General features: G+C 50.6%; 1 protein-coding gene across 2 annotated transcripts; it reads left to right on the top strand.

The window, feature by feature from the left end:
* The first annotated feature begins 9,799 nt into the window (after positions 1-9,799).
* Positions 9,800-69,463, top strand: EFNA3 (ephrin A3). Of its 2 annotated transcripts, XM_054977621.1 has the most exons (5): positions 9,800-10,000; positions 60,213-60,502; positions 64,140-64,205; positions 67,807-67,884; positions 68,221-69,463. In XM_054977621.1, the coding sequence occupies exons 1-5, from the start codon at positions 9,894-9,896 to the stop codon at positions 68,340-68,342; spliced, it is 663 nt and encodes a 220-aa protein (XP_054833596.1). In that variant the 5' UTR covers positions 9,800-9,893; the 3' UTR covers positions 68,343-69,463. The 2 variants fall into 2 exon arrangements, with proteins under 2 accessions (XP_054833596.1, XP_054833678.1); XM_054977703.1 differs by lacking the exon at positions 67,807-67,884.
* Positions 69,464-70,344: the final 881 nt, after the last annotated feature.

Raw genomic sequence — 70,344 nt, 5'->3', positions numbered from 1 at the left:
GTTCCCGGAAGCACCTTCCTGGGCGGGTGGGCAGCAGCCTGTCTCGTGGCATGGTTTGCAACCCGTGCCAAGAATGGCGGCTTGCTGGGTGCTTGGCAATACCTGCCCCCACCTTTCTGCTTTACCCGGCACGGGACAACAGCAGAGCAAGAGGTTCAGTGGGCCTGGGCCCCCTTGTGGGACTGCTGCAAGCTGTGTAGGACTCTTGGAAACAATGGCAGAGGTCTGTGGGTGGAGGGTCACACGACAAAGGCGCAAGTCCCTGGCGTGGCAAGGTAACACAGGCACAGTTATTTATGTGTTGGGCGGGAGGGAAGAACCACAGCAATTCCCTTTCACTGCCTCTCTGACTTAGCTCACTGTTTTCTTTCACTGCCTTTTATGTCAGTTTGGTGTAGTGGTTAAGAGCGCGGGACTCTAATCTGGAGAGCCGGGTTTGATTCCCCACTCCTCCACTTGAAGCCAGCTGGGTGACCTTGGGTCAGTCACGGCTTCTAGGAGCTCTCTCAGCCCCACCCACCTCACAGGGTGTTTTGTTGTGGGGATAATAACTTACTTTGTAAACTGCTCTGAGTAGGGTTGCCAGGTCCCTTTAGTCCACCGGTGGGAGACTGGGAGCTTGGCACTTACCCTGCGGAGGCTGCCGCGTCTTCCCTCGAGTGTGTGATGACATCACTTCTGGGAAGTGACATCATCACGCGGGTCAAAGAGCGGCCTAGGAGTGCTCCCGCACTTGCCAAAGGGCTGAATCACTCCCCAATTCGGCCCTGAATGGGCCCCTTTGCGGGGTGCGGGGGCGCACCACACTGCCGGGGAGGCATCCCGGGGGGGCACCCCCTCGCTGGCCAGGTAAGTGGGGGTGGGGGGAGGAGAATGGCAAGCCTAGCTCTAAGTGGATGTTAAGTCATCCTGAAGGGTGGTATATAAATCAAATGTTATGATGATGATGATGATGATGATGTCCATTCTTCCTCATTGATCCTTGTGTCTTTTAACTCTTATCTGTCTGTGTCCGTTACATCCATTCCCTGGTTTTCTCTTCTTCCTTATCTGCCCTTATGCCTATTCTCCCTCACTGCCTTTTTCTTATTGTTTTCTCTCACTGCCCCTTATGCCCCCTTTCCCTCTACTTCCCTTAGGCCCAGTTCCCTTCATTTTCCTGTTTCTTGCTCTCCCTCGCTGCTGCTTATGCCCATTCTCCCTCACTGACATTATGCCTTTTCACTCTTATCTGCCCGTATGCCTATTCTCCCTCACTGCCTTTTTCTTATTGTTTTCTCTCACTGCCCCTTACGCCCCCTTTCCCTCTACTTTTCTTATGCCTAGTTCCCCTCACTTTCCTGTTTCTTGTTCTCCCTCACTGCCCCTTATGCCTATTCTCCCTCACTGTCATTTTTCTTATTGTTTTCTCTCACTGCCCCTTATGCCCCCTTTCCCTCTACTTCCCTTAGGCCCAGTTCCCTTCATTTTCCTGTTTCTTGCTCTCCCTCGCTGCTGCTTATGCCCATTCTCCCTCACTGACATTATGCCTTTTCACTCTTATCTGCCCGTATGCCTATTCTCCCTCACTGCCTTTTTCTTATTGTTTTCTCTCACTGCCCCTTACGCCCCCTTTCCCTCTACTTTTCTTATGCCTAGTTCCCCTCACTTTCCTGTTTCTTGTTTCCCTCACTGCCCCTTATGCCCATTCTCCCTCACTGACATGTATGCCTTTTCACCTTTATCTGCCTTTATGCCGGTTCTCCTTCACTGACCTTAATCCCCTTCTCCCTCCCCTTCCTTTATGTTTGAAACTCACTCCCAGAACACCTACATGGTTCCACCACATCCTGTCTCTCTGCTCAAACCCGCCTTTTCCATTAACATTCCTTCCTTCTCTCCCTTCCGGCCTCTCCATTGGCAAAACTGTGATTGTGATTTCCTTGGGGCAGAGATCTTAACTTTTCCTCTTGCAGTTATTTATTTCCGCTTCTGTTACTTCATAAAAACATCATCAATGTGTCATGTAAATGATAATGGTGGCAATAACGTTCTAGGCAGAATTGGAAATAGCCGGAGGGGCAAGCGAGGAAACTGAGGCACCAAGTTCCTAGAGCCATTTGCCAGACAGCCGCCTCTCTTTTTCGGAAGCGAGTGAAAATCATTTTCCTTGGCTTAGCATTTGGGAAGGGAGGAGTAGAAAGCCTTTGAGGTTACCGCTGGACTGATGTTTTCTTCTCACTGTTTTCTTTGTTATTTCACCCTGTTGATTATTGTAACTTTGGCTGTTTATGTTGTTTTTCTTAGCTTCTTTGGATATTTGGGGTAAAAGGTAAAAGTAGTCCCCTGTGCAAGTACCGAGTCATTACTGACCTATGGGGGATGTTGCATTATGACATTTTCTTGGCAGACTTTTTATGGTGTGGTTTGTCGTTGGATATTTGCGGGGGGGGGGGATAAATATTTTAAATCAGTCAATAAATTGCTATACTATCCATCTCTCCCTGTTTGCATCTGTCCATTTTTCTTTTTCTTTCTTTCTTTCTTTCTTTCTTTCTTTCTTTCTTTCTTTCTTTCTTTCTTTCTTTCTTTCTTTCTTTCTTTCTTTCTTTCCATCATTTATACTTCACTTTTCTCCCCAACGAGGGCCCAAAGGGGCTGCCGTCACTCCCTTCTGCTCCATTTTGTCTTCTCAACAATGCTGGAAGGTAGGATAGGCTGATAGTATGCAACTGGCTTAAGGTCACCCAGCAAGCTTCTATGGCAAGAGTGGAGAATTCGAACCTGGGTCTCCCAAATCCTAGTCTGACACTGTTACCACTACACCATGCTGTCTTTAGGGGGAAATGCTGTATTGGGTGGAACTGGTGTGTGTGTGTGTGTGTGTGTGTGTGTAGAAGCTTTTGCAGTCCTTGTAAGACACAACCCAACCTGGCACCGGTTCCCCCTCCTATCATAAGCAAGTCCTTGTGCTAGCAAGCTGGTGATAATAAAAAGAGGGCGTGTGAACGTAGCAATTTCTCTTAAATGCTTTCCAAAGGTCTCCATCGTAGCAATTGACTTCACCTCCTGGCACCAACCAGGAAGGAGATGGAGACTGGAATGAGAAAGCTGGCAAGGAAGAATCCACCAGGTCAGCGAGTCCTGAGATTATAGAAGGAAGAGTGGAGAAGAAGAGGAGAAATGAGCTATGGGTGTCATAGCACTCGGTGTGTTCATTGTGTGTGTGAATGCCAGGAAGGGGAGAGCAAGCTGGGTCTGTCTCTGTTTGGGGTGTCAGGCCTGAAGATCTTGGTAGAGGCTCTGGTCTGTACAGGAAAAGCTTTACAGCGCTCATACCTTTGCCCCATTGGGAGTAAAGCGGCAGTTCAGGGCGGCTTTTCCCAGCCAGAAAACAATAGATCCAGAGGAGTTAGCCATGTTAGTCTGTAGTTGCAAAATAGTAAAGAGTCCAGCAGCACCTTTAACCGACTTTATTGTAGCATAAGCTTTCGAGAACCACAGCTCTCTTCATCAGATGCCCCTGTATCAGATGAAGAGAGCAGTGGTTCTCGAAAGCTTATGCTACAATAAAGTTGGTTAGTCTTAAAGGTGCTGCTGGACTCTTTACTTTTTAATAGGGGGTGAAAGGGTTAAAAATTCCCTCTCTTCCCAGAAGGCAGTTCCTTCAGGTGCATTTGCGCAAGAAAAGAGCAGTCCTTTTGCACACGGAGGTGCCTTATGTTGAATCAGCCCATCAAGGTCAGTATTGTCTACTCAGACTGGCCGCTGCTCTCCACGTCACAGTTTGATTGATCCTTTTAAAAGATGCTGGAGAAGTCGGGGGACCTTCTGTATGCTGGGCAGATTCTCTGCAGCTGAGCCACAGCTCCTCCCCTAAAGTGGGTTTCAGAGGCAACTGAGCTCTAAGCCTCTAAAGGATACCTCCCGGAAACCTACAACCAGAGCATGAAAGCAACTGCTCTTCCCCTCTGATGCCCTCCTTAGTAGGTGCAGAGGAGTTAGCCGTGTTAGTCTGTGGTAGCAAAATCAGAAAGAGTCCAGTAGAGTCCTACTAAGGTCCTCCTTAGTAGGGAGGGTCTATTTAGGCATCCTGGTTAATCAAGACATAAGAAAAGGCCCTGACCTAGATGGTCCAGGCTAGCCTGATCTTGGCAAATTTTGGAAGCTAAGCAGGGTTGGTCCTGGTTAGCGATTGGATGGGAGACCACCAAGGAAATCCATGGGCCGCTATGCAAAGACAGGCAATGGCAAACCATCTTTGAACATCTCTTGCCTTGAAATCCTTATGGGGTCACCATAAGTTGGCTACAAACAGATGGTGCTTTAGACACACATACACACAAGAACAGCCTTATTGGTTCAGACAGTAAATCCACCTAGTCCAGTGTCCTCTTTCCTAGAGCAGCCAGCCAGACGCCTCTGGAAAGTTCGTGAGCAAGTCTGGGAGGCGAGAACCTTCCTTTATTGTTTGTCCGCAATGGCTGTAATTCGGAAATAGACTGCTTATGATTATGGAGGTTCCATTCTTAGCATTCGTGCCTATTGTTAGTATTGTTGGTCTGACTGCCATCGGAGTGTATCTAATCCTTTTTTCTGAATCTGACCAGATCTGTTGTCCACAACGGCCAGGCAGCAAAATAGCAAAGAGTCCAGTAGCACCTTTAAGATTTTATTGTGGCGTAAGCTTTCGAGAGCCACAGCTCTCTTCGTCAGATGCAGTTCTCTTTGTCATGCATCTGACAAAGAGAGCTGTGGTTCTCAAAAGCTTATGCTACAGTAAAGTTGGTTAGTCTTAAAGGTGCTACTGGACTACTATTTTGCTACTACAGACTAACAGGGCTAACTCCTCTGGATCAATGGCCAGGCAGGTATCTCTTGAGAAAAACACAAGCAGGGAATGAAAATGAGAGCTTCCTTGGCTGTTTTATCCCTAACATCTGGAATTCAGAGATATGCTGTCTTGGAACATGGAGGATCCATTCAGGTTAATAGCAATGAACCAACGGCTTCAATAGTGGAGTTCATTTCTGGTTTCTGGCATCATTGTTAGCCAATTACTGCTATGCAACCACATGTGTGAAGCGATTTTAAAAGAACAGAAGAGAAACCGTGCCAGATCGTACCAGTGGCCCATTGAGCCAAGCATCCAGCATTCTAGTCGGCCTCTCTTTCCTCAACTCCTCCCACTTTCCCCCTCCCCTTCTGTAATCTTCGGTAAGAATGAGGTAAATGACTTTCTTCCCATTGCATCTGCAGAAGTGAGCTCTGTCTCATGGAAGCTTACTGTTGGCTCCCACTGCTGGCATTCAGCGGTACCCTGCCTCTGAACGTGGAGGATGCATTTACAATGCAATCCTAAACAGAGTTACTCCAGTCTAAACCCATTGAAATAATGGGCTTAGACTGGAGCAACTCTGTTTAGGATTGTACTTGGTCATTTTGGCGAATAGCTGTTGATGGACTTGTTCTCCTTGGTTTTGCCCCTTTTTAAAGCCAATTAAACTAGTAGCCATCGCTATATCCTGCAGTGAAGAAGTACTTCCTTTGAGAGTGAATTTCTGTACACATGGGAAGTGCTTTTCCTTTCCCAAGTAATCACAGCCAATTCACATGTATCCGTGATTAGGGGGGTCTTCAAATTAAAAGGTCTTATTTCCACAGAGATTTATGGCTCTTAAATCCCACCTTCTTTCCCCTCATTTATTTATCTAAAACATTTCTGTGCTGCCACTCCACCCAAACCTGGGCCGATTCCAGACGGCCCCCCGCCTCGCGAAACATCGCGCGTCGTTGCGCGTCGTCGCGCAGAAAACGCGAAATATCGCGTTTTCTCGCGCGAGTTTTGCGCGACGTCCCCGAGGTGTTAAGCATTAAAACTTTTCAATGTTAAAACAGCAAGACATTAAAACAGCATTTAAAATATGCGCGTATGAAATATTTAAACAATTCAATAAAACATATAAACACACAAACACACATAACAACACGACCAGGGAGAAGAGCCAGTAACAGTGAGCGGATGTCAATTGAAATAAGTAGTAGAATAGAGAGAGGATAGAACAATAGAGAGGGAGAGACAAATCTCTGGGGGGGGGGAGGTGTTCAAACATTTGTCCGAGAAGGCCCGTGCTTGGGTTGCAACCCTTCTAGCCTCGACGGCAAGGATACCTAAAGAGGGCCTCCAAAGATGACTGTATCGGATGGGTAGATTCATATTGGAGAAGGCAGTCCTTGAGGTATGCTGGCCTCCAGCTGATCGGACTTTAAAGGTCAGTACCAGCGCCTTGGATTGGGCCCAGAAGCAAATAGGGAGTTAGTGTAAATAGAAAAATGCGCCATGCGTTGTTTCGGCACTGTTCCATTCAGATGTATGCCTGTTTTCCAATTTATGCACCCCCCCCCTATTTCTGCCATTCTTACCCCATTGTATTGTTCATCAAATGTCTTAGCTGTTGGTGGTATTAACCTGTAATGTGTAATCAGCTTGGAGCCTCAATCAGAAAGGGGGGTCTATAAACAAAGTCTGGTGTGACGTGGTCCCTACAACTCACTCCAGTCAACGTTCTGGCTACAGCATTCTGTATCAACTAGAGATGGGCATAAACTGGGAAAACGGCAGTTCGTTGCAGTTCGTGGTTCATTGCGTTTCAAGAACCACGAACCGGCATGAAATTGCCCGGTTTGCAAACCGGTTAGGTTGGTTCATGAATACATCACTTCCAGGTCAACAGAAGGTCTGCAGAAAGCCCATCCCCGCATTGCCTAGGAAACTGATTGATTGGCACCAGGCTGTCTACAGCGACGAACCGAAAAACAAACCAAACAAATCGCCCTAAAAATCATTGCGGTTTGTCAGAAATGCCCTCCCAGGAACTGCTGGTTCGCGAACCATGAACCAGACCGGTTCGTGACAAACTTTGGTTCGTATTTCAGTTCGTGTCCACCTCTAGTACCAACTGTAGCTTCCAAACAGCCTTCAAGGGCAGCCTCTGCAGAGTGCATGCCGTTGCCAAATTGAGAGGTGACCAGGCCATACACCACAGTGGCAAGATCTCATAGAACTAAAGTCAACGTCCATCACATTCCTCGTCTCCCATCCAGACACTGCTCAGACTTGCTTTGCTTCAGCTTGGTTATTGTATCATCACTTCTCTTTCTAGAAATTAAGCACAAGGGCGAAGAATGAGGACCAAAACTATGGAGATCTGTGATTTTAAAGGAAGGGGCTAATTTCTAAAAAAGTTGAGGCATAAGAATGGCTCAGATCAGAGCCAGGCCCATTAATCCCATCTCCAATGGCACACTCAGTTGTTTCTGAAGCATGGCTTTCCCTCCTGCCATTGTTTGCCATCTGCATCTAGTACTCAAAAGTATACTGCCCCTGTACATGGAAGCTCCATTCATCTCTCACGGCTAATAAAGGACAACTATAAGAATCTAGACTTCACCTCCTGTAATCTGGAAGCTGTTTCTGTGGGTTGACAGTTACTCAATAGAAAAGAGCAAGAGTCCGATAGCACCTATAAGACTAACAAAATTTGTGGTAGGGTACGAGCTTTTGCGAGTCACAGTTCACTTCTTCAGCTGTTGTGACAGTGAGCTGTGGCTCACGAAAGCTCATACTCTACCAGAAATGTTGTTAGTCTTATAGGTGCTACTGGACTCTTGCTCTTTTTTACTGCTACAGACAGGCTAACACGGCTACCCATCCTGAGCAGTTACTCAGTAGTGGCTGTACTCCACGCATGCTCAAAGGCACCCATTGTGAGGATACAACACGGTAGGTGCCCATGAGCTCAATCCCCTGGCAGAGCTTGCCCCCTAAGATCAGATTGGCACGAACACACATCCTTCCCCCCACCCCTTCCTGTATTTCCTGTGCAGAATTTTTTTATTGTAAGTGCCTTTGTCTGGTTGAAGATCGGGCATGGGGAAGCAGAGTTGGACCCGTGAGTGCCTGCCACGTCAAAAGTGGCCAAACAACCAGATGGATCCCTACTTTACCAGCAGCCTGTGCCCCCCCCCGCCCCTCAAATCTTCAAGGAGGCACAGTTGAGCTTGGTCTTCATATTGACGGGAAGTGGCTCGAGGTCCGCTCCACGCCTCAAAGGCAATGGCCCTCTTTTTGAGGGAAGGCGTGGGGACAATGGGGCACAGTTCCTTCCTGGTCCCTGGCCAGAGTTCACACCTTGGCCTGGGGCCTTGGACAACATTCCTGACGCGCCAGAGCTGCCTCCTCGGCTGCAGGCCGGCGTGTTTGGGCAGGGCAGGGCCCAGGCTGGTGCGGAGTCTCTCCGGTGGGTGTGCGTGCATCTCGTCTCCCAGCTGCTTGGCTCAGCGCTTCTAGGGTGCCAGGAGCCCTGGGGGGTGGGGCAGACCGGTTTCCTGAAAAGAGGCTACAAGGGTCTCCTGGGTTTGCCCCCCTGAATCCTCCCCTGGTGAGACTGGGAGCAGCTCCAATTGCAGGCGGCTGGCATTCAGCGTTTCCTTTTGAACGTGGTGCCAAAGAGCCCCACCCTCTTACCTGGAAACTACTCTCTGGGGGGTGGGGCAGGGGAAGTTGGCGCTGATGCAAAGGAGCAGAGAAAGACTGCCGTAGAGGCCTTCCTGTCTTCCTTTATTCCTTCCCACCATGTAGGGCTGAGCTCTATCTCAGAATGAGACCCGCTTGTAGCTGTGTTTGGGGCAAGGGGGGGGAATGAAAGACAAACTCCAACTTCCCCTCCAGATGTTCCCCACCTGGTAGTGATTAATTTCTAAACACAGAGTTGGCCAGGGTGAGTCAGGGCAGCGGGGTGGGGGGTGGGGAGCTAGCCTGGAAGCTATAACCTGCAGTTCCTTCCCCATCTCAGGTGTCCGGGGGGGGGGGGAGCTGGCTGCACGCACATGCACACACACACCAAGACGAAGCATCTCTGCCCATGCTCAGATCCACCTCTGGATTTGCATCATCAGATATTGTAGGGTTTTGGCCAAAAGCACTTTGTGCTTTCTCAGAGGTGCCCTCCTCTTTTTCTGACTTATGGAATTCCAAGAAGATAGTTTTCAGTGGTGGGTGCAGGATTTGAGTCCTGTGGAGTCCAACAAGATTTTTAAGGTGTAAGCTTTCCAGAGTCACAGCTCCCTTCTTCAGACCTGCAGGTTGTGGGTCCAGGGACACTTTAGAGACTCACAAGATTTTCAGGGTGTAAGCTTTCGAGTGCCAGAGCTCCCTTCTTCAGACCTGCAAGATGTGGGTCCAGTGGCACCTTAGAGCCAAACAAGGTTTTCAGGGTGTAAGCTTTTGAGAGTCACAGTTCCCTTCTTCAGATCTGCAGGATTTGGGACTAATGAGGCCAACTAGATTTTCGGGGTGTAAGCTTTTGAGTGTCAAAGCTCCCTTCTTCAGTTCTGCGGGTCCAGTTGCAACCTTAGAGCCCAATAAGGTTTTCAGGGTGTAAGCTTTTGAGAGTCGCAGTTCCCTTCTTCAGAGGTGACCTGGAATTCCAAATTACGGAATCCCCCAAAGCCTTGGTCCTTGTCCCCATGGCAGGGCAGGAGGGTCGCGCATCGTCCAGATGTTGGTCCAGACCCCTGGGAGGGGGAGGAGTAGGGTCATGAAAGAGGGCGGGGTGGAAGAGCCGAGAACGACCCCGCCCCGTCAGACCCCCCCCCAGCCCCCTTTGGCGAGCGGGGCGCCGGGGCCAGGGCGCAGCGAGGGGAGCCCGTGGGAACCCGGAGGCGCGCGCGGCGGCGGTGGCTGGGGCAGGAGCGCGCAAGGGGGCGGTGCCGAGGGCGGCGGCGGCGCGCGCGGGGCGGGAGGAGGAGCCTCTCCGGCACTGGGGGCTCCGGCGGCTCCGCTCTGCCTCGGCTCTCTCCGGCTCTCGGTCCTGGGCTCTCCTGGCCGCGATCGCGCCCAGCCGGCCGGCGGGATGGCCGCGCTCCTGCTGCCCCCGCTGCTGCTGCTCCTGCTGTGCCACGGCCCCGCCGGCAGCCTGGGCAACCGGCACGCGGTGCACTGGAACAGCTCCAACCCGCAGTGAGTCCCGACCGGGGGGAGGCGAGGCGAGGCGAGGCGAGGGGAGGCGGGCAGGGGCCGGCGGCGCCCGGGGAGTTGCTGGCCAGGCGGCGCCCGGGGGGGAGCGGGGATCGGGTCAAGGAGAAAGGCGATCCCGGCGGATCGGGGAAGGAGGGGCTTGGATGCGCCGGGGAGGGAGGCGGGAGAGGGCGCGCGCGCCCCGGGAAGGGGGTCTGGCGGGGGGAGAGGGCGCGCGCGCTCGTGGGGCAGGGCGCGCGCGGTGGGGATTGGGGGTTGCAGGAGCGGAGGCTTCGGGGACGGGGGGGGGTCTTTGTGTCCGGACGGGGCGGAGACGCTCAGCCGAGGTGGGGGCTTCGGAGAGCCCCCCGCCCCCCTCCCCGTCTGGCGGCTGTCTGGGCTGGGACCCCCGCCGCCCCTCCTCCGCCTCCCCCCCGTCTCCGCGCGTCAACTCTGCCCCCTTGTCTCCCCCAGGCCTCGGGGGCGACTTTTCCTGGACGCTGCCTGGGCTCTTGGAGGGGAGGGGGGTGCCTTCCCCTAGACGGGTCATCGGAACCTTTAACCCCCCCCCCTGCCTTCTACAAAGGACGATTTCTTTAGCTTATTGGAGGGGGGGGGGCATGTCGCCGAGCATCCCCGCGGACGATCGCGCCGTTCACACGTGCCCTGTGCCCCCCATCCTGCCCCCCTGCACCAGGGGCGGCCCCGAAGTCTAGCTTCAGCCCAAAATCCCGGCCCCCGCTCCCCACCCCGCCTTTCCGCCCAGCACTCCGGACCCGGGTGCCCGCCTGGGGGGGGGGCGTCTTTTGTGGCCCGGTGACCTATATTTGTGCGTGGCCGGGGTGGGCTGCGAGGCTGGCCCCGCGCCGCGCTTGGGCGGGGGGCGGCGTTCGCCTCTCCCCGGGCGCCCGTCCGCCGTCCCCGGAGCCCTCGGGGGCACGTGCCCAGGCAACGCCGGGCCTCCGCTGGGAGCGGGGCGAGGCTGGGCGGCCTTGGGGAGAAGGAAGGGCTGCTCCGGGGGGGGCAGTGCCAGGGGGGGGATCTGCCCCTTTTGCAACGCCTTGGCAGGTCTCCGGAGGGGCCGAAGTGGCCGGCGCCTCTCCATTCGCTTCCCAAACGCTTGGCAGGAGAGGTGGCAAGACACCGAAGGGAGGCACGCGGGTGCCACCTTGCCAGCCCGCGGTGCCCTCTTGAGCCCTCGGGGAAAGGCCGCTTGGGGGTGCTGGGAGCTCGCTTTGCCAGTCTGCCGAAGGGGGTGGCTGGGCACCAGAGAGGCAAACCCAGCGGTTCCCCTTTTCCAAGCAGAGGTGTGGTGGCACCCCCCCCCCTGGTATCCACATGTTTGGACATTAGAATCCACCTGGAGGAAAAGATGCCTCTGGGAAGGGGCCAGGGAGATTTCTGAGACCCCTGCCCCTCAGGCCCCTCTTTCCTTCGAAAGTGGCCCGGGAGAGCCGGCCTGGTTCCGCTGGTATTTGGTTCTGTATAAACAGGAGGCTGGGGAGAGGGAACCTGGCACCCAACGCCTGCTTGATATGACTCAAGCCCGCAGTCGGAGCTTCCGTGGGCTGGATGGGGTTTTTTCTTTAAAGGGGGGACATACCGACTTGTCCCTGCTTGTTCCTTCTATGCGCTTGGCATGTGCAGTCTGTTTGGACACTGGGCGGCCTTGTTTGGTGGGAGCTGGTGAAATGAAACTGCTGGCGGTTTTCCGAGAGCGCCTGCTAGCAGGGCTCTGAGGACACTCGGAGGTCCAAGTGTGAGTCCCGTTTCTTTAGAGCCCCCCCCTTTCTGCCTACACCGAGGAGTCCCCATAGAGCAATTTCCCTCCATTTTCTCCAGCTCCGAAACCTTCCTCTAGCTTGCCACGCTGCTGTCCACCCCCCACCTCTTGCGCATCCCTCGGGGTGGCACATGGATGCTCCGCAATGACTGCCCTCCTGTGGCTGATTCCACAGGTTCTCGGGGTAATCTTGGCCTGTAACCAGCAAGGGTGGGGGTGGAGTGGAAATTACAGCGTTGCTTGTTATGGTGGATATATATATTTTTTAATCAATGGGGGTTTTAAGTAATAATCTGGAAATTGTCATGGCTGCCGAGCCAAGCCACGGGGGGTTGGATCAATGGGGGAGTTGACGGGGCCTGTGCTGCATCTCTAATGCCTTACCGGTGGGGTGGGGCAGAGCCAAGGGATGGGGCAGAGCTGCCAAGCCACGGAGAGGCCAGGGTGGCGGTGCAGAGGGGGCAGCAGTCTGCCTGGAGCTGACACTGGGAGATGATGCGGTTTGGGCCCGGGTGGCTGCTGTGACCCACCATGCCCTGCTTCTTGAGCTGCCCAAAGGGTCTTTCTCCACTTTGCTAGCGTTTGTGTCTCCTTATGTTTGGGACTTCCATTTTCTCAAAGACTTGGCCGCTAATAGAAGTGAGGAGGGATGAATCAGGCGGGGAGTTTGTGCGTCTGGCTGTGCGTGCCCTGTCTGTAAATCCTCCCCCCCCCCCGGTGTGTCCGTCTGTCCTTGCACGTCTGGGTCTCACGCCCTCCGTTCCTTCTCTCCCTGGCTCCCTTTTGTGTATCGAGGGAGCACCATCTCCTTTGAGAATGTCTTTTGAGGCGGAAGCCCAGACCCCATAAATTGCGCCTCTGAATTGGGTGCTGGCGGGCGCCGCACAATGGCAGAACGGTCGACGCGGGGCCTGTGGTAGAGACCACCCCGCCCGCCCTTCCTGTGGCCAAAAGCTTTTCTCTCCACAGACCTGACTTTCGTGGTGTGTGAGAGAGGTGGTTTGGGGTGTGTGTGGAGAGCCGGTTGCTAGGGAGCTACATAAAAGGCACAGGTAGAGTTTCTCTGCAGAATCGGACCCACAATGCATCAGGACTCCTTGGCGATGGTGGAGAGAATGGGCCTGGTTTGGGAAAGGCCTGGCTTGGCTAATATTCTGAGGAGCCTCTGCACCGAACACCCCGAATGAGGCCTGGCCCTGCCTTTTCCGCCGGCCTCCCTGCCTAGACATTCGACTGTCGCTTTCGCCCGTTTGTGGGGAGAGGCTGCCCGCTGCCCCCCTTGGCTTTGGAGGGCTCGGTCCCCCTCTCTTTATCTTCCCCAGGCCCACCTTGAGGTGCTAGGCCCCCGCCTTTGTGGTGAGCTGAAGTGGGGCGGAGGGGGGGGGGCGCCTGCCGCAGAGCCGTGTTGCTGGCGCGTCGGGGATATTTATGGCGAGGCAGTGCGGCAGCGCTGGCTCAATCGCAGCCGCGCATACCCTTGCATCGGGATTTTGGGGATAAATTATCGGTGGAATTGGTCCTTGTAGGCCCGGTCACCGGGTGTTACACAAGCCGTAAACAAGCCTCGGCGAGACACCTTCCCTCCCCCATCCCTGTGGAGTTCAGTGACTCCTGAGACCAGCTCGCCTGCTGGTGGTAACGGCCCGCGGCGAGACCCCGGATATCTTGTTACCCTGCTTTTGGGAACCTGGCTTACGGGCAACTGTTCCTTCCTGGGGGATCCTTCCTTTCTCGATCCTACCTTCTCCATAGAGCCGAGTCCTTTTCAGTTCTTGAGAGACACATTCGAGATAATTGGAGATTCTCTTCCCATAAAAAGCCTACTTGTGTTTATTAATATTCTCTTTACTTGTTCATGTGAGTGCTGAACAGAGTGCTTCTACCCCATATTTTTTAGAAGGGGGGTGTCTGGCTTTCGTTTCTCTTTCATGCTGTATCTCCTTTCCCCTTCCTCGAAGACTGTGCCCCTAAGCTTTGCCATGCACCCACCATGTTGTCTGCCTGCCAAGCAACAACGTGTGGCAAAGGCAGTGATGGAGCCTGGATATCCGTCTCCAGTCCTTCTCCATTCTTCTTCATCTTTCAGTCTTTTTTACTGGGTGTTTCAGTAATCCTCAGAGGTGTTTGTGTTGTCTCTCCATCCACGCTCCAAGTATTAAGAAAGCATTTTCCAATTCCTGTGAGCCAGCAATAATGATGATGATAGAGCAATATTTGGGTCCTGTAGCACCTTAAAGACCAACTAGATTTCTAGGATTTAGCTAGTCCTTAAGGTGCTACGGGACCCGAACCTTGCTCTTTTATTGCAGACCAACGTGGCTACCCCCCTGAAAATATAATAAAAACAGTAGTTCAGGTCCTCTGGACAGATTATTGCCCTCTCAGAGTCGTGAACAAAGTCAGTGTTATTATCCCCACAATGCTAGGAAGCAGGGGCGGAGAGGAGTGGATTTCCCAAAGCTACCTGCTGAGTTCGTGGCGGTGGTGAGATTTGAACCGGCGAAGTGCAGCTCAGTTATTTACAGTGCTGATTTCAGTGTAAATTTCAAAGTAACTCTGCATAGGATTGCACGGTTAACCACTGTGCAGGCATCTGCCATGTGCAGGATTTCAACGGGCAGAATTCTTAGGTGTCAAATCTTTCAGGGCCTGGGTTACCCACGGCCTGGGATTAATATATGAAGTGGCAGGGCAGCCCATTGGCTCACTGAGCTCAGCTTCGATGGTCGCTCTTTCCCAGCTGGGCTTCCTGAGGTCTGTGGCCCTTCCGAGATCTGTGGCAGCCACGTGGAGTCTGGGACCAGGGGTCTTTCTCAACATCGCTATCTGTGATCCTTCCGCTGGAGATGCCGGGATTGAACCTGGGACCGTCTGCATGCAGGGCATGTGATCTGCCCCTGGACCATGGCCCAGTTCTAGTTTTGATCCTTCACCTTTCCCCTTAGGCTCTCCTAGAGCCTCGATGGTAGCCTCCAGCCCCCAAATTTCCCCTTTCAGCTCTTGCCCGATTCCTTGGTTCTCTTGATCTTCCTTGTCTGTTCCAAGGAGAGCATGGGTGTGTGTGTGTCTCCTCTGTCTCCACCCTGCTGTTCTCTGCTTCCCAAGAGCTCCTGGGGCGTGTGCGCTTTTTCCTTTCTAAGCAGGTCTTTGTGTCACTTTAGCGCGTGTATTCGTTTTTTCTGGACAAGGACAGATGCGAATGGGGGGCTGATGAGCAACAGAACCATTGATTCCTTTGAGGGGGTGAGGGGTGACAGGTAAGGGGTCTTCCTAGCAGGGTCTGCCTGCATCTCTCACTCCCGCTCTCCTCCGAGGAGGGTCGAAAGCGTTCTCTGGAGAGGCAATCAGAGAACAAAAGATCTTGCATTAAGGGATGTTAAATTCTTATCCCACATGATAAAAGAGAGAGAGAGAGAAAGAGAGAGAGAGAGAGAGAGAGAGAGAGAGAGAGAGAGAGAGTGCATGAGATATAAGCAAGATCCCATAACAAGGTTGGAAGAAGTCTCTTCTAAGAGCCGGCTTCATCCACTTAGGGTCTAGCCCCACAGATGGGTCGGAGAAGGGAAAAAAAAGAGTCATTTCACATTATGAAATTCCTACCTAGAGGTCATTTTTGCAACAAATGTGCTGCCGGTGTGTAGTTATGGGGGATTTCACAGTTTATATGTCATTTTGAGCCGGCATGTTGTAGAATCTGGAGGGGTGGCCCTAGAGACCCCGGTTCGAATCCCTGTAAAGCTCGCTTGCGTGACCATGCGCCAGTGGCGACCTCTTGGTGACCCTGTTTTTATCCTTGGTTAGCTGCAGGCGATCGTCAAAATCCTCCACCACAGGTGGTCAGATAGGGAAGTTACTTCTTTCAGGTTAGCAACTAATGACCTCCATTTACATAGCCAGTCCCAGCTCATAAGGAAGTGTTGAAGACTTATTCGCAAGGCTGAGAAAACCCGGTGTATGCTGCACTTAGCTCCTTGGAGCCAGGGCGGAATATAAATGTTAGGAATGGCCACCCCACCCACCCACCCCCAGCAAAACTAAACAGCTCCGTTTATTTGCCTGTCCGCGTTGATGATGTAGGTGGATTCCAGTCTGCAGAGATGGGACTACCCTGTTAGAAATTTGGTAATGTGTCCCAGCAGCCGACTGCCTGGGACCTTTTAGAAGGTGTGAGTTTGTGGGAGTGTCTTAAGACAGTCATGGTTCTTCTCAAAATAGTAAAGGGTCCAATAGCACCTTTAAGACCAACCCACTTTATTGTAACATAAGCTTTCGAGAACCACAGCTCTCTTCGTCAGACGCATCTGATGAAGAGAGCTGTGGTTCTCGAAAGCTTATGCTACAATAAAGTGGGTTGGTCTTAAAGGTGCTACTGGACCCTTTATGATTTTGCAACTATGAACTAACATGGCTAACTCCTCTGGATCTATGGTTCTTCTCAGCAGTTGATGATAAAGTGCCTTCATGTCCTAAGGTTTGGAAATGCTCAAAAGGGAACGTTGAGGACTAGTAACGTTCGTGGGCTTATTTGCAAGGCTCTGGAAAACCCATGCATGCTGCTCACCTGCGCAATGATGTGCAACGCCAGAAGTGGCTGTTGTTCACCTGAATGATAACCGGCAGACTATAAATGAAAATAAATAAAATAAATGTTGAGTGGGGAGGGGAGGCAGAGGGAGATTCTCCCCCCCCCTTGCTGTGTGTACACTTATGCCTCATTTTCACTAAAATGGCAAGCCTGTCTCTGGATTATACCATTTGATTCTAGAAGTGGAGGCTCCTAGGATATTCTGCACCTCTGTGCAAAAAAAATTCCTTGCATATGTTGGCAAAGAGAGTTCCCGCCTTGCTTTGTGCCCTGACAGGCTAGTTTTCTCTTTGCAGGGTGCATTTTAGCCTTAATTCATGTGAGCTGCCTGAGTGCAGTCTGAAGTATTACAGAGAGAGGCTAGCCACCTAACCCGGTTCTAGACCGGAGACTTACAAAACACATGCCTTATCTGTTGCTATAGAAAAGAGCAAGAGTCCAGTAGCACCTATAGGACTAACAAAATTTGTGGTAGGGTAGGATCTTTCGTGAGTCACAGCTGAATAAGCGAGCTGTGACTCACGAAAGCTCCTACCCTACCACAAATTTTGTTAGTCCTATAGGTGCTACTGGATTCTTGCTCTTATCTGTTGCTGTGGACAAGCCAGGAATATCGAGGCCTGGCTTGTCATGAACTAAACAGAAAACCTAGAAGGGGGCAGTTTTAATAAAGGACCTTGGAACCATTAATATTTGGGCCTGCGCACTATGATTTGGTGTGCCTCCACTGCGGATGTGCAAGAACTGCAGAAGCGATTTTTATGCATCCCTTGTGAACGCGATCTTTTGATTCGAAATGATTCAACGGATGAGCTGATTCAGGCGTTTGGGGAGGGCACGTAGTACGCTTAGGAGCTTCTGCCGGAAGCCTTCTTTATGATATGTCAGGTTCCCGGAGGCTGGCTGGAAGTACTTTGAAATAAGCTATCCTGTCTGCGTAACGCCTCCACCCCACTAAGTAAGAGGTTGTCTGCGAGCTCAGAATCTGTTCAGGGGAGGTCAGTTTGAACATGATGCGCCCCTCGCAAGCGCCGTGAGGAAGAACTTCATCTTAGAGCGGAACCACAAGTGACGCCTTACACAGGTTGGACACTTGTCAGCTTCTCTCAAGTTTTGGCGGGAAATGTAGGCAGCTTGGCGGAATGTTGGACAAGTGACAGTTGGAACGTCCGCTGGACAGTGGTCGGAGAGCCAAGCTGCAAGACCAGGACGCCTCCATTTCCCATCAAAACTTGAGGGAAGCTGACAAGTGTCCAACCTGTGTCAGGCGTCACTTGTGGTTCCGCTCTTAGTGGGACTCCACGCCAAAGCAGCGAGGTCTAAAATCTCCCGCAGTTGTCGACCCAAATGCTGAAAGGGAAGGGAAGATCCGCAGGTTGGTGGTAGAACAACTCCTTTACGTGCAAGAGGTCCCGGATACAACAGAAAAAGATTTATAGCAGTGGGGCTCGTGAAAGACTTGGGGTGGGGGTGGAAATGTGATCAAGTAGATCGGCAGTAGATGCCGGATGGATGAAGGAGTGGGCTTCTTCTCCCAGTGCGTGACAAACTGGTGGAACGCAGGGCCACAGGGTGTAGCAGCGACCTTAAAGGGGGAATTAGATGGATTCGGTGGAAGGTAAGTTCATCAGCAGCTGTAGGAGCCACAATTGCTAAACAGAACCCCCATATTCAGAGTAACAGTCGCTGAAAGTCAAGGTGGTGTAACGGTTAGTGTATTGGATTTGGAGGGAGAGCCGTCAGTCGCTACAAGCTACGGTTAATAAAGGGAACCTCCATGTTCCATAGCAGTCAATCTCTGAAATCTATTGCTAGGAAGCAACATCTGGGGAAGGCCTCGGCCTCTGTGCCCAGTTTGTCGGCCCTCCAGTGTGAACGAGGGTGGTGGGCTAGATGGATCTGGAAGGGCTCTTCTGATGTTCTTATGGCTAGACCTGGGTTGAAATCACCACTTGCCAAGAAAACTGGCTGGGTATCCTAGGGGTTGCTAACTTTGGGTTGGGAAATTCCTGGAAGTTTCAGGCGGTGAAACCTAGAGGGGGCAGAACCTCAGTGCGGTATAATGCCATAGAGCCCACCCTTGAAAGCTGCCATTTCCACCAGGGGACCTGATCTCTGTAGCCTGGAGATCAGTTGTAATTCCAGGGGATCTCCAGGCCCCATCTGGAAGTTGGCAGCCCTAGGGTACCCTCTCTCTCTCAGCCTAATCTGCCTCATAGGGTTGTTGTGAAGATAAGATGGGGAAGGGGAGACTAGGGTTGCCAGCTCCAGGTTGGGAAATTCCTGGAGATCTGGGGAGTGGAGCCTGGAGAGGGTAGAGTTTGGGGAGGTGAGAGATCTCAGCATGGTATAATGCCATAGAGTCCATCCTCCAATGCAGCCGTTTTCTCCAGGGGAACTGATCTCTGTGACCTGGAGATCAGTTGTAATTCTGGGAGCTCTCCAGCTACCACCTGGAGGCTGGCAACCCTAGGGGAGATCCAGGCACAGTGCCTTAGTTCCGTGGAGGAAGGGCAGGATAAAAACATACCAAATAGTAAACCCACAATAGGGACGGGCTCGGATTTCTGTGCCCTGCTAGTGATCCTTCTGGGATCATCTGGTGCAATTGGGAGCGGAACGCAGGTTCTGATGGACCTGGAGTCGCGTCCAGCAGAGCTCTTCTTAACTTCCTGAAATACCGTTTTTAAATCATCCAACAGGAGTAAATGATACTGAGCTTTACGGGCCAAACGGTTTTTAATGCTCACGCCTGTATTATATCAGGGAGGAAGCGTTGCTCATTTGTAGGCCCATTTCATTTTTTGCACACCACGGGTTCCCGTTTCAGTCCCTGGCATCTTTTGGGGAAGAGCTCTTCAGGAGCGAGCGAGGCAGATGCGTGCCCTTGCAAAGCTGCTGCTGGGTGAGTCGAGATAGAGCTAGCTAGACCAGTTGGCTGACTGTGAAAGGCGGTGTCACCTGCCCAGATTATATCGGGGGAATGGTAGAAAGCACATGCTTTGCGTGTGGAAGATCTCCGGCTTTTCATTTTCCCTGGCGCAAAGCTCCACCAACTGATCACCAATGGCAACTAGAAATTTTAATTCTGGCGACCTGCGGGGAAAGCTCTGCTGTGTTTTGCCAGAGAAAGATGACACTTTTTGAAAAAGAAACAGGCGCTGTCAAGAGCAACTCGTTCAAAAGAGCGCCAGGCTCTGTCTTTCGCTAGATTGTGGCTTAAGTCGTGGGTCTGAAGGGTCGAGTGGCTCGCTAGAGACACCCAGGTGTGCCCCAGATGTTGTGCTCCTATTTCTCATACCAGGTACCAAGAGATGTTCTCCCCTTGTGAAGCAGAAAGCAAGAGAGTCAAAGCTCGCTGGCCACTGGAAACCATGGTTGTCTACCACGTCCAGCCGCCATTTGTGGGCCTCTATTCTAGCATCTCCATTTAAAGCATTTCTGACAGAAGGTCTGGGAAAGACCTTTGCTCAACACTTTGGACAGCTGCCACCAGCCAGAGTAAACAGTACCGGCTGTGTGGATCGAAGGTTTGCTTTCATCTGCTGGGAAGGGTCTGTCACTAAGCTCTGTAGTAGCAGAGCTCTTTTGTTCAGCGCAGAAGGTCTTGGGTTCAGTTCCTGGCATCTCCAGTTCATGGATCAGAGGGTGTTAAGAAAAAGGGCTCTCTTCCCTTTAACCCGGGAAGGCCCCTGCCAGTCAGAGTTGATGATATGGGACTGGATCAACCGAGAGTCAATCAATTTATTAATCTGGCCTTCCACAAAGGAGAGAACCTGTCCATATCCGAAGAGGTGGAATCAGTTGAACATGTACCGTTTTACTGTTGCTTTTATCAGGAAGTTCGGTTAAATATAATTTCCCCTCTGCTTAAGAATTATCCTGGACGTTCTGTTGTTGATATTTTAAAGAAGCTTGTAATGGGTATTAACCAATAGGTTACTATTCACTGTGCTAAATTTCTTTCAGCAGCCTGTAGAATTCGTCGTGAAATTCTATGGACGGATTTTAAATTTTAATTATCGATTGTCGGTCAGACCAATTTTTGACCTTTACATTATTATATAGCTTGCTTCTGACTGTACTGGTTGCACCGAGAGTCCGGCTTGACATAAGATAACTTATACGCCTGCATACCAGAACTGCTGTTGTAGAGTGCCACTGCGCAAGAGAGTGTCTATCACTAGAGGCCCGCTATTGAGATCAGATAGGTAACGGCAGATGAAGGTATTCTGGCACTAATACGGCAGCCCTAGAACACTGGAAATGGCCTGGTGGAAATGGAAGGATTTCTTCCTCGGGGAGTGGAGGCCGTTCAAAAAATGAGAGATCGGTTTGCTCTCCTGGAAGGGATTGGTGCATATTTATTTATTTTTTCGATTTGATTTATACCCCGCCCTCCCCACGAATGGGCTCAGGGTGGCTCACAACATGTATATAGCACAATAAATGAGTCATAAAAACTATAAAATCAGTAGTAATTAAAAGCCATTAAAATAGTTCGGGCACCTTCTATATACAGGCTATTTAGATAAACAGTCAGCAATCTGAGCCGTGACACATGGGCATAAGACATAGCCAGGGGCAGTCACGAAAAAGGTGGTTGTCTTAGGTGGAAAAAGGGAGAGGACACCCCCTGGTCCTCAGCCAAAGGCCTGATGGAACGTCTTCATTTACAGGCCCTGTGGAACTGTAACAGGTTCTGCAGGGCCCAGATCTCCAGTGGGAGAGCATTCCACCAGGCTGGGGCCAGGGCAGAAAAGGCCCTGATCCTGGTGATGGCCGGACAGATGTTCTTCAGGCCAGGGACCACCAGGAGTTGCTTGTCTGCAGAACGCAACGCCCTGCAGGGTACATAATGGGAAAGGCGGTCCCGCAGGTATGCTGGTCCCAGTCCGTGAAGGGCTTTAAACACCAGGGTTAACACCTTGAACCGGATCCGGAACTCCACTGGGAGCCAGTGCAGCTGGCACAGCACAGGATGGATATTTGCCCAAATTGGCGTTCCAGAAAGAATGTGTGCCACTGCGTTCTGGACCAGCTGTAATTTCCGGGTCAGGTCCAAGGGCAGCTCAGCACAGGGTTGCCGTTATGTATTAAGCGACTTCCTTATAGGCTGAACTGGGCCATCTCGCCAAGTATGGCTTATCCTGACTCGAAGTAGCTTTCCCAAGGTCTCCCTCATTCCTGCCAGCATTTATTTAGAAAATGCCACCTCTCCAGAGACTCGCTCCAGGCGGCTTGGAAACTTTGAACAAAAACACACTAAAATCAATAAAAAACATCATAAAAACAATCACTGCTGAAACAAGCCATTAAAACAGCCTGAAACAATATCTGCCTAGAAGGGGACCGTAAAAACAGCTGGAAAAAAATGGAATCCCTCCGTTTAAAAGCCAGAGAAAGGGGTTGCCGGGTGAGCCCTTCAAGGGGAAAGGCATTCCAAATGTTAGGTGCCACAACTGAAAAGGCCCTGCCTCTGGTCACCACTGGCCTCATCTTTGTAAGTGGGAGGGGCACAGAGATGAAGGCTTGGAAGGCAGATCTTAATGGGGGGGCTGGACAGTTTGGGGGGAGGGAGATGATCTTTCAGGTGCACCAGCCACTGAGCACCTTAAAGGGTAAAAATCAGTACTGAATCTTGCCCAGAAATAGCTGAATCTTAGCATGGGTGGGCATTGGGCAATATGATCCTCATATCCATCCCCTGATAATGACCGGTTGTCATATTTTGGTCCAGTTAGGCTTTAGGACAGTTTCTAAAGGCAGTCCCACGTAGAGCGTATCACACATACATGAACACAGGAACTTGTCTTATACCGACTCAGGCTCGTGGTCCGTCAAGGTCAGTATTGCCTGGCAGCAGCTTTCTGGGTCTCAGGTGGAGGTCTTGCACATCACCTACTGTCCGGTCCTTTTAACCGGAGGCGTCAAGGATTGTCCCTGGGAACTTCAGCCTGCAAAGCCGATGCTGTGCCGCTGAGCCGCAACCTCCTCCCACAGTAATCTATACAAGGATTAAACCTGGGTGGGGGGCTTCTGTATGCAAATGTGCAGGCTGTTATCCTCCCTTGCCTTGACCCGGATACCCCAGGTGAGCCTGATCGCGTCAGGTCTCAGAAGCTAAGCAGGGTCGGCCTTGGTTAGTGATTGGATGGGAGACCACCAACGAAGACCGGGGTTGCAGAGGCAGGCAACGGCAAACCACCTCGGTTAGTCTCTTGCCTTGAAAACCCCACCAGGGGTCGCCATAGCTCAGCTATGACTTGAGGGCCCTCTCCACCGCCATTCATTAATGTGCCTCAGCTTGTTCAGTAGAAAAGGTTCTCTTCAGTGCAGGGTCATCTAGTCTAGCCCCTGCACAATGCAGGTAAATTCACAGCTCTCCCCCCCCCCACTCAACCTTCCCCAGTGACCTCTACTGTATGCCCAAAGGAAAGCAACCCCCCCAGAATCCCCATCCTGACCCCAAAGTAGCGATCGATATTACCCTGGGCACGTAAGAAAGGGTCATGAGAGCGTAGCGCCAGCTTGTCCCGTTACACCCTCCCTCACCCTAGCCCAGTTGTAACGCTGATTATTTTTGAATGCCTGAAAGAGATCTCTTGATAGTGTGACGGTGGGGAGGGGGAGACGGCAGTTGCAGGGTCTGGACACGAGCAAAATGGTGCTGGTGTGGGCAAGACATTATAAAATTGCCACCCACGTGGCATGTCTTGATCTGGATAGCCTGATCATGTCAGATCTTAGCAGCTAAGCAGGGTCAGCCTTGGTTAGTAGTTGGATGGGCGCCTTCCAGCAAAGACCAGGATTGCAGAGGCAGGCAATGGCCAACCACCTCTGTTAGTCTCTTGCCACCCCACCAGGGGTCGCCGTAAATCAGCTATGACTTGATGGCACTCTCCACCACCATACTCCCCCCCCCCTTATTATCTCTCCTTGGCACCCTTCCAGCCAAGAGCTCTACACATAATAGCTGTGGGGTGGCACAGTGGAGTTTCCATGCCACGATGCACGGCTGCCTGGGTAAAAGCAGTGCCAGGCTTCCCGGTGAATGCGCTGAAGGGAAATGCGTCACGGATACCCCTTTCCTGACCCACTGCTCTGCCACTGAGCCATGGGCCCTCCCTGGGCTGTCTGTGTGTTGCCAGTTGTTTGGCAGAAGGAGCAACATGGGCCAAATCCTTACCCAGCAAAGCAGCCTGAAGCTGCCCTAGGTGATCCACGGGACTCCGCGTCTGTCTCTTATAATGATTGGCTGAGGGACATTCGAAGTACAAGTTGTGTGCAACTCTCCCTTCACCAGTGTCGTCCCAATTTTTGGGACACTCCTTGGAGTTTTTGCCCCGTCCTCCTTGGCTTCTCCTGTGGTTCTGCTCTGGGCGGGTCTCGAGTCTTTCACAACAGCAGGGCGGCGGGGGGGAGGGGAGGGGAGGTGGCTGTGGGCGGCTGGCTGGGTGTGTGCTGTTGTGTTGGTGCCGCTGGGCTGAGTGGGTAGCGGAGCTGGAAGAAAAGACAGTCGCTGGAAAAAAAGACAGTCTTCTCTCCACACTCTCCTCCCAAACCCGGCAGACTGTTGCAGGCAGGGAACGTGGAAGCGGAGGCAAGGGTTTCTTTCTCTGTCCTCCACGTCTGGCTGTCCTTTTGCGCAACGCTTAGTGTCTGCTGCTGCAGCATGGTGTACAGAAATGCGCTCGACACAGGACACAGCGATGGCGGTCTTCTTACAATCTGCTGTGACAGATGAAGTCAGCGTATACTGACTTAGACCATCAGCCGATCTCACTCAGTATCGGTTGCTGAGACTGGCGGTGGCTCTCCAGGGTCATAGAAGCATAGAATTGGAAGGGGCCTCCAGGGTCATCTAGTCCAACCCCCCCTGCACACTGCAGGAAATTCCGAAGTGCCTCCCCACACCCCACAGTGACCCCTGCTCCATGCCCGGAAGATGGTGAAAAACCTCCAGGATCCTTGGCCACACTGGCCTGGAGAAAATTGCTTCCTGATCCCGAAGTGGCGATTGGCGTTATCCTAGGCATGTAAGAAAAAGCATTGATGCTTGGGAATGACCGTCTGCTGCCTGGGATCTTCAAACAGGAGATGCTTGGGGTTAAACTTTGGACCTCTGGCATGTTCTACCATGGATCCCTCACCCCTCACAGTCAGCACGCCAGCCCACTGACGTGTGATCCGTTGCACGCCTTCTCATGCTCGGAACAATTCACAGCATACACGATGGCTGAGAAACTGTGGAGCGTCACGGCCGTTCGTCCGCACGGTGACGTCTGCGCGGCCACGGCCCGTGCTGATAACTTCACGGATAGCCTGTTGTTTGCTGCACAGAAGCGTTTTGTCGCATCCGAAGCAGAACTGATTAGAGCAGCATGACGGGGCTGGGGAGGGCAGGGGGCGGCTATTAGTGGCAGGTGGCTGGGGAGCTGCTTTGGAGAGAGGCCTGCGAAACGGAGAACCTGCCGAGCCGAACACGACCCGCCAGCTGTGGATGGCGGCCTGCCGAGGTGCTTGCGTGCCGCTGGCCTGGGATGCCAAAACAGGAGGGGGTTGTCAGGCAGCTGGCAGGCCACGACACGTGGCCGGTGGGCCGCTTTGGGCTCACTGGGAGAAAACGGCAGAAAGCCTGCTCGTGCCAAGAGCGGTTCTGCGCATCCCCCAGAGTATGGATTGGCAAAAATGGTTAAGAGTCCACCTTTTCCCTCCATTCCTTGCAGCTCCTCGAACACGCTAGACCTGAGCACATTGTGGCACACACACATATGCGCACCCATGTTGAGATCGGGCCGCCAGCCTTGTCTCTGAGTGGACCGGATGTGCCGGTGTGGCGTAGCCTGCGGAGTGTCAATCTCAGAACGGGTTCAAATCCCCACCCGGCCACAGAGCCTGCTGGCCGATTTGGGGCCGGTGCTTCTCCGTCTTGGCCTAATCCACCTTCTGGGGTTGTTGAGAGGATAAAATGAGACAGGGCAGAAGAACCGTGCATGCCACCTTCTGGGGAAAAAACGAGACGGAAATGTAATCTCCGCTATTTTTGCACAAACAGGAGATTTAGCCGGCCCCTGCTGGGCTGCCAGACGCAGCTAATGGGTTGCAAGTCATGCCTGCCCATTCAGAGGCAAGACTTGTTCCAAAGCGAGAGAGGCAACGTTCTCCTCCCGCCCTTCCTCTGTGCTTGTCTGGACTCCTGAGAAGGCCCTGTCCTTTCGGTTTATCCGGCCTTCCTTCTCTCCTGGACCTCCTCCCTTGCCTTGAGGCTGTGTTTCCCAATTTTTTGGTAGCTTGACTCCCTCTTCTGAATTTGGAATGCCTGCAGTTTTTGCTCTTACACATGAGAAAGGTTTGAGTGTGGGAAAGAGGAGGAATAACTCAGTGCAACCTCTCACCCAAGAATGCAAGGAAGTGACTCGGGCAGAGATGCGACTCTTCTAAGAGCCACAGTTTATTTTGTTGTATCTCTCTCCTGGTGTGATTGGGTCCTGGGCAGAATTACTTGCCCTTTAGAGGAGCTCTCCTATGTTTCTGCAGGAAAGACCAACGCCTTCTGCCTTAGATGGAGGAAAGGACTCAAGCAGGGAAGCAACAGGCATTTTATTTTGTTTTATTATTTTAGTCCATTGTTCTCCATTTCAGCTATGTCTCCCCATTGAGTTTAGTTGGAGTTTGGACAGAATTAGCTGCTGCAAAGGAGGATTCCTGTTGTGTCATGCTATGTCTCTCTTCCGATCTGATCTCCTTCTAGAGATGCAACAAGCAGACTGTGTTGAGGGGGGGGGAGCTCTGTTCAGGATCCAGTCACAGGGACTTAGTGGGAATTACCAGTTTCCCACGGAAACTGATTAGAAGCAAGGTGAGGGCAGAGCAGGGACTCCTGCAGAGATGCAATAGTTGGTCTTTTCAGAAAATGGGTAATTTTGTAGCTTCTCAAGATTGACAGAATGTTTGACAGTGTGTAGACGTGGCACCGGCTGATTGGAAGGCACCGAGGCTGGTGACTCACGCAGAGACACAGCAGGGAGCCATCTCTGCTCTGGGCTCCTAGAAACCATTTTGCTTACTTCCTACCACACTCGAACTGTTCTCTCCTTGCTGTTGGAGAGGGCCCTGAGACATCGTCATTTGGAAATTGCTGTTTTCAGGTGTCACCGAACAAAACCCAAGCATCTTGAGGTGGGTATTTCGAAGGCTAACATGTCGATTTGCGGCAGAAGCTCTTGTGGACTTGAGCCCACGTTCTCTGGTGCCTGAACTGTTATCCTCATCGCTCCTTTGGTTTGGGCTGGTAGCTCTTCACAGAATCCTGGCTCCCGATCTTGATGCTCAAATTTTTTTTTTCACGCTCTTGCACCTTTCTCTCCCCCTCGCGCTCTTACCTTTTCTAAAACATTCTCTTGATATTTGCAACAAGACACTTTTTACGGCACACAACCCAAGCCAGGCACAGAATATGCAGTTTGGATGCTCTGGTGTTGGCTAGCTTTCTTCACACTGGGGGGAAAAATTGTAACAAGCAGGGGAACGGTGGTTGGTGCTCCAAGCTCAGTGTTTTGACCCCCACCGTTCCAAGCTGTGTGTCGCAAGGGTACCGTTGCTGTGGCGTGGAGAAATGTATCCATTTATTAAAGACTTGGATGAGCCTGGAGCATGGTGCCACAGAGGAGGTTACTTGTTGCATCTCTGCATGAGCTGCTGCTTGGTCTCTATCAGTCTGTCTTGAGCGCTGTTTGGCTTTGGGTGTGATTGGATCATTCAGCTTCTCTTGATGCAGAGAATAATCTTCCCTGGGGAGAGAGAGTAATTTCCCACCCTCCTGGGAAGCTGCCTGTTGTGTCTCTCTATGAGTTGCTGCTCTGAATTTCCTTCCTGCCCAATGAGAGCAGCAACTTAGTAATGCGGGTTAGACTCCTTATAATATACTGATTTTTGGCAAAGTGAGGGCCAAGATGTTTTGTGACTGCTGCGACAGAGCAATGCACTGAACTGGGTCTGCTGTCGGCTGAATTTGGTGGAGATTCTAGTGCAGTTTAGGCAGCTGGGGGGGGATCATCCATCTTCCCCCCTTTCCTTTTTTTGCCACCTGTTTCTCTCTTCCAGTTTGGTTTGTGGTTTGTCTCCATGCACAGGCCTGCTGCAACTAAAACCAACGGAAGACAAGCAGTTTGGGGTGGGGAAGCTTGGGGTGGGCGGCCAGGCTGCCGCCGCCTTGCACCCACTGGAGTTTCATTTTAAAGAGGCACGAGTAGAACTTGCATCGCAAGAGTTTGGTTGCTCCCTGAAGATTGCCGTCAGTTCTGATCAGGGGAGAAGCGCGCGTTGCCGTTATCGAAAAGGTGGAGGGATATGGAACGGGGTTCATGTTGGGCTGAGCAGATCCTTAGCCGTGATAAAAACAGAGGCGGAGCAGAGGGCGTGCACCCTGAGTAAGCTAGGCTCTGCCACCCTTTGTACCTGTTTAAAGAGGGATTATGGATAACAGGGAGAAAATCCTTGGTTTAATACCAGTTCAAGGAGCTGCCCTCTTAACAAAAGGAGAGGATCAACTCCAAGGGCAGGAGGTAGGGTTCGGGATTTTGGGGAGGGGGTGGTTGGTGGGTGATCAGAGAGGCACGGTTGAATGCTGCGCCAGGGGCGAGCAGCGAAGCGAGCAGCGCTCAATCCGGATTGGCAGGGGGGAGCTTAATCCAGATTAACCCTGGGGTAGAGATTAAAGGGGTATTTTCTGCATTCATCTTAATCCTGTTAAGCAAAGCTGGTTTTCTTTCTCTCTCTCTCTTTTTTTTCTTCTTTTGGTCTTTTTACATTCATGCAGCAGACCCGGTTGGCCTCTGGAATGTGGAGATTGACTGATTTCTCCTTAAGGGAGGGAGGGAGGGATGCGGCTTCTTGCATACAAACGTCTGGATCTCTGTCTCTATGGATCTGTTATGGTGCTGTCTCCTTGCTGGAATTGTACCGTGCTGTAATGTAGCAGCTGGGAGCTGCTTTTCTCTTAACAGGTTTTAATTTTTTTTTAAGTGAAGCCGAAAAAAAGGTGATTAGGAACCAAAGGGAAAAAACCCCCACTTCTGTTAGACTCGCAATTCACAGTGCTGTGTGCGAGCTTTAGAGTTTGACAGAATGCTTCCTTAGGCTGGAGGGCAAACAAAGGTCTGGTTTTAATTTTTTTTTAAGTGAAGCCGAAAAAAAGATGTTCAAGAACCAAAGAACCCCCCCCCCCACTCCTGTTATACTTGCAATTCACAGTGCCATGTGCAAGCTTTAGAGTTTGACAGAATGCTTCCTTAGGCTGGAGGGCAAACAAAGGTCTGGTTTTAATTTTTTTTTAAGTGAAGCCGAAAAAAAGATGATCAGGAACCAAAGAAAACCCCCCACTTCTTTTATACTTGCAATTCACAGTGCTGTGTGCGAGCATTAGAGTTTGACAGAATGCTTCCTCAGGCTAGACGGCAAGCAAAGGTCTGTCCTGCTATCTAATTTGCCAAACGCTTATAACTGGCATGGCTGGGTGACAGCCTTTTTTGGGGGGTGATGCCCTTAACTTTAAATGCATTAATTGAATGACATTTATATAGAGATTGGGGTAGGTTGAGAAAACAAACTTTTCAAAGCTGCTTCAAGGTCATGTTCCCCCCCCCTTTAAAAAATTATACTTTGTTTAACATCTGGCCCCAGGAAGCGTTCTGTGATATTCTGAAGTTCACATAACCCACTATGAATCATGTTCAGTTGTAATGGAAGCCGTTTGTGGCTGAAATTTCCTCCCTGTTGTCTCACCTCCCTGTTGTCTCCCACCAAGCCAGGATTCTTCAGTCTTTGAATCCATGGACGCAACTGGTTATTTTGGGATTGGAGTGGGCTAGATTTTGGGGAAGAAATTACAGAGCAGGACTTGTGGATTCTCTTTCTGATTTGTACCTATCCCTTCTCTGCGTGGCTAACACCTTGTTCCGCCAGCCGTCTGTTCTGACAGAAACTCACATCAGGCTTCAATGTCCCACGAAAGCACCTCCTGCCTCTTGCGTTCCTCATAAGTTTCTATGCCTAACCATTGCGTGGAAGAGGAAATGTTCACAGATGCAGCTTGTTCTGCTGTGGGAAGAAACGGCAGTCACCGAAATTCCCCTTTCCACAGGGCTCGTAGATAGGGTTGCCAGCCTCCAGGTGGTGGCTGGAGATCTCCCGGAATTACTAGCGATCTCCAGGTGACAAAGATCAGTTCCTCTGGAGAAAATGGCTGCTTTGGAGGGTGGGCTTTATGGCATTATACCCCATTGAGGTCCCTCTCCTCCCCAAACCCTGCCTTCTCCAGGCTCCACCCCCTCAAATCTCCAGGAATTTTCCAACCTGGGCCTGGCAACCTACTCTTAGAGGCCTGTTGTACTTTTGGTACCCAGCCACTCCAGCACTGAATAGTGGATGTGAGATGCATCTATGGGTTACAGTCCAGGTTGCCATCCTCCAGGTGGTAGCTGGAGATCTCCCAGAATGACAACTGATCTCCAGGCAACAGAGACCAGTTCCCCTGGAGAAAATGGCTGCTCTGAAGGGTGAACTCTGTGGCATCATACCCCACTGAGGCCCCTCCACAAACCCTACCCTCTCCAGGCCCCACCCCCCAAATCTCCAGGAATTTCCCAACCTGGACTTGGCAACCCTTCTGAGGCATCTTGTGGGATTCACATAGGAGCCAGAAGATCTGCAGGAGAAATATTTCTGATTTTGAGGTGATGACATAAAATTTCTAGGAGAAGGCTGGAGAGCCGGATATTGCCAAAATGTAGATAAAACAAAAAAACACACGCAAGCCTGAGAGTAATTTGTTTCTGAGTCAGAGTTCAGAAGTGTCATGTGCCTGGCCCTCAACACAGCCGCTCTTTGTGGGAAGGCTCCTGCCTCTAAAAACAAAGCTTGCCCGTTTCGGTTTGTGTTAGCAGTGCTCGAATCTACCTTGTCAGGGCAATGAAGCCTCTTTGAAATGAATTGGGCCTTCTCCAAAAGGAAGCGCTCGAGGTGTCAGCAGAAAGGTGCGCCTGAACGATGGAGGATTCTGGGTAAATCCGTGCGGGAGCCAAAGACTCGGGGAAGCGCTGCGCCTCTGGCGTTTCAGGACTGATCCAATTACAGGGAACATGGTGTTTGTTGGTTGTTTTTTTCTAAACATTGATTTGTATTTATTAAATCATTTGTACCAAGCTCCCCCTCACGCCCAAATGGGAAATACTCGTGGTTGGGGAGTTTTGCCACTTCCTCTTCTGGGTTTTAGCTGGAAAGGGGAGGCTGATATTGTGAAGTCAATCCCTGTGAAAATACCTTTGGAAAGCTTTGGGTAGCTGATTTTTCCCACTGGTTGACTGTGTGACTGATACTTTTGGGGGGACAGTACAGGAGTCTTCCCTTCTGTGCCCATTTTTCATTTAGGGTGTCTAAATGGAACCTCCCTGTTTAGTGGCAGTCTACTGTGGAATATTGGTTGCTGGACTTAGACAACAAGGGACGGCTCTTGCTGTCCTGCTTTGCTTGTGAGTTTCACAGAAGCACGGTCTCTGCTGGAATGGGGATGTTGGATTCGGCGTAGGGTTCCCTGGGAGCTCTGAACCCTGCCTTTAATGCCTGCCTCAGTTCTGCAGCCCGTGACACACAAATAAAGGTGTATCTGAGCATGTGCAAAGTGCCCATGTGAGGTCACAAATTGCAGTTTGGAGTCTAGGATTCCACATCTCTCCCCCATTTGTGTGTGTGTGTGTGTGGTGCAGTGATTAGAGTATCATACCAGGATTTGATAGAACCAGGTTCGAATCCCCTCTCTGCCATGGAAGCTTGTTGGGTGAACTTGGGCCTTTCACGTATTCATCTTAACCTGCCTCACTCAGTGGTTCTGCAGATAAAACAGCGGAAACTGGTATAAACTGCTTTGAGTCTCCGTGGAGCCAGAAATGCAGAATATAAATGAAGTAAATGAAATAAAATGTGTGTGTCTGTCTGTGTGCATATATAAGTATCTACTCGTATATAAAAGGTGAGCCGTATTGGCGACGACTCACCTTTTATCCCCGTGCAGGCGCACTCACACTCACACTCCCCTCTGCGGGGATAAAAGATGAGCTCTCAGCGACACGGCAGGCTGCTACCGGTGATGGGAAGGCTCAGCGTGGTGGAGCGGCTGCTGCAGGGCCTTGTGAGGTCCGCACTGAGCCTCCGTGCTGCCTCAGGTAGGGTCAGTCCCTTGCTCTCACCCTCGATCTCCGCCCCTGCTTATCTGGCCAATGGGGAAAGGCGGGGGGGCTGCACCTCCCGGCATGCTCCCTGGTGGTGCGGCACACTTCTGCGCACCACAGTAGTCCACTCCAGGGTTCTTTCCGCCCTCCCCTGCAGGACTCCTGGGCCTGCAGCCACCGAACCCGTCTCAAATCTGGGCCAGATCATGCAGCTGTGGAGCGCAGGAGCACTCCACCGCCCTTTCTCCCCACCCCCACTCTCCTAGCCCACAACCACATGGATCAGGGCCAGATCCGGCAGCTGTAGAGTGCAGGAGCACTCTGGGACCCATTGCACACACACACACACACACCCGCAGCACTCCTGGACTCTGCAGCGGCCCAATTTGGCGTGAATCCAGGCAAAACATGTAAGTCTCTTCCAGATAGGATGTGAATCCTTTTGCCTCTCACACCTTCCTCTGTGCTGTATGGTTAGGCTACTTTGCTTGAATCATCTAGGATTATTTTATCTACAACGTATTTCACAGGGTTGTGTGGGTCAACCTTTGTGTGTGTTGGAGGGGAGGCGGTCTTCGGCCTTGCGGTCTGAGACAGGGTGTTGGACTTTGAATCAGTATGAACCGAGTAGAGGAAACCAGATTCCAGTTATTGCAGATTGGGGAAGCCATTGGTCAGTCATTCTGTCTCCACCGAACCAGCCTTGCAGAGTTTTGCATGGATCGGATGGCGAACAGAAGCTGCCCTGAGCTTTGGAGAAAGGGCAGGATGAAAATATGACTTAATTTTCTTCTTTGCTTCTCTTTCTCTGCAGTAGAAAAGAGCAAGAGTCCAGTAGCACCTTTAAGACTAACAAAATTCGTGGTAGGGTATAAGCTTTCGTAAGTCACAGCTTACCGTCGCAGTATCTGAAGAAGTGAGCTGTGACTCACGAAAGCGCATACCCTACCACAAATTTGGTTAGTCTTATAGGTACTACTGGACTCTTGCTCTTTTCTGCTGCTACAGACAGACTAACACGGCTACCCATCTTTCTCTTTGTGTGTTAAAATCTGGGGAGATGAGAAGAAGGCGAATAGCCTTTGCATCGGCAGATAAAACAGCGAATTGCTGGGATCCTACTTCTGTGTCCCCTTTCTGGGAAATCTTAGGAATCCGGGTGCCTTTATTTGGGAGGCATCGAGTCCCAGATAAACTACCTCCCCTTCAACCTAGAGTTGAGTTTTAGGGTGGCGGTAAGGAGAAAGGCCCTGAATAGAGCAGTGCTAACTTGAGAGAAAGAGGGAGCCCGTTGGGTTGTGGGGGTGAGTCAGGTGGTGTTTGCTTGCATTTCTAGCAGGCTGACCGACTCTTCGCTTGCAGCCCTGTGGTAGACTGGTGGGAGAATGCAGAGGCGGATGCTGAGGGCTACACATCTGGATTCTCAGGCATGTATTTTTGCTGTGAAAAGGAGCCCCATAGAGAGGTGGGCATATGGGTCAGGGCCCTCTTCCCTGCCTCACTTAGAATCATAGGGTTGGAAGGGACCTCCAGGGTCATCTAGTCCAACCCCCTGCACAATGCAGGAAATTCACAACTACCTCCCCCCCACACCCCCAGTGACCCCTGCTCCGTGCCCAGAAGATGGCAAAACACCATCTCTGATTAAAATCACACTCTACACAGATTGTGCGTGCATCCCCTGTCACTTATGAACAGGGCTACAGGGAGGGTTTCCAACCTCCAGGGGGTGGCTGGAGATCTGGAATTACAGCTTATCTCCAGACAACAGAGATCAGTTCCCTTGCAGAAAATAGCTCCTTTGGAGAGTGGGCTCTATTCTGTTATACCCGGGTGAGGTCCTGCCCCTCCTAAACCACACCCTCCCCAGGCTCCACCCTCAAAATCTCCAGGAATTTCACAACCCGGAGCTGGCAACCATAGCTGCTGGCGCAAGGGAGAGGAAGTATCTTCTGCCACGCTGCCATCCCCAACCCCCATGCTGCACCGATCTCTCATGCGCGTTCGGACCTGCGTGCATGTGTGTTTGGGCAGCACGTGGCAGAGTGATGCTTGTGTGCCGTGCTTGCGCAGAATGGCCTGTACATGGCGGGGTGCGTGCTTTGCTCTGAACATCGGTGTTTTCCCTGGGGGGGCGGGGATGTAAACATGTATAAAGTTGCTCAGAAATTCTTTCTCTCTTGTGCAAGGGGGTCACACTGGTTCTGCGTCGACTAGCCCAAGGAATGTGCAAGTCAGTCTTGGTGTGAACACTGTGGAAGAGAAAGCTGGCCGTTCAAGGAAGGAAGCCCCCCCCCCCAGCTCTTGCCCACGGTTCCCCCCCCCAATACACGTTCGCCCTTACCTGTGTCTCCCCAGCCCATGATTTCTCTCCCTGGAATCGTGCGGGGAAGATGGACTCGGGGCAGCCAGCCACGCCGCCTCATCCAAGCCGTGTTTTCCTACTTCAAGGCAGCTCTTATCTGCCGGCGCTCCGGAGGCCGCGAGCTGTTGAGTGTGAGAACCCTTCAAAGCCGCAGCCTCTTAGCTCTGCCAGCTTCCGTGCCTTTGTGCCTAGAAGTACTGCTTGCTCTCTGGTCAGGCTGAGTCGTGGCTGGCTGCTTCCTCCGATAGCTGGGAAGACTCGGCAGAGCAGGAGCCGAATCGGATGGCCTTCTTCGCCAACCTGGGAAAGGGTTGGAGTATCCACAGGGAGAGGGGAAAGGGGCAACAGGTTGCCCCTGGAGCTTTTCAGATTTAAATTTGCATCAGTGCTGCTAAAACAAAACATAGAAACAGAGCAGGAAGGTATCCCCAAGGATCATCTAGTCCAACCCCCTGCACAATGCAGGAAATTCACAGCTACCTGCCTCCACTCCCCCAGTGACCCCCTACTCTATGCCCAGAGGAAGGCAAAATAGCAAAGAGTCCAGTAGCACCTTTAAGACTAACCAACTTAATTGTAGCATAAGCTTTCGAGAGCCACAGCTCTCTTCGTCAGAGGAGAGGGATTGGGGGGGGGGGTGTTACAGGCAGTCTAAAATGGTGTCCTGGGCTCATTTCTTGAATGAATTCTCAGTGCCAGTGTTTAGCTGTAGGGCATAGGAAATAGCAACAGTGCACCTCGGGTCACGTGCAGAGTTTATTTCCTTCACTGCTGAATGATGTCTTCCAGGCTTTGCTCATGAGAGCTTGGACAGAGGGAGTGTTTGTACCTCTGTTCCTCTTTGTTTTTTAGAAATGAAGCACTGCTTAGCACCTCTGTCAGCAAAGAAGTGGGGGAAAGAGGAAATCTGTATATTTTTTTGTACCGGTAAGGAATGTGGTAGGCCCTGGGGGCAAGGTGGATCCCCAAAACTTGGCCTGTGAATCATGGCGTCGTTTTGTGCCTAGGTGTCTCTGCGGAGCAAAGTAGAAAAACCGTCAAAGGGACAAAGGAAAGAGGGAGCAGCAGTGAACCTGGGTACCTGTTTGGAATGCAGGTCTCGGGGCAGCTTGAACCTTAAGCACCAAGAAAGGTGCCTTTTGAGCATGCGAAGAGTGCTTTCCCCCTTTTTACTTCTGAGTGCTGTTGGCCATAAGAACTTAAACACAACCTTGCTGGATCAGCCCAGTTCTTTGCATTTAATGTGGCACTCTGTCTCCCACGGAGGCCGTACGTACACTTTTAAGAAGCCCACAATTGGGGCATTACGGCAACAGTCCTTTCCCCCCTCCTCCCCGTCCAGCGATTAGCCGTCGGAGGTACACTACCCCTGAACGTGGAGGTCGTCTTGGTAAACCTCCAGGAATCCACCTTTAAAACTATCGGAGGCTGCCGTCATATCTTGTGGCAGTGAGTTCCGTTGTTGTGCATTTGATGCTGGGTGGCACGTTTGCCAGTTTGGAAGAAAGGCCTGGCTTCCCAGGAGGGGTGAGTCCCAGCACCTTTCATTTGCAAAAAATATCCCGTGTCTACTGCGGAAGGGGTTACTGACTTTGAGTGCCGAATGGCTCTGTGTGGCCGTGATGGGGTCTGAGTTCTAAACAGGCAATAGAGGGGGAAGATGGTTGTTGTGGGTTTTCCGGGCTGTATTGCCGTGGTCTTGGCATTGTAGTTCCTGACGTTTCGCCAGCAGCTGTGGCTGGCATCTTCAGAGGTGTAGCACCAAAAGACAGAGATCTCTCAGTGTCTCTCAGATCTCTCACTGAGAGATCTCTGTCTTTTGGTGCTACACCTCTGAAGATGCCAGCCACAGCTGCTGGCGAAACGTCAGGAACTACAATACCAAGACCACGGCAATACAGCCCGGAAAACCCACAACAACCATCGTTCTCCGGCCGTGAAAGCCTTCGACAATACAGAGGGGGAAGAGATTGGGTGGAAGTGGGGTATGGCTGGCCCTGAGATGAAGAAGGCAGGGGTGCCTGGTCTGAGCACACCCAATCAGATTTCAACTGTAAAAGTGCTACCATCAAGGGTGGGCCGCACTCCCTCTCCTTGTACGGGCCTTTAATTGAGTTGCCAGCTTCAGATTGATCGTTTAATTAAAACTCAATTAAAAATCCCATTGATCTTGTTAACCAAGCAGGGAAGTTCAGACTTTACTGGGGATTTACCGGCTTGGCAATTTGGGTGGGGGGAGGACGTTTAAGAAAGGGGGCCCAATTATTTTACCCTACTGACAGGCCGACACATTTCCCACCCTCTCTGCCTCCTCGGAAGGCACATGGAGGGGCAGAAACGTTGTGTGCGCACACACCAAACTGGGTACCATCTTGGTGTTCAGATCCATCTTTGAAGCAATAAATGCAAGACTACTTTATGATGGTAAGGCAATAATTGTAGGTATTCACTTTCTATTTGAGACTTGGCATGTCTGTGAGTGTCCCCTCCCCCCTCCGATATTGCTCATTACGAATATTAAAAGATGGAAGTCAGCGTTGCGAATAAGATTGTGAAGGTTATTAATACACAAGGTGCTAACCTGCCTGCTTCTATATACTTCTACTATTTATGGTGCATTAGTGGGTTGAGAGACATAGAAACATAGAACTGGAATGGATCCGACGGGTCATCGAGTCCAATCCCCTGCACAACAGTTCTCCCCAATTGCAAAAAGGGATTAAGTGCTCCATAGGTGACTAGGCAATCTTCCATATCTGGTCACCTGCAGTGGATTAAGTGCTCCATAGGTGACTAGGCAATTAGTGAATCTTCGCGTTTGCAAAACTCCCATATCTGGTCACCTGCAGTGGATTAAATGCTCCATAGGTGACTAGGCAAATGGTTGTTAATGGATTCGCTCTAAACTTGCCTGCCAATTCGAACACGACCACTTTCCTTGAAGACATTTTCCCCTGAGCCATGTTCACATCTCTGGTCCTCCCCTTCAACTCTCCCACTGGTAAACCTGGAATAACATTGTCCCACCTGATAGGTTTGTTGTGCTAAGTGGCACTCGGTGTTTTCCGTGTGTAATAACCAGGGCCTTTTTTCTTGGAAAAGAGGTGGTGGAACTCAAGACCGCACAATGACATTACTTCGGGTCAGCTGGAACAAGGGGGGAGTTTTTAAAGTTTAAGTTGCCCTCGGCGAAAATGGTCACATGGCCGGTGGCCCTGCCCCCTGATCTCCAGACAGAGGGGAGTTTAGATTGCCCTCGGCACTGCAAGTGGCGCGGAGGGTAATCTACACTCCCCTCTGTCTGGAGATCAGGGGGCGGGGCCACCGGCCATGTGACCATTTTTAAGAGGTGCCGGAACTCCGTTCCACGACGTTCCCGCTGAAAAAAAGCTCTGATGATAACCCTGTGCCATCAGGGGGAAAAAAACAGTACGGTGCAGAAACCCGCTGCTTACAAATCTCTGCTTCCCTTCACACACGTCTTCCCTGGCGGTTGAGCAACTGGCACGCATGCTGGAGTCCACCCCTTTGTGTTGTCCCCCTTCCAATTATTGAAACAGCTCGGAAGGAGGCCCGAGCATATGAACGAGAAAAACTATCCTTCAACCTCCGTTTTCCTTCCCACCTATAGCAATTAAGAAGATGAAGATTGGGGGGGGGGGAATTGGCTCCAGCTCCTTTGCGGTGAGCAGAAATCGCCTGTAGGTGGACAGGCAGGGGTGCATTTAGCGGCTTTGCTGTTTGGCTGCAAACGGCAGGGATCTGGCCAAGCCAACGAGAGAGTTTGGGAGAAGTGTTTGGTGGACGTCTGCAAGGCTGACCTGACTCCTGAGCCGTTCTTTTCCCCGTCTCCAATGGCAGGGCCTTCCCCCCCCCCTTCTTCTTCCCCTCCTCCACCGTCTGTGCGGCTACGCTCGCTGTCGGGGGAAGAAAGTGTAAAATCAATGAGCTGTTTTGTTCTCCGCCGATCGATATTCTCCCGATGCACTAAGGCAGAGCTGGAGCGTCGGCCCCGTACGGCCAGCTTCCCGACGGGGGTCGAGGGGCTGTGCTGAGCTGGTATTGTTGAGAACGTTACGTCTGCGGTGCAACCATACAGGGTGTGCTTTTTGCAATTCTGGCTTCTCTGAAAATGCATCTGGCGGAGCTTGCAAAAGGCACAGCGGAAGGGCAGTTCGTAGCAGTGAGGCACTCGGCTCGCGGGGGTTTTCTTACTGTTTAAATTGCCTGGGCCCCTTTGCTTAGAAAAAGGGCTGCCCGGCAGGGCGTTGCGAGTAATGGGTCTCTGACCTATGTGGTCAACTTCGCAAAGTTGTTTTGCAGCTTCACAGATGTTGTGTTGCCCTCACTGACTTGGGGTAGGCCATTCTTTGTTCTTGTCTCCCGTGGCTGTAGGAAGGGCAGCAGAGGGGGAGGGACTCGAACTCAGGGCCTCCTAGGGCCAGCCTCGACTTTCGAAACTTTAATGTGAACAGAGTCCACATTAATCTCTTGCTTTGGCCTCTGCGTTGCTGCCGAATGAAGTACCACTGCATAGAAGGTGTGCGGAACTTGTGGAACTCATGGCCACCGGATTGTGACAATTTCCCCACCACCGCCACTTTTTGTAGGGGGTTTGGAAAGGGTTGTGATACAAAAAGTATCCATATTACAAGGCAGAATATCACTCTGTTTTGATGGTATATATGTAACCTCACCCCCTCCCCTTCCCACACCTTGGGGTAATCTTTTCCCCCTCTAGGTGATTGAGTTGAGGATGGAGAATTGGCGCATCAGAAAACGAACGGACTGAAGACCAGGCCTGAGTTCAGTTCTGCAGATTTTTCTGCTTCTGGGGAATATCAGGGGAAGGTCTCAATCTCGGTGCCCTGTTGTTAGCCCTCCAGAGTAACTGGTTTACCACTGTGTGAGACGAGCTGCTTCAGTGCTTAGTTCTCGTGGCCCCTTCTTACTCGCCCAGGGTAAGGCCGATTACCACCTTGGGGTCAGGTAGCAATTTCCCCCAGGCCAGTTTGGCGAGGGATCCTGATGGTGTTTTGCCCTCTTCTGGGCATGGAGTAAGGATCACTGGGTGTGTGTGTGAGGGGGAGGTGTTTGTGAATTTCCTGCATTGTGCAGGGGGTTGGACTAGATGACCCTGGAGGTCCCTTCCAACCCTATGATTCTATGATTCTAAGATGCTGGATGAATTGAACCACAGGTCCAGTTGGACTGCTGTTCTGATCCAGCAGGGCTCTTCTTATGTTCTTATGCTCCAGAGTGGCCCAGATCCATGCCTCCTTTGCCAGTCAAAGCATCCAAGTACACAGATTAGAAACAGTAACGATAATATTTTGCATATTTATAGAATCCTCCAGCGTTCCAAGTGCTCCCCATAGATAATCTTGCAATCCCTACAACAGTCTTGTGTGGTAGGCCACACCATCTCCATCGGCGGGCGGACAGGCTGAGGGATTCCGAGATGCTGCCTGATGTCAAGGTCTGATCATGGGGGAAGGATATTCCCAGCATGCCTTGCTTCTGACTCATCTGAGGCATTTGATTGGCCGCCCTCAGTGGATGGAATTCCGGACCAGACTGTGGTGTCTGCCTCACACAGAGTGGTGGACAGAGCCTCGTCCCCCCCGCTGCTGTGACATGCACTTGTGGTTCGGCCAGATTCTACCATCCATTGCAACCTGTTGGCCTGTAGCTCTTCTGTGGCCTGGCATGGAGCTGCCCCACCCATGCTTTGCTGCATCTGCTGCCTGCTACTGAATGTACCTGGCGGTTTGTTGGGTTGGCCGGCCATGTGCTGCTGGTCCCAGATTGAGTCCGGCACATGGGTCGCCAATTGCCTCCCTTCCCCACACACCCTTCTCTGCTGCTGCCGCTTGCCAGGTATCTGGGGCACTCTCAGTGCCAGCGCTCCTGGGCGCCGTGCCTAGGATGCGCTCGTAGCAGTTCCACCAGGGGAAATCCATCTGCCCGGCTCCGACAGGATGATGGAAGGTGCCACTATCCTGAAAGCGCTGTTCTAAAAACCCAGTCGTGCAGAAGGGATGCAACTCCGCTCTGCCTTTGTCCTTAACCCTCCCAGTGCCAGCCTGCAGCGGCGGGCAGGGGTTGGCTGTGGATGCATCCGGGTTTGTCCTGTATTCTGGCAAAGGGCAGGCGGTTTCTTTCTCTGCTTCTCCCCCTCCAGCTGCCTCTGAATGACAGAGCGAGATGGGCACCAAGAGGTACAAGAGAAAAGGGCTACATGTTCAGCATTGGTCTCTAGTCCTTGCTATGGTCCGTTCAGCCCGTAGTGGGGATCGGGTCCTCGTTGCAGCTGCTTGGTGCAAATTGAACCCCAAAATGAAAGGTTGGGGGACTCAAAAGCCCAAAGCAGGAGCATCTAATTAAGAAGCCCTTGCAATGACGAGTGCTTGGTGATTAGAGAAAAGCGCTTGGCGTATGCTCAGAGGTCCCCTTGTCCAGTTATTTCTTCTTCTCATTCTTGTTCCTGCAAGAGGCAGATGCTGTTCCTTGGAGATCTCAAACTGCCCCAGCTGTTAATCTTCATACCCTTTTGTATTTCTGCTGTCCTGTCAAGGTGCATGGCTGTTTGTTGAATCTCAAGCCCACATCCGTGCCTCGAAGAGCTTACAATATATAATTTGGGAATCAGAGAAGCGGTAAGGGGAGATGGAGGCAGGGATAACCCAAAAAGATCAAGACCAGTAGGGTACAAGATACTGAATTGCAAGCCAGGAAGACCCTCGTGCGAATCTCGGTTCGGCCGCAGAGACACTTTTTCTCTGTCTCGCCATCCTTTTGCCTCCCCATCTGAAATATGGAAATAGTAGATTCAGTCTGCCTTACAGGACTGCTGTATGGATTCTTGAGAGCAAGAAAGCCTTGCCAGCTCTAAAACAGGACATCAGTAGGAAAAGTTTGGACAGCCCAAGTGCCTCCCCGCGCACATCAACCGTTACAAAGATCTGCTTATCTTTAAAAAGATGCCAGTGATAGATAGATCTTGCATAAGATAGATAGGAAGACTCCTGCTTCCCCGGGCATTTCTTGCCCTTTCCTGAACATGTGCAGAATCTGATCCTTAACAACAGCCCTGGAAGGTAGATTCGCGTGATCTCTGTTTTTCTAAGAGGGAAGAAATAAAAGAAGATGTCCTACGGCTGCAGGGTGATTTCAGCGCAGGTGAACTTGCGGCCAAGCTCCGTCCTGCTGTAACAAAGCCGTTATTTTCCCAAGCCCGACTCTGTATTCCAAACAGAAGTCTGCCTGCCTCCAGCTTCATCTTTTCTCCCAGCTATGCTGCAGAGTCATGGATGGAATTATACAATGCAGAAAGCAGCGGCAAAGTGAGTTATGGCCAGAAGATACATCCTCCGTGCGGCTTCCAGGCAGCTGAGCATGGACGGCACATTTTGCTCCCAGGGACTGGAGGGGGGGCACTTCCTCTCCTGGAGCTATTGGGGGGGGGGCTGCCCTCTCTGTGTGCCCCTTGCGGAAGTGCAGTCAGCCGCTGTGTAGCTCGCGCACGCGTGTTCCTTGCATCGAGTGCGGGTGAGGCAAAGCCGGAGGGATCGCCACCGACATCTGTGCTGTTGGGTGGACAGAGGTTGCGCGGTTCAGGTGACCGATGTGCACACTTGAAGCGTCCCCTGTGCTTGCTTGATTCTTACAATGTTGTCAAAGTACATGACCTGACTTGAGGAGCTTGACGCTATTTTGACAGGGAAAGGGGGGGAAAGACAAGGTGTGGGTAGAGCGAGAAACACATAGTGTCGTTAGGGTCGGTCCGAATAAAAAGGTATTACATGGACTTGTATTCTTGTTCTGGGTTTTGCATGGGCCAGTATGGCTTGCTGCAACATTTTTATAGCGGGGACAGATTTCAGACGCAGCCCCACCTTCGAGGCGCTAGTGTGGTCCAATGGTTAGAGTGTTCAGGCAGAACCTGGGAGATCCAGGTTAAAAATCTCACTTTGCCATGAAACGTAGCGGGATGAACTTAGGCCTCTTTCCTTCTCTTTCTCTCTCAGCCCTACCTACTTCAGAGGGGTGTTGTGAGGATGGAATAAACCAGGCAAAACCTTATATGCTTCCCTGCACTCCTTGTAAGAAATGTGAGATAAATTAATTTTTTATATTATTCCTACCCCACTTGTTCCTCCGAGAGGACCCCAAACGGCTTACAGTGCTCTCTTCTATTTTATCCTCACAACGACCCTGCGAGGCAGGTCCCGCTGAGAGTGTGTGACTCATCCAAGGTCACTCAGTGAGCCTCCCCAGCAGGGGGAGGTGAGATTCGAACCTGGGTCTCCCAGATCCCAGACAAACACTCTTAACTACTACACCACACTGGTGTTAGATAGATAAACTGTGACGTGTAGTTGGTCAAGTTTTTCAATGTGTTCAAAAGAGGCCCACGTGAATCCCACAATGAAATCCTGGCAAATGCAAGAAATCAGAAACCAGGATCCTAAAAGTTATAGTATTTGCTTTTGAAAATAGCAGCTGCAAGATTCTAGCCCTCGTGCCTGCCAAATGCATTTGCTGCCTGGGGACATGGTGGTGGCAGAATTCGGAGGCGGTGGAGAGAGAGCCGAGTGTGATTTCCAGTGGTCCTTCGGCTCCTCATCCCGTCTTACCCTTTGTGCAAACGGAATCACGTTGTCCCAAGTTGTGTAGTTTAAGTGAATGGGTTGAATGAGTTGCACAAGGTGGATTTGGGCCTTTGCATTGCACGGTAAGCTCCCACACTGCCAACTCTTTGGATGTTTTCACGAAATATGCATATCATCTGAAATGTCTGGGAACGTGGTTAGCTTGTGCAATTGTGCTGGGAGAGATTTGTGCGTCCTAACGGTTTGGGGGCGGTGAGCGGGCAGACTGCAAAGTTTGGCAACTCTGTGGAAACAGTACCTTGTGCAAAGTGTGCCCAGTGGCTTTGGAGAACTTATGGGATGCTCTAAACTTGGAGAGAATGCTTCCCCCTCAATCCTGAACACGTTTTGGTCAGGGTAAATCCCGACACCTGTTCATAAGGATTGGGGGGGGGGTCTGAAGCATTCAGGACAGAGTGTCATGAACAGAGATGTCCTGTCTGAATGTCCACAGGCCCAGATTTGCATCCCTGTTTGGCTGGGAGACGTGGTGTCATAGTGAGCTTCTAGCACTGGGGGACTCTCTCGTTCAAACTCCCGCTCGCTGAGGATAATCCCGAGCCAGTTGCGCTTTCTTAGCTTAACCAGCCTTGCAGGGTAAAATGGCAAGCCACGCAAGCTGCCCTGAACTCCTCAAAGGAAGACAGGGATAAAATGTGATAGATACACGCATGGCCTCTTTTGCGACATCTCTCTTAGCCCACCCTGTTTCACAGATGTATTACCATTTGCAATCGAGGATTTGCGGTTAAGAAGATGTATTGTAATTTGCAACTCGGCTCTGGGCATTTAGAGTCGACAATGGGAAAGACGGTTGCGTTAATCTGGATAATCCTAGCAGCTGCAGGGAATGCTGGTGTCCAAACAACCTGAGAGCTCGGCCCCAGGACCTATTCGGAATGCCGGCCCGCATGACCAATGAGAATGCTCCGAGCTCCTGTACCTTTCCCCCTGCATTCCCAAGCAGCCGCAGCCCTTGTGTTTTTGTAGATCCCTATCCCTAGGAGATTTAAAACAGGTACTGGCAGTGCCTCTGAACATATGCAGAGTTCCAGACCCCAACAAACTGTCTCCTTAAGTCTGGGACTGGGGAGAAAACGTTTCAGGTTTTGAAGTCTATGCAAGATTGGATCCCCGAATCTCGCCCTTCTTTTTTGGAAACGAATAACCACCCAGCCGGCCTCTTTTTCTGATCAGATCAGCCCAGTTGGTCCCTTGAGAAATTATCTTCTGTAACCGTTCAGTTTATTATCGTGAGTGTTTACCAGGCTGCCAGAGGCTCTAATAAGCCCCCAGGCAGGCCCATGTCCCTTGTGGACTCCTCTACCGGAGTGTATAGAGTTGGGACTTCGTTGTTGTTGCCTCTAAGCAAAATTTGTCAGGTAGCTACTGCTAGGCCAGTTCCCCCATCTCTACAGCGCGTTGTAACAGTGGCGCAGCAAGACCTGTTCAGTGGGTGAGGTTTGCCCATCATGATGGGAGAGAGCTGCTCCTGTTGGATTTCTGCCTTCAGAATCCTTCCAAAAGACTTGAGGATGGGTGGGAAGACAGGACGAGGTCTTAGTTAGAAAAACTTCAGAGTCCAAGGGGACCTGCTTACATAATAACATTTTGAAGCCTCTGCCAGGGATCTGGGTGCGAAATCTGAGCTTGCTAAGCGTATGCCCAGCTAAGCAGGAGGCAGTCCCCCACCTGCATCCAACATCCCAAAGAAACTGGGAAGGGGGGATTTGCAATATGTAAAGAGAACATTCTCAGTCCCTTTTCAGCCATGGTCAGTGGGGGATACACACATATTAGAATCACAATTCAGAATAGTAAATATGCATCTGACGAAGAGAGTTGTGGTTCTCGAAAGCTTATGCTACAATAAAGTGGGTTAGTCTTAAAGGTGCTGCTGGACTCTACTATTTTGCAATTACAGACTAACACGGCTCACTCCTCTGGAGCTACAGTTCATAATGAATCTAAAAGTTAATTTTAAATTGTTCCAATTGTTGAAAATTTTGGTGTAAAGAAATGTTCTTCACTTAACATGTTTGTTGCAAGTTTGGTTCCTAAATTAGCCCCATAGGACCCGTTCAAAAAGAGGTTCTAAAGGCCCATCATAATTTGGGTGCCCGTCTCTCTGTTTCCCTGCTTGAAGCTAAAAGTGGCAGGATTGTCGGTCAATGAAACGGTGAAGGGCCAAGTGTTAAGTCCCCCAATTGAGTTCCCCCCCTTCGCCCCGCCAGTCAATGAACCCGAGCATCATTCATGAAGACTCTCGCCCTTCATTTCCTAATTTTACAGCCAAAACTGGAGATTGATTGATTGGCCAGAAGATTGATTGGCCAGAACCGGGCTGGATTAAGCAGATGGCGGGTAGTTTGGCTTGTGTATTCCTGGAAGGAGGGATCCCGTATCAAAAGAAAGTTCCTCTTCATGCAAGGCCTGCCAGAGAGAGGGGGCAGAATTGTTTTAGGGAAACCTCTGTGTCCAGAGGCAGTCTACCTTACCATGCTGAAGCCAGGCCACGGGGTGAAGAGGCCCTCATACTTGCAAGCTTCCGAGAAGCGTCTGGCTGGCTGCCATTGAAAACAAGATCCAGGGACTTGGGATTTCTAATCCGGTCGAGTCAATCTAGGTATGGATTTTGTGTGGAGAGGAGCTTAGCGCTCCAATAGCACCTTTGAGTATTGAAAATCCTTTGTGTGTGTAGTTGGTTTATATTATATCTGAGCCCGCTGATGTGGGGAGGGCGGAGTATGAATCCAATGAATTAAATTAAAATTAAATTAAATACAGCAAACATACATTAGAGCAGTGTTGTTATCCCCATGTGATGGCGGAGCCCGTAAGAATGGCTCGCCTCAAGCCAAAGAAGGTGTTTGTGGTGGCAGAGGCCAGATTCAAAATCACATGAACCGTGAGGTGAGGTTGACAGCGAGCATGTACAGAGTTCTTCATCATTGTTGAAGGGCATACGCAGCAGATTCCAGGTTCAGGGCCTGGCATCTCTGGTGAAAAAGTATCTAGGGTCTCAGACTGGGAAACATTTCCTCTCGAGACACACGGAAAGAGCTGCCAGGAAACTAGACGGCCTACAATTTAGGTCAAAGCCGAGAGCGACGTGCTGCCCAGGGGCACCAAGGCACTCGCTGGCACCTTTTCTGGTGATATGATTGGTTGATGACTGAGAGTGTGGGCGGAGTGAATGCAGTTTAGACAGTGCAGAGAGCAAAGTTTCAGTGAGAAGAAAGCAGGCTAGCTGTGTGCTGCCTGAGTATGTTGAAGTGTTTTATGAGAGAAATATGACCTGTGTGGAACCTGAACTGAGCATGTTTGTGAAAGGACACTCAGTCAGGGAAAGAGAGGCCAGCTGTGTGCTGCCTGAGCAGGTTTAATATTTCTGTGAATATAGAGTCAGAGGAAAGCAGGCAAGCTGTGTGCAGCCTGAGTAACTTTAAGCATGTCTGTGAGAAATACTGGGTCAGGGAAAGAGGCTGTGTGTGAAGCCTTAGACGAGATCTGTGTGAATGAGTTTAAATGAAGTAACTTTAAGAACCAAGAACTACTTTTATGAAACCGATACGCTTCTTGACTAAATAAAAGTTTATTTTGTTTTGTTATATCCCAGAGTAGCTGTCATTGCTATATCCCATTCTTATCCTCAGGGCCACATAGAACCACGAAGGAGCCTGACGCTTGGGAACGTTACCAAAAGGAAAACTTACTTAAAATATATTGGAATGTAATATTCCTGGTGGCTGCAAACTACCCAGAGGGTGTTAAGGGAAAGAATAAAAGAAAAATCTACCCTGGGGCACCTGCCAAGTATTTTTAGAAAGTGGGCGGGGCCAGGTGGGAATCCTGCCCAGCAGGGCATCTGATTGGCCATTGGAGATCTGATTGGCTGTGCTAATTAAAATAATGTTGCTTTGGAAGGGTAGCTTTTATTCTTTCTCACACTCTTCTTTCCCAGTGTATTTTAAAAAAATTATTCCTCTTGTTCCCTGTACTTGGGTTCCCTGTGTGTGAGGTTGGCTCCGCCTCCCGTGGTGGCCATTTTGTGATTCCCTCCAACACCTTGATCATTTTCACACATCTTTATCCTTGTGTAAAATCACGCAAAACTCATAGAACGAGGGCATCTTTATGGCGCGATTTCTGACGTCACCCCGTCATGATTCCGTTTCATGGCGCAATGACATCAGAAAGTGAACCATGATGCCCTCGTTCCGTGAGTTTTGCACGATTTTGCACGAGGGTAAAGACGTGTGAAAACGACCCGTGTGTCAGAATTCCAAAGGTGCTCACCGGCTCAGAAAGGTTGGGGACCCCTGGGGTAGCGCATTGGCCTGATATGCAGATGGTCCAACGTTCAGTCCCCGGCATATTCAGTTAAAGGAGTCAGGTAGTCGGTGATGTGAAAGACCTCTACCTAAAACCCTGGAGAGCCACCGTAAGTCTGACCTTGATGGACCGATGGTCCGATTCGGTACAAGGCAGCTTCCTGTATGTGTTTCCCTTTCTTTGCCAGGGAGAGCTGCTGCCTCTTGGCAGAGTGGACCAGCGTTGGATCTAGTCTATAAAGCACTTTTGAATGTTTCTCTGACTCACCTGGACAGGTATGAGCCTGTTGGGTTGACAAACGCCTGGGATTATCCTAGGTGTGACCAGCAGGTGGATCGGAACCCTTGTTCTCAAACCTGGGTGCTTTTTCAGGATTGTTGTTGCGGGGCGGGGTGCTGGAGCGGCTGCAGGGTGGATGTAGGGCAGGCCAAATTGCCTTGTCTGGATTAATTGTGGGTTTCCTCGTCTCTCTCCTCTCTCTTCTGCGGTGCAGAGAAAAAAGACCTCTCCCTTGCCGGCTCGGCCCTTCCTTCTAATAAATTGCTACTTTCCCGCCACTTCAAAGGCAGCTGATGGAGGCTGCGGTTCCGTTTGGGACTGGCTGGCTGCATTGTGCACCTTTGTGGTTGGGTGTACGTTCTGTGCGTCGTGCACCTTTGTGGTTGGGTGTATCTTCTGCTGGCTCTTTGCCGCCCCTGTCCCTCCGGGAGCAGCATGGAGGAGAACAAGGGCACAGGGTGGCCGGAGGACCTGTTTCCACATCTCGGGGCCTCCTTTTGTGTGTTCATACAACCAGAAAGCAACAGTATTTCTGAGCATATGCAATCCGCTCATGGTGGCTCAATCTCTCACTCTCATTTCAGTGGATAGCCATGTTTGTCTAGTAGAAGAGCAAGTGACACCTTGAAGACCAGCTAGATTTCAGATAGCCGGCTCAAGGTTGACTCAGCCTTCCATCCTTCCGAGGTCGGTAAAACGAGTACCCAGTTTTTGGGGGTAAAGTGTGGATGACTGGGGAAGGCAATGGCAAACCACCCCGTAACAAAAAGTCTGCCAAGAAAATGTCATGATGTGACATCCCCCCCATGGGTCAGTAATAACTCGGTGCTTGCACAGGGGACTACCTTTACCTAGATTTCCAAGAGTTGACTCTCGAAAGCTCATACCCTGGAAATCTAGTTGGTTTTTAAGCTGCTACTAGACCTGAATCTTTGCTTTCCCTCTATCGCATGTTTAAAAACTCTGAACTTCCTCCAAGGATTTCTCAGTGGCATGGAGTTATCCCGCCCCCCAGTTCCTCCTTTACAACAGCCTTGTGGAGTAGATGAGGCTGGAGGGGTGTGTGGCTGGCCCAAAGTCATCCCCTCGAACAGAATAGTGGATTTATACCCAGGACTCCTGACACTAGCCTGGCACTCTAACCACTATACAACACTGCCTATCTCATCCTCGTTTCTAACATGCCTCCAATGATAACCTGTACAACTGGACTCAACCTCCTAGATTTCTTCCCATTTCAAAGCCCCTTTTCAGAAAATGTATAAACTTTTATTGATTTTTTTAAAAAAGCTTGTATGAGAAAGGCCTTTGGTTTAGCAATGGGAGATTGTGCGATCTTGTGGGGGGACGGAGGGGGAGCAGACGGTATTCTTTTTAATGAATTGCATTGGGATTTTAAAGTGCATGGTGGAGTGGGGCTGAAAAGAAGGGTGTTTTAAATATAAATGTGTTTTATCGATAACGGATTTCTGCAGTTTGGAGGGGGCGTACGGTTGGGGGGAACTCAAGCAGAGATTAGAACTGTGGAATTAGACAGAGAAATAAACCTGTCCCTGCTGCCCTTTCCAAGCTGGACCTACGCCTACACCCTTTGCTGAAGGTGGGAGAAGGAAAATAAGTCAGAGGTCACTTCTGTTGATAACTCCTAAGATAGCCCTTTGAGGCAGAATGTCCCTTCCTCCCTTCCTGAGCATTTCCACCCACCCTTTTTCCTCTGCAGTTTCCTGGCACCCGGATCAGAAATGTGGTCCTGTCTCTTGCATCTTTCTCACAGACAGGCCGGTTGTCACTCAGGCAAGAATTTTTTTCCCCCTTCCAATAGGTACATGCTGTCATTGTGCCTGTTCAATTGGAAATTTGGAAAAGACACTGACGGAGTGACGGGATGAGAGGCCAGCATCGAGGCTTTGGGTGTGTGTGTGTGTGTATGTGTATATATAAATTGCCCCTGGGATTTCCTTGCACATGGTTTGGTTGCGCAATGGGCCACACATGGTTGATCAGCACATTTCAGAATGACCCATAAAGGTTTGTAGCTACGTGAGCTGGTAAGATTTAAATTGCATCTCGGCCAGGAACCTAGTTAAGTGGTTCTTCCTGACTTCTTTCTAAACACCACCAATAATGTTCTGCAGTATGGAGACAGAGGTGTGCGCTTCAGGTTTCTGATTCAGGAAAAATGCCCGAATCGGACCCGATCTGTACAGATTCGGGATTCCCAAATCTGGGAAATTCTGAATCAAAGCTTCCTGAAGCGATTTGGGTCAGTTCGGGAAGCTTCAGGGCCATTCCCGGGCTTCAGCTGGCCCGTGATGTGGGGGGCAGGGAGAAAGCTTCCCCCTCACTTCAGTATGCTCCGAAACTTTACGGAGCATACCGAAGCAATTTAAATACCCAAATCCGAAGCGGCTTGCTGCTTCGGGGTTCAGGTTATTACAGAGCATTCCCCCTTCAGGTAAACCCAAAGCAGGAAACCCAGATTTTTTGGGTGCATGCCCCTATATGGAGATAATGGATACTGGCCTACCTGGCCAGATTGTTGTCAGTTTTTCTGAGCAACTTGATAAGAATACTTAAGAGAAACTCTGCTAATACCCCTTCTACCAGCTGTTACTCTTCCTGCCCCTGTTCACACATTACAGTGAAGCACACATACATGGGCATGTCTGTTTGTTAGAAAGTGCCAACATGTGTTCACTTTTTATAAAAGACACCAGAGACCAGCACTTGGATGTGCAGTCACACATGTGGCTGTACATGCATTGGCTGTAACATGAGAATTAAACAGTGCATATATAAAGAAAAATCGAGCGTCCATTGTTCACGGATGGTGTATGCGTTCGCTGTAACTTGTGTGAACAAGGCTCCCATGCGTCCAACACGTTCTGCATGCTTTATCGGCATTTTTGCAACAACCCTACCAGGTCAGCCGATATTAATATCCCCCCCCCCTTGTGCAAGTGGGGGAGGCTGAAAGAGAGCGGCCAGCCTAAATCCCTCTTAATACCTTTGTGGCAGAGGTTTGTTTCTAGGGTAGCATTTCTGGATACGTGGGTAACTCTTTAGAGAGTTAGTGTGTAGTGGTACAGGACTGGGAAGATTGGGCTTCAGAGCTACATGAAATACGCGTACCGTGGAGTGGGGCGGGGGGAGAGGAGGGGCTGCAAGAATAGTCAGTAGGAGAGATTCTCGGGGGTCTCGCATGCCATAAGAACATAAGAGCCCAGCTTGATCTGGCTAGCGCTCCATCTCATCCAGCGTCCTGTTCCAACGGTGTTGAACTGAATATCTCCAGGAAGCCGGCAAGCATAGCTGGAAGATGCCCGCTGTTCTCTTTTTGGGGGACTCCAGCTCCTGGTATTCTTAACTGCTTTTGGACATGGAGGTTCCATTCCAAGTTTCTAGCTCCTGATAGAGTCAGTGCCTCTTATCACCCCTTCTAGAACTTTTTGTGGTTCTCTGCCCAACTTCTAAGAAACATTTTAGGTGAGTAGCCATGTTGGTCTGCAGTAGAACGGCAGGATTTGAGTCCAGTGGCGCCTTAGAGACCCACTAGATTTCCAGGACGTAACGTTTTGAGAGCCACAGCTCCCCAAATGGTCTGAAGAAGGGAGCTCTGACGCTCGAAAGCTTACAGCCTAAAAATCTTGTTGGCCTCTAAGGTGCCACTGGACTCAAATCTTAACTTCTGAGATGCCTCCAAGCAGGTTCTGAAGGTGATAGCCCTCTCCCCTCAGCATGCCCCAAATCTTCAGTGCTCAAAGATACGTGGCCTCGTCCATGGAAGTTCTGCTTGTCTGCCATGGTTAATTGCCACTGATAGGTCTGTCCGAAATAAATGTGTCTAAATGTTTATGAGCCCACTGAAACCAGCATTCTGTGTGTGACAGCATCCGTACGGATGCCTCCGTGCGCTTGCGGGCAGGGTAGGGGGAGGGCGGTGGTCTTCCTCTTTGGTAGTATGTCGTCTTGCTTGGCTGGCTTCTCTTTTCTCTGCGGCCGGTCAGCAGCGCCAAGGGATCCTGCCCGCTGTTATGTTTGGCGCATCTCTTCCTCCAGCGGCATGGAAACGGGTAGTAATTAATTGGCAAATGCGGGGGGGGGGGGGGGTCAGCGCATGGCGTGTCGGCCTGTCAGGATTATCGGAGCCGGGCTCCCAATCAGGCAGGATTAGGCTCCACCGAGGCCTCCCCCCGGGCAGATCAGAAGGGACTTGTGACATTGGATCAGCATAACAGCCTCCCTGGGGGCACCCTTTTACGGCATTAATGGGTAACAGGATTAGTTGCCAAGGGTGGTGGAGAGGGAGGGGGTGGCCTCGCTCCCTGTTGCGCATCTAACTGCGATTGCTCCAAATATGCCCAGCCCCAGTCTCCAAACCACTTCCCCACTGCACAGTCAAAATTGGGCTGGTGGAAGCAGTTTGTGAGGACGAAACCAGCTGGGGTCTGATAGCTCAGAAATTGGAAGACTCAGAAACAGCTTTGCGCAAATCTTTTGGTCTAAACGTGTCATCTGACTCTTGAAAATTTTGCATTTCTGGCCAATGTGGAAAACATGCGGGTGGGATCGCCCCCGTTGGGTCAGATCTGTGGCCCAGTATCCTATTTCTAACAGGGGTCAGCCAGACAGGTCAGGAAATAACAACGACAACAACATTTGATTTATATACCGCCCTTCAGGACAACTTAATGTCCACTCACAGTGGTTTACAAAGTGTGTTATTATTATCCTCATTACAATCACCCTGTGAGGTGGGTGGGACTGAGAGAGCTCTGAGAGAGCTGTGACTGACCCAAGGTCACCCAGCTGCCTTCAGGTGAAGGAGTGAGGAATCAAACCTGCCTCTCCAGATTAGAGTCCTGCTGCTCTTAACGACTATACTAAACTGGCTCTCCTCTGCCCCTCCCAGGTTGCATGCCCTCAGCAACTGGCATTCTGAGGTAGACTGCCTCTGAAAATGGAGGTCTTTCAGGCTCCCTAATCACCTCTGATGTGTCTTCAAGAAGGGGAGGGAAGGTAGGAGATCAAACCGTCCCCCATATCTAGTAGTTTGACACCTGTCTTCTCTCAAGAAAACGGAAGGCTTAGTTCTCACTGAAATCTGTACCCCTTGAGGCTGTAGGCATGGCCTTGTGTGATTGAATGCTTCTCTGTACAAAAGAGAGATTTCCTTGCTCCTAGAAATTTGGCACATCAGGGAGAAAACTAGGTCTCTGCAGAGGCTAGTTTTCTGTGTGCAGAGAATTTGGGATGGAGGAACATTCCATCAGCGAAGTCCCCCCCCCATTTCCCTCTAAAGGTGAAGAGATAGAACAAGTTTATTCTCACAGAGTGTGCATAACTACAGGAGGCAATGGAGAGCCACAACCAGATCCTTCAATGTATTAAGATTAGAGAGCGTCTTAGGGGAAGCTCTGTTTGGATCAGGGCTTCAGGGAAGGAAGTTTAACTTGTCCCCCTCCCCACTCCATTTTTTTTCTGATAGAAACCAGCTCCCCTGAGCGATTATTAGGGGAAAAGAATAAGTACTCTAGTATGATACCTTCTTTTTTCTCCCCAGCGGAGCTAATAACCTCTCCGGAGAGTCGATTTCAATGGGGCAACCGCTTCTTAAACCTGCTTCTTCCCGTGGTTCCAGTCCAAATTGGGGAGATGTTTTTTTTTAAAAAAACCCTCCCCAAAATATCAGGCAACTCAGCTGCAGTTCTCTCCGCCTGGTCTAGTTTATGAGATGGGACTTATTGTGGAAGGAAATCCAGACCGGTTTTCTGTTGCCTTTCTGGAGTTTATATTGTGTGGCGCGTATTTATGTCCAGTTTAATTGGACTTTTAACAGCGGCCCTGGTTTTGCCTTTAAAAACAGGACAATGGGAGAAAGTCTCTTTTTCTGCTCTGCCCCCCCCGCCCCCTCCCTTCCTGACCCCCGTGACTGCGGCATGCGCCTTGCCACCTCCTAAGAGAGTCACCCATTGCTCGTTAGCAAGGCTGTCTTAATTGCCCAGTGGGATGCAATTAGCGCCTCTGGAAGCAGCGGTGGGTACTTGGGGGGCGGGGAGGTTGGTTGGCAGCAGTCCCTGGAGGAATGAGTTGGCATCACCCAGATCCCTGCGTGAGCATCCTGGCGTTCACCCAAAGGCAAATTTTTGCTTGCCTGACATGGGATGCAGCCGTGGCTCAGCGGCAGAGCATCTGCTCGGCACACAGAAGGTCCCGGGTTCATTCCCCGGCATTTCAATTTTAAAGGACTGGGTTGCAGTCTATGTGAAAGAGCTCTGCCTGAAACCCTGGAGAGAGACTGCCAATCAGAACAGACAATACTAACCTCCACGGACCAATGAACTGACTCGGTATAAGGGAGTGAAGATGCCTATTTTGTCTGGCACAATGTCTTGGAATTTGGTTACAGCTCCCAGCTTGGATATCTCAGCTCTGGGGGGAAAGTTCGGTGGTTACAACCAACAACCGGGACTTAATGTATCAACTGGGACTCAAACCTGGCTGGAGGGCGAGTCTTCCGTCTCAGAAACAGGAAGTTTTAAAGTTATCAGATCAGTTTTATTTATACACCTTTATTTTATTTGCTTAATTTGTTTAGTATACACCCTGCCTTTTATTATTTCTTTAAAACATTTATTTGCTGCCTTTCTGCCTTGCAGGAACTCAAGACGGATTACAAGATAAATAAAATAACAATCATCAAATGAATAAAAACAAAGATTAAAATCTCAGTTTAAGACAGCCAGTAAACAATGAAACAAAGTTCATTTAAAACAGCCCTAAATAAAAGCGTCTTCAGCTGCATTTTGAAGATCGGCAGTGAGGCGGTTCAGGCACACCTCTCTGCGGATGCTGTTCCATAATCGTGGGGCTGCCACCAAAAAGGCCCTCGCTCATTTATCCGCCATGTGAGCTTCTTTATCTCATGACACAGTCAGGAAGGCCTCTCCTTCCTGATGGTGATCCTTCAGATACCACGATCCCATACCATGTAGTCCCTTAAAGGCCAAAACCAACGCCCTAAATGTGCTTGGGAGCAGATTGGTAGCCAGTGCGATTGCTGCAATATCAGAGTCACGGGCTCCCGATAGCTAACCCCAACTGGCTGTCTAGCCACAGCCTTCTGCAACCAACAGCAGCTTCCGAACACTCTTCTAGGGCAGCTCCAAGTAGAGTGCATTGCAGTAGTCAAGTCTAGACGTGCCCAAGACATGCATCACTGTGGCTAGATCTGACTGAGCCAAGAATGGGTGCAGCTGACGCGCCAACTGAAGCTGGGCAAAAGCATCTCGAACCACCACAGGCACTTGATTTTCTAAGGTGACTGCTGTGTGGAGCAGCGCCCCCCAAGCTGGGAACCTGCCATTTCAAGGGAAGCATTACCCCGTTCGGTACAGAAGAGATCTCGGGTTCCTGGTGTGCCTTTCTACTGAGCCAGAAAACCGATCTCGTCAGGCTTGAGTTTCAGCTTGTTCACCTTCATCCAGCCCGTTGCTGGCTCCAAGCTCCGGCTCAAAACATCAACTTCCTCCTTGGAATTAGGTAGAAAAGAAAACAGAGCTGGGTTTCATTTTCGTGTTGATGCTGCCTCAGCCCGAATCTCCTGATGTCTTCTCCCAGTGGCTTCATGTAGCTATTAAACAGCACTGGGGATAAGAGTGTACCTTGCGAAACCTCACGGGTGTTCAACAGCCAAGGGGCGGTGTCGAAATCTCACAGCACCACCATCTGAGACAACCTCCCCGATAGGGACCCAAAACTATTTACATCATTCTCTTCTCCTGCATTTAATCATTACAACAACCTTGTGAGGTAGGTTAGGCTGAAAGGGTACAACTGGCCCACCCAGCAACCTTCCATGGCAAAGAGGGATTCAAACCCGGGTCTCCTAGATCTTCGTCCCCACGCTCTAACCACTGCACCACACTGGCTCAAAGAAGTCCCATCTTTGACTATACCGGAGTTGCCTCCTGCAGTCAGATCTAGCTTGACCTACAGGAGGAGATCACTAGTGGTTACCCAGTGGAGAGGGCGGAGGCACTCTGCACATGTTCGAAGGCTCTGCTGCCTCTCTTTCATCGTATGTTCCAGGCTCGAGCCTCGATGCGGGTTGATCTGTGCCCTCCACTGTGGGAAATCTTGCTGATAGCCCGGCTTTCTGTCCCCGAGATGACTGTGGCTGTTGCCCCTTGTCCTGGCGGGGGTTTCCGGGGGGTACCCAAGAACGGGGAGCAGCTTATGAGGCCTTCCTTCTCCTCCGAAGATCATTTGAAAAGTCCTTCCCCGCCTCTTTCCCTCCGTTGTTGAGCCGCAAATGCCATGAAAATCTCTTGGCTGAAAACCTGTTGCTGTTTCAGTCTCGGGATCGCCTTCAAACCTCAAGAGTTAAAAGTGTTCCTTGGCGTGCTTGAGAAAGAAGGATCAGTTCTCCCCACCTGGCTTTAGATCCCAGTTGGTCTGATGTCCCAGTAGTCCTAAGTAGACCCCTGCAAGGATCTAGTGCCCCCTTCTGGTCTCCAGTAGTCCTTATTCACGTATAGAACGGGAGGAGATTCCGTACTTCTGGACAAAGAGATTATTTATTTATAGTCCACCTTTCTCACTGAGACTCAAGGTGGATTACACAGTGCGAGATTAGTACATAGTCAATTCTATAAACCATGCCATGAGGTAGAATCATAGAGTTGGAAGGGGCCATACAGACCATCTAGTCCAACCCCCTGCCTAGTGCAGGATCAGCCTAAAGCATCTGTGACAAGTATTCATCCAGCCTCTTCTTGAAAACTGCCAGTGAGGGGGAGCTCACCACCTCCCGAGGCAGCTGATTCCACTTTTGAACTACTCTGACCGTGAAAAAGTTCTTCCTAATATCCATCCGGTACCTTTGTGTATGTAATTTAAGCCCGTTGCTTCGGGTCCTACCCTCTGCTGCCAACTGGAACAGCTCCCTGCCCTCCTCCAAATGACAGCCTTTCAAATGCTTAAGGCGAGCAATCACGTCCCCCCTCAATCTCCTCTTCTCCAAACTAAACATTCCCAAGGCCCTCAGCCTTTCCTTGTAGGGCTCAGTCTCCAGACCCCTGATCATCCTCGTCGCTCTCCTCTGCACCCTCTCGATTTTGTCCACATCCTTTTTGAAGTGAGGCCTCCAGAACTGCACACAGTACTCCAGGTGCGGCCTGACCAAGGCGCAGTATAGAGAGGGGCTATGACCTATGAGGTAAATAAATGTAAGCTTACAAAGATATAACATTAGCAAAAATCCAACACAGAGTTGAAGAAATGCTGGTCTGTGTGTCCCCACGTATGCTGAGAGCAGTCTGAGGATCTGGGAGACCCGAGTTCAAGTCCTCAGTCTGCCATGAAAGCTTGCTCCATGACCATACGCCATTTGCACACTCTCAACCTACCTCACAGGGGTGTTGTGACGACCAAGTGGAACAGTGTCAGCTGCTTCGCAGAAAGGCAAGGTATGAATTAAGTAAATAAATAAGTACTTTCCTGTCCCTCATGCTTACGATGATGGGCTTGGAAACGACACAGCCAAAAGCTGCTGAAATCTCCGATGAGCCGCGCTGCAGGTCTCCTTACCTGTAAATGGCGGAGGTGGGAAAATGTATGCAAATGTGCTTCATTTGCATAACGTTTCCAGTTGGCATAACCGAGCTGTTCTTGCGGTTGGATTTCAGATCACCTTGCACACAGTTGCCCCTTCTTGCTTGCTTTCTTAAGCCTCGAGTCATCTCGGCCTACTGACCTCTGCGGCTTGTTCGTTGCACCCCGGTGCAGAAAGAACAGCCAGCCCCGTCTCAGCTGCAAACAGGGCTAGCGGGGTGGTAGGGAGGGGAGGGAGCTGGGAAGTCTGGCTGGCCGAGTCTTCCGAGCCCAGCATCAGCAAGTCGCGGCAGTCGCGGCTGCTCCGAAGATGACTGTTCCTGTCCACACCGATCTCGGGAGCTGTCAATCAGCGCCAGCCCAGACGCCCGATGGCGTTAGACTCGCTTGTGTTGTGGGCGACCTGCGGGGAGGCGAAGGGGCTGGCTTGCCGGGGGAGGACAGTGTGTGTGTGTGTCTGTCTGGGAGAGCTGCGCGCTTGGAGCACTGAATGCTTGGCTCTGGGATGGAGTCAGCCGTGTCTGGTGGCGAGGTGAGAGGTGAATCTCCCCGGGGGCCCTGAGCTCCCATCTCTTCCAACTCCTGGGAACCTGTGTAATTTGCTGCAGAAAAATAGAACACCTTGCAAAGAACAACAAACTGCTTCCTGGCCTTGCGCTGCCCCCTTTTAATGCCGCCGCTGGGTGTGCGGTTCAGCCCAGGTGGTAGAACGTCACATCGAGTTGCTGTCCTTCAGGTGCGGCCTGGAGATCTAGAATTACAGCTGGTCTCTGACGACAGAGATCAGTTCTAAATGTGTATTTTCTTTCTGTGCTATATATATATATATATATAGTTTGTGTGTGCATGTGCGTGTGTATGCGTGTGTGTTTTTAAAGGTGCTGCTGGACCTGGAACATTTAGAAGGAGGAGGGGGGGACGTATTGTCTTTGACATAGTAGGAGCCGTCTTTTAAAAGACATGCCGTCCACAGCGAGAGCAAAGGAATGCCTCTTTTAGTAAGGTTGCCAGCTACGGGTTTGGAAATTCCTGGAGATTTGGGGGTATGGTTGCCAACCTCCAGATGGAGATCTCCTGGAATTACAACTAATCTCCAGGCTACAAAGATCAGTCCCCTTGGCAGGGCCGGATCGAGGGGGGGAGGTGGGGTAGTCTGCCCCCGGTGCCGCCAGAGAGGGGGCGGTGGGAGTAGCTGCCAGCTCCCGGGAGCACGCAGGCGGCAGCGCGGGCAGCCTCCCAGCCCCCCACGCTGCCTTTCGCTTACCCCGCAGGACGGGGTGGCTGGCTTGCCGTGCGCCCCCTGTCCTGCGGGGCAGGCAAAAGGCAGCGCAGGGGGCTGCGAGGACACCCACGTCATTCGCCTGCCCCTCAGGACAGGGGGCGGCCGGCTTGCCCCCTGTCCTGCGGGGAGGCGAATGGCGCGGGTGGCTTCCCAGCCCCGCATGTTGCCTCTGCCGGCGCACTGCACGGGCAGCATGCTTCACCTTGCGCAATGATGTCACAGAAGTGACATCATCACGCAGCACCGGGAACACACGTGCGCTGTGCGCACGCGATGGTCAGACTAGGGTTGCCCTGGGCACCGGCAACCCTGGATCCGGCCCAGCCCCCTGGAGAAAATGACTGCTTTGGATGGCGGACTCTATGGCATTCTACCCAGCTGAGCTCCTTCCCCTCTCCAAACCCTGTCCTCCTCTGGCTCCTCCCCTCAATTCTCCAGGAATTTCCTCACCTAGAGTTGGCAACCCTATGGCCTCTTCAAAACATGTCCATAAAACACTGCTGACGCCCCCTCTCCATTCATAATCATAACAGGTGCTTATTTGGATGTTTTGAGAAGAGGTTTCATTGTGGCCAGTCCAGGACAGACCTGCATGTCAGCTGCCCGTTTTTGCTTTTGAGAGTTCGGAGGGTCACCTGCTTTGCAGCCTATCAGTGCAACCTTGAGGTCTAGACACTTTTTTAAAAAGAGGGAGCTGATCTCTGTGCTGAATAACACAACTTGCTACATTCAGCAGAGATGTAGTCCTCACTGGGGTACCATGAACAGAAGGTTCAAGCCTACAGAAGGTTGTCTGCTGTGTGAACCCCGTTGAAATGAATAGGCTGCTTCAGGGAAGTTTGCCGAAGAGACCCAGGATGTGCGGATTAGCAAAGTAGGTTGGGTGCTCTAGTGTTGTTCCGGGAAGTAGAATTTCTTTTTCAGAAATCCACTTTGTTTCGCGACAGCCATTGGTTCCACTTGTTCTCTTTCCCCCTTTTTAAAAAGAGGGATTTCTCTTTGAAGCGAAACCAGTGCGCCCTTTCGTAAACTTCAGCCCTTGCCGATATTTGATGTTACACGCCACAGAGGATGTTCTAGCAAGTTTGGGAAGATGCCGCCTGCCTCTGAGCCTCTGCAGAGTGAAATTCTGAAATCTCGCCAAACCTTGCGTCCCGTCCTTCCTCTCTTAGCATTTCTCTGACCCAAATGGAATGGATTAGGGACTGACTCCAAATTCCTAAAAAAGAGGGAAAGAAACAGATTGTCGGATTTCAGGGAGAAATGGAGTATTGAGGAATTAAGAGAATTTCTCTTAACCATCCTCGGTGTTCCTTTTAAGCCCCATCTTGGGCTACCCCTAGACTGGGAGATCTCTGAGGAAGACTCCACATTTCTACTCTGGGCTGGTCACAGCAGTGCAGTGGAAAACGTCACCGAGCCAGCCTTGTTTTTCCCAATTTTCAGACCCAACTAAAGCTCTTAAAGAATCAGAAATCCCCCCCTTCGCACACACATTCACATACATCTCCCCAAAACAAAGGGGGTGCAAAGGATAGAGAAAGATCTAACCCTGTGAATCTGTTGTGTTCTGTTGCCTCTAGTGGCCGTGGGTCATACAGCCCAAAGTGACTATAATCTGGCTATACTGGTTTAATGCCAGTATTCCCAAACCTTTGCTACTGGCATGGATGCAACCAGTTTGTAATGGGAGAGCTTTTTGTGGTGGGAGATTGGAAAGGGCAGAGTTGTAGAGCTGGAATTCATCCCTTCGCTTAGTGGCTGGGGGTGGCGTGTAGTCCGGAATAAATTTAGAAGATAATCATTCTCCGTGTTTAAAGTGGCAGATGCCGGGGACAAAACCACTTCAGGCGACCCTATATTCTGGTGTGCCACCCTTTTTTCTTAATTCCAGATGCATGCGGAATTTGCCTTTGGCTACTCAATACCAAAGGGACTTCTGGTTAACCACTACTCCGTGTGTTCAGAAACGGGCCTTGGCGCAAGCTGGGCGGGTGGACGTTTTGTCATCAGTCAGTGGCTGAGATAAATCCTGCCGGAGCGTTTTGGGGGGGTTCCATTCTGACTTCCCTTCTTTGTTCTCCTTCCAGCTTGCGGCGGGAGGGCTACACGGTCCAGGTGAACGTCAACGACTACCTGGACATCTACTGCCCGCACTACAACTCCTCGGTGCCTGAGGGGCGCATGGAGCAGTACATCCTCTACATGGTGAACCACGAGGGCTACCGGACGTGCAACATCAGCCAAGGGTTCAAGCGCTGGGAGTGCAACCGCCCGCATGCGCCACACAGCCCCATCAAGTTCTCAGAGAAGTTTCAACGCTACAGTGCATTCTCGCTGGGCTATGAGTTCCACGCTGGCCACGAGTACTACTACATCTGTGAGTGACCCTTGGGTGCCCCACTCACCCTCCCTAGAGAATCCCTAGGCCACGGAAAATCATTTTTCACCATTCCTACGTGTTATGCACAACTGTGTAAAAATTTTGTGATGGTGTAGTTATTTGGGGAGGGGTGCGCATGGACAGAAGAGCCATGAGTTCGCTGTGAATGTACACTTCCTGTGTATTTCTAGTGAGAAAGCCAAATGTAGAAGGGTCTATGTGTGTACATCTGACTGTACACTAATTCTGTGTGAAGTGGCTCAGAGTTACCTGTAAATCCACACTCAAAATTCTCTGAGATCAGGAGATCAGAACTCCCGTGGCCTTGGGTAGTAGAGATCTACTACCTTGGGTAGTAGAGACCTGGATTTCTTGCAGGTCTTAGACTCAAAACACACGAGACAAAATACCTAGATTCAACTTGTGTTCTCTCTGACCTAAAGGTTTGCCGGGAAGTGTAGGCGTCCTTGCAGCTTAAAGTTTAGCATTTACAGTGCAGGCGTCCTTGCAGCTTAAAGTTTAGCACTTACAGTGCAGGCGTCCTTGCAGCTTAAAGTTTAGCATTTACAGAGCAGCGAGGAGGGAAGTGCAAGCGTGGGGTGCCTTTCCTCCCACTCTCAAGGTGCATCACGGCATTTTCCCTTCCCCTCACCCGGCCTAGCCCTGCAGAGCGACGCCTGGCTGCACCGGGAAACTTTAAGCTGCAAGGACCCCCGCATATCCCTCTCTGCTGCTCTGTAAATGCTAAACTTTAAGCTGCAAGGACACCTGCACTTCTCCCTGCTGCTCTGTAAATGCTAAACTTTAAGCTGCAAGGACGCCTACACTTCCCGACAAACCTTTAGGTAAGAGAACACGAGTTGAATCTAGGTATTTCATCTCGTGTGTTTCGACTGTTAGATTCCAGTCCTGGCATCTTGAGACTTGGTAGCAGAAGTAATCCAAACGGTGTTTTGCCATCTTCTGGACATGGAGCAGGAGTCTCTGGGTGTGTGTGTGGGAGAGATAGTTGTGAATTTCCTGCATTGTGCAGGGGGTTGGACCAGATGACCCTGGAGGTACCTTCCAACCCTGTGATTCTATGATCTGAGAGCCTCTGTCACTCAGAGAATTCCAGGCTGAGCGGCTTGCCTCCTTCTAAGGCAACGTCATGGGTTCAAAGTCATTGAATGAGCCTTGTAACCTTCCCCGATTGAGTTATGAGAACCATAAGGCTGAGTTGCGAGAATTGTAAGGTTACTGGGTGACCCTTGATCTCCCATTGTCTGCAAGAAAATGAAAATCCCCAAATGTGAACATTTCCCCTTCAGCATAATTGTAAATTGTAATTGTGTGACCTTTGACATATCTACCCCAATCTTGTTCTGGATAGTTGCCAACCTCCAGGAGGTGGGCTGGAGTTCTCTTGTAAATATGTCTGATCTCCAGACTATAGAGTACAGTTTCTCTAGAGAAAATCAAGATGGGCAGCCGTGTTAGTTTGTCTGTAGCAGTGGGAAAGATCAAGAGTCCAGTAGCACCTGTAAGATTAACACAATTTGGTATCGGGTATGAGCTTTTGTGAGCCACAGCTCACTTCTTCAGGTATTTGTTAACCTGAATTTGCTACTACACATTTTGTTAGCCTTATAGGTGCTACTGAATGGAGACAAAGGCTTCTTGGCTCATTACCCATGCTGATTTCTCCGCACCCACTACCCCACCCTGTTCAATCACACCCACAATTATCATTCACCAGCTATTGTCATTTGGCTTCTGCAGTAATGCTAGTCTCCAAGATACAAGGACAGGTGGATAGCAAAAATACTAAACAGGTTAGTGGGGTTTGGGGTTAAACTTCAGCGGTTAATGAGGTAGGCCTCTTCAATGCTACAGGGGGGTCTTGAGGGCCAAGGGTGCAGATTCCCACCCCTTCTTTTTTGGGGAGGGGGATTTAACTATCACTTTTTCCTCCTTTTGCTCTTCCAAGGAGCTCACCATGGTATACGTGGTCTCTTCTCCGTTTTACTCCTACAACATAGAATCATAGAGTTGGAAGGGGCCATAGAGACCATCTAGTCCAGCCCCCTGCCCAGTGCAGGATCAGCCTAAAGCATCCCTGACAAATATTCGTCCAGCCTCTTCTTGAAAACTGCCAGTGAAGGGGAGCTCACCACCTCCCGAGGCAGCTGATTCCACCTTTGAACTACTCTGACCGTGAAAAAGTTCTTCCTAATGTCCAGCCGGTACCTTTGTGCATGTAATTTAAGCCCGTTGCTTCGGGTCCTACCCTCTGCTGCCAACCGGAACAGCTCCTTGCCATCCTGTCAGAGGTTGTAGGCTAAAAGAAAGCGACCAAGATTACCAAATGGCTGAGTGGGCTTTAAACCCAGGTTCAATACTTTAACCATTACATCACACTGCCCCTTGAATTCTTCCCCCCACAGCCTTCTTATTCTCTCTCCACCTCTTTATGCCAGTGATGTTGAGTTGCTGAGCTAAGCAGGCGCATGTTCTACGGTCCACCAGGGGGCGCCTCTGGCAAAATATCAGTTCAAGGCTCAGCTTCATCTATCTGCCCTTTAGGGACTGAAATGCTGCAAACGTTTTTTTTGGGGGGGAGTAAAAGCTTTGCGTTTTAAAATGCATTTCAACCTCCCCCCCCCAATAAAAAGAATGAACCCGACTCCCCGTTCCGTGCTCTCTTTGCATAATCGCCTATTAAATGCGTTTGGTTTGCAGCTGTTCTGTAATGAATACAATCAGATCCGACTGGGAGATTAAACGTTTTACTAAAGATTAAGTTCTTTTCTTTAGAGAAGAGAAAAGAAACGGTAATGATCAATTTGCTAAGACGTCCTGCATCAGAAAGCAGAGCAGGTTAGGCTGTTGCAGAGGAAATGAGTCTGGGCAGGAACTCACGAGTTTTTTTGTAGGGGTGGTCGGGAGGGGCTGAGATAGCGGCCCCGCGGTAGGAATAGGGCCCTTGCTTGCATGCAAGAACGTCCCCGTTGTTTCCTTCGAGGGGTGTTCGTCATTCTGCAAGGGTTGCCGCTTGATTCAGGAACTCTTATTCAATTGCCCGTATGAGTTCTAATGGATTTAATTAAAAACGATTACATCTGCATAAACAATAGCTGCAAACAGAATAGGGTGCTTTGTCTTTCGGTGATGCATTTGTGGGTCTCGGCAGGCACCATCTTAGAAAAGGTGTGCCTTCCCTTCCCATGGGAGAGAGAAGGCGGAATGCCTCTTGTTGGGCCCCTGCCTGATAATTGTCGGCATTAACTGTCACAGAAGAGGCATTCTCTTCTGTGTCAGAGCAAGAAGATGCATTCTCTTCTGTGCCAAAGCAAGAAGAGGCATTCTCTTCTGTGTCAGAGCAAGAAGAGGCATTCTCTTCTGTGCCAAAGCAAGAAGAGGCATTCTCTTCTGTGTCAGAGCAAGAAGAGGCATTCTCTTCTGTGCATTCCCTCCTGTGTCAGAGCAAGAGAGAGCCTCTTTCCACAACTATCCTGCAGGAATCTGCTGCCCCAGTTCACTGGGAGGCATCTTGCAAATTGCCTAAAAGATTTTTTTCATCGTCAGTGAATTGACCTGAAATTGCAATGCCCTCGTTTCTAGTCCACAAACTTTCCCTCTGTTCCCTTTTCAGCGACTCCGACGCACAACCACCGCCGGGCCTGCCTTCGAATGAGAGTCTTTGTGTGCTGTGCTTCTAGTAAGTGTCTTCCTCCTCTCCCCTATCCTCAGCGGCATGTGCCGGCCCTTAAAACATATCCTTGCCTCGCCTCAAGAGTTCTCTGTGCGTTGCTTGAATACATTGCATGTTTCCACTTTATTTGTTTGTTTGTTTATAATGTGTGGCTCTGAATGGAAAGAGCTCAGAGATGCACACACTTGCAACATTTCTAAGCGTAACGGCTCCACTGTCCTGTTTCTCTTGTTCTGTGGCAAGGGCGCACAGTGCGTTTCATGCTTCTGCATTGCAGCCTGGCAGTGCGCAACAAATCCAACATGCTGAGAATTGCCATTTTCATAGATTGCTTTCTAGCAAGTTTCTAGTCCTCATGAGGATTTATTTTGATCATTTAGAGATGTGTGTCCTACCAAATCAAAGGGGCTAACAGCACCGCTGATTTAATTTTGGAAACGTAATATCAAATAATATCCTTGTGAACAGTTGGGCAGGCCTCTCAAGAGGCAGCGCAGAAATGTTCTAAATAAATAAAGCATTAGAGTGTAAATACAGCTCTATAAGACAGCAGAGAATGTAAGAGTGCCGTAAGGGATCAAGACAAGGAACCATCTAATCCAATATCCTGTTTCCAGCAGCAGCCATTGGCAGAAAGGATATATACAATTCCCTTGCTGTTGGCCAGCATCTTGTACTTAGAGGTATACTGCCTTTGAATGTGGAGGTTCCATTTAGATGTCAAGGCTAAAGGCCTTAGATAGACCAGTCCTCCCCATATAATCCAGCATCTGCTTCCGGCAGCAGCCAACCAGACATTGGCAAAAAAATATATACAATTCCCTTGCTGCTGGCCAGCATCTTGTACTTAAGAGGTATACTGCCTTTGAAAATGGAGGTTCCATTTAGATGTCAGGGCTAAAGGCCTTCGATAGGTCAGTCCTCCTCCATGAGCTGATCTACATCTCTCTCTTTAAAAAAAAAAAAACACCTTTCCACTCTCCTCAGCTTTACAGGTAGCACTGTATCTTGTGGCAGGGAGTTCCATATATCGACTATATGTTGCATTTAGATTGGGATATATGGGAAGAGATCAGAAGGATGGTATATTATGCCTGATTCCCACTTGCAGGGGAATGAGTGGCAGAGGCCCAAAGGGGAAGAATGGATTGCACCATTTCAGATTACAGGTGGGGGAGTCCAGCTTCAAATGTTCCTTCGCATAATTAAAAAAAAAAAAGGTTTTAATCCCTTCTTTTCTGCTCCGCTGATTTTCTACCTTCAAGGCTATTTTAAGACGGGATATTCCCAAATGTGATTGCCAACCCACCTGTACTGATTTAGTATGTTCTACCATTTAATTCTTCTGTCTGAGAAAACCTGACTATAGTTGGAGGGATGGGGGCTGCCCACAAAGCTGCATTATAACAGTGAACCCCATCTCTCTAGCCTCTAGGAAATATCACTGCGTCCCCCCAGTTTCCCCAGATCTCTCTTTTTTAAAAAAATTTTTTTATTAAAACAAAAAGAGGGTACAAAAAAGAAGGGGAGAAAAAAAGGACAAGCAAGACAAACGTATAACTGTGTGCTACAAGGATTATTGAAATACAGAACACAAAAATTGTAGTTTCCCCAGATATCTCTGATACATTTTTTGAATCCGTTCTGCATAGAGGACTAGAAACTTGTTTTTTGAAAAATCAAAAAGCTGCCATCGGGTCAGATTGTTACAATCTAAAGAAAGCGCACAGCGTTATGTGGTCCTCTGACCTCCCGCTCTGCCCATAATGAGTGCGCCCGCATCCTGCACGCATAACCAAAGGTGAATTTACATCATCGGTTGCTGATGGGGAAATGTGGCCACAAGGTGCTGAATCCGTCTCAGTATTTCCAGTTACTCATTCTTAATGCGCCCCCATGTGGGGCAGTAGAGGCACCACCAGACGGGAGATGATAACCGGTGTTCGCATGGCGAAATTTCAGTTTTCTCCTTTTTCGCACGGGGCATGTTGAGCACGAGTAACCCCACCGGAGTGCCACACGACTTCTCCCACCGCCACCTTGGGGTGACATTGCCCTGAAAGACGAGAACATGGAAACCAGACATAAATAGCCAGGCGCCTCTTCCCCTTTGAGAATTCATACCAGGATTAGCAAGGAAACGTTCACAAATGGGTAGCTGTTTGAAATAACTTGAGCAGGGGCGACTCATGGGGGAGGGAAGGCCCAGCTTCCCCCAATTTCTCCCTTCTTGCCCCACATTCCATTTTCTCTCCCTTTCCTAGGACCTCCAATTTACACCCTTCTCTCATTCACTGCCCGGCACCTCTCCCCCCACCCCTAATCCTCCTGCAGGCCAATCAGCTGAACATCAGACGGATCAAGCATAAAACCTGTCCACGCTTTGATGCGTTACTGACTGCTGCTGCCCATGTGTTGATTGGCGGTGGATGGGACAAGCTTTCCCTTCCACCACCCCCATCAGCATTCAGATGCTGGTAAAAGAGCTGCTGTAGCACAGTGGTTAAGTGGTTCGGCTGCGAATCAGCAGTCTGCTGGTTCGACTCCCACTACTGCCGTGAGCTCAGCAGGTGCCTTTGGGTCAGCCACTCCCCTCAGCCCCAGCTGTATTGTGGAATAATAACACTGACTTTGTTTACCAGAGTGGAACACTAATTGGTCAAGAAGAGTGGTATATAAGCACTGTTATTATTATTTATTATTATTAAGATGCTTGAAGCAGAAAGCATGGAGAAGGTTCTGCTTCAGCCCTTCCTTGCCTCTGACTCCCAGCTGATTAGGGGTAGATGGCTCCAGCTGCTGCCACTGCCTCACCCTGGCTTCTGCCACTTCAGCCCCCTCCCTGCACCCTTGCCCTTTCTTCCTGCCCCTCTCTGTTTTCTCTCCCCAAGAGTTTATGCCACCTGTGATCTCTGTTGGGGAGGGAGGAGGAAGCTTTTCTGATTCAGAGGGTTTTTTAAAAATCCAGGTTTTCTTTCAAGCCTAGGGTTTCTCCTGAGTTTGCTGGAAAGATCCCCCTTGTCTGCACATGGCCTCACGGTTTGGATTTTTGATCCTCATTCTAGGTCCATCTTCGGAATAAGATTTGGAGACTGGAAAGTTAGGATGGTGTAATCAATATGGTGGACTAGTCACTTTTGTGGCCTTATTTGGGCTCACTTTTGCAGTCATAGGTGCATCTCCAAGCTACAAAGCTGACAAGTGCTGTCATGCACTGTCCTGTCATGTGCACTTCAATGTGCGCATAGCTGTTCTTGAGGCACACTCCCATAATGCACCAGTCAGGGATCACCTGGGTATGTCTGCTGCTTGCTGACCGTGTTCACGTCCCTTTGTATATCTAGTGGGAATTCTTGTTTGTGCTTATTTTCCCCTTCCACCCGACACTCTGTCTTGTGGGACTTTCGACCCTCTCTTAATGCCTTTTAGGGGAACAGTGTCTGGTTTAGTTGTACGAGTTTATGGGCTGGGGAAGTTCAAACTATATCAGGGGATCAGTTGAAAGCTTGAGTGAAGAAGAGGTGGGGCTGTGGGGAGGGAGGTTGGAGCATGGTCCCCTCCCCTTCCCCTTCAGCGCATAACCCTCTCCCCCCTCTCCTGCCTGCAGCGTCGCACTCTGGGGAGAAGGCGGCCCCGACCCTCCCGCAGTTCACTATAGGGCCAGAGGTGAAGATCGAGGATTTGGGTGAGTGAGACTCACAGCGCCCCCTTCTGGCAGAGGGAGCTTCCTGAAGCTTGTGCCCCCAGCTGGCGCCCAGCACCCCCTTCTGCTTTGGCAGTGCCCCCTGCTGGATAAGGCGGAAAGCTTCTCCCGAATTGGTGGAGGCCCCTAGCAAATTTAATTCAGCCTTGGAGCTGCAGCAGGGTTCCCCCCTCTCCCCGAAAAATCCTCTGCCCTGCCACCCACCACACCGGAGGTGCCCCAGCAGGAGGCGCTAGCGGGGAGGAGAGGGTGCCCCTCGCTCTGCTCTGGACTTACCGTCTTTCCTTTCCCCCCTCCCCTTTTCTCCCCCATTTGCAGATAACTTTAACCCCGAGATGCCCAAGCTGGAGAAGAGTATCAGCGGGACCAGCCCCAAACGGGAACACTTACCCTTGGCAGTGGCTGCCGCCTTGTTCCTCATGACTCTCTTGGCCTCCTAGCTGTGCAGGGTGCCAAGGGAGGGCACCGAGCACACCCGCGTGGACCCAGCTCCCTCCCCAGTGACTTCCTTGCCATTGTGAAAGAACAAACAAACAAAAAAACGATATATTTAACCCGGGATATCTGCAAGTAGGCAGCACGAGTGGCAGTCGGGGAGTGCCACGGTGGTGGAGTGCGAACCTTTTCCTGGCAGTGCCCCCCTCTCCCTCCCCCAGCAAAGGGAATGATATTGCTGCATCCTGCCCTCTCTCTTTCGCCTGTCCCATCTGCCCGTTGCTGGGGAGGGGTGGGGGGGGAGATTCAGAGGAGGTCCTGGGCATTGTCCACTGCAACTGGGAAAGAGCCCCACCTACTTGCGGACTTCAAGGGAGAGGGAGCAGTTTGGTGTCCTGCCAAAGGTGGCCTTCGTCATCTGGACATCTGGGCCTCTGAGCCCAGCAGTGACCTAAGGACCACAGGCCACCGAGCCTGTATACCAGCAGTCGGCCTTCTGCCAGTCTCTTTGGGTGCCCTAGGCGCAAACTGGCAACGAACATCTGGAGCAACGAAGCGCCTTGAAGACCTCAGCTGGCTCGGGCCAGAACGTGGGGACGTCACACTCTGGCAATGCTTTTGAGAGGGAGAGCTGTGCCCTGTTTGGAGAGGGACATCCTGCTCACCCCAGAGATGGGGGGCACTGTATGCCCGCTGACTTGGGATGCGTGGTACCCTAACTCTGGGTACCTGTACATATCGCAATGTGTTCTGTACAGAGAGGTTCTATTATCCGTGTCTATAGATTATCATAAACTGTTCTTGTAGTGGGTGGGCACGGGGCGGGCGCCGGCCCGCCTGTGGAAGCCAGACTCTTTTTAAATTCCTTTCCTTTTTCTTTTTTTTGAGGGTGTTTGTTTTTTTGGGGGCGATTCCTCCCTTGTCTTCTGTGAAGACCAGACCTATGCAAGACGCACGGACACTTTTCTTTCTGGGGCAAAAACCACGTCAACGGACAAGCAAAGGACCTTTGGGGGGGGGTGGTTGTTTGGGTTTTTTTGTGTTCTCAAGAGCTTTGGCTGGCGATTTTCATATACTTGCTCTTAGTCTATTAAAAAAAATTAATAAAAGGTGGAGAAAAAAATCATTTTTTCTGAAGTTGTGGATTTTGTGGCTCCAAGTCAGGAGCTGAGGTGGAAGGGGGACCAACAAATGGACCAGGTTGAACTTTTTTTCACAGAGACAGTGTTCCAGAAAGCTAATCGGAATTGGCAGGTTGAGCTAAGCCAAAATGTTTCTTAGATCTATTCTCTTCCTTAAGACCCCATTTTAATTCACGTATTTATTTTGTTTGTTCCCAACTCTGAAATTTTCTGATTTGCTTCCTGTCACCTCCTCCATTCCTTGACTTGTCCAACCAAGTTTTTATGGCTTGGGTGAAATTTTTTTAATCTTGCCAAACTGGTGACCATTCCATCCCTCCTAGATATTGGACTGCAGACATTCTATCGGCCTACTCCTCTGTGTCATTGGACTGTTTTCTGTCCTTCAAACTTGCTCAGCCAATTGGTGCTGGAGATTTTACCGCCACAAATGCCATACAATTCAGATGCTTCTGTGAACATTTAACAGGAGGTGGGCAGCTGTCTGCGCTCTTGGAAAGATTTCCCGTCATCTTCAAGGGCGCCCCAGGTACAGTGTGCGCAGTAGTCAAGCACAGAGCTTACAAAAGCCTAGATCAGTGGGGCTGGATTCCCTCCTCCAGAAAGGGATGCAGCTTATGAAGTAGATGTAATATATGAAGGACTCCTAATTCCATTTTTTCCAAGATCCTGTCTTGAAACTTGCAGGCCAGGGTTACTCTGAGTGGTGGTGGTGGTGGTGGGTACCTCTTGAGAGCACCAGAGATGAGCTACGAATCAGAGTAGCCAGTACTGTAGGGGTCCCCAACGTGGTGCCCGTGGGCTCCCGCCAGCACCTTTCCTGGTGCGTGTGGAAAGTAGGTGGGGCTTTTTCCAAGCATGGCTT

The sequence above is a fragment of the Eublepharis macularius genome, chromosome 1 (genome assembly GCF_028583425.1).
Source record: "Eublepharis macularius isolate TG4126 chromosome 1, MPM_Emac_v1.0, whole genome shotgun sequence".
In the NCBI taxonomy this organism is placed as follows: Eukaryota; Metazoa; Chordata; class Lepidosauria; order Squamata; family Eublepharidae; genus Eublepharis; species Eublepharis macularius.
The sequence above is the reverse complement of the archived record's forward strand: the minus strand, read 5'-3'. Positions and strand labels throughout refer to the sequence as shown.

Bases quoted from the DNA above. Each gene is read 5' to 3' on its own strand.
- EFNA3 (XM_054977621.1), top strand. From the start codon at position 9,894: ATGGCCGCGCTCCTGCTGCCCCCGCTGCTGCTGCTCCTGCTGTGCCAC. The intron at 10,001-60,212 runs GTGAGTCCCGAC...TTCTCCTTCCAG, and splicing joins TGGAACAGCTCCAACCCGCA to CTTGCGGCGGGAGGGCTACA. The intron at 60,503-64,139 runs GTGAGTGACCCT...TTCCCTTTTCAG, and splicing joins CCACGAGTACTACTACATCT to CGACTCCGACGCACAACCAC.